Source organism: Erpetoichthys calabaricus, chromosome 5 (genome assembly GCF_900747795.2).
Source record: "Erpetoichthys calabaricus chromosome 5, fErpCal1.3, whole genome shotgun sequence".
NCBI lineage: Eukaryota > Metazoa > Chordata > Cladistia > Polypteriformes > Polypteridae > Erpetoichthys > Erpetoichthys calabaricus.
The window spans coordinates 223,796,798-223,868,886 of record NC_041398.2 but is presented as its reverse complement, the minus strand read 5'-3'; the positions used below and the strand labels follow the sequence as shown (position 1 = coordinate 223,868,886).

General features: G+C 36.4%; 2 protein-coding genes and 1 long non-coding RNA gene across 3 annotated transcripts in view; 1 reads left to right on the top strand and 2 right to left on the bottom strand.

Annotated features, from left to right (window-relative positions):
- Nucleotides 1–1,823, bottom strand: part of rbp4l (retinol binding protein 4, like) — a 7,490-nt gene extending 5,667 nt beyond the window's left edge. Inside the window, exon 1 of the mRNA XM_028802592.2 lies at nucleotides 1,691–1,823. The gene's annotated coding sequence lies outside the window, so the exon portion shown is untranslated. The remainder of the gene's footprint in view (nucleotides 1–1,690) is intronic.
- Nucleotides 1,824–18,484: 16,661 nt separating this feature from the next.
- Nucleotides 18,485–65,321, top strand: pde6b (phosphodiesterase 6B, cGMP-specific, rod, beta). The gene is made up of 22 exons (XM_051928657.1): nucleotides 18,485–19,405; nucleotides 26,011–26,163; nucleotides 27,276–27,365; nucleotides 28,104–28,244; nucleotides 31,458–31,532; nucleotides 32,825–32,889; nucleotides 33,646–33,712; nucleotides 35,057–35,104; nucleotides 35,802–35,951; nucleotides 38,147–38,290; nucleotides 39,406–39,471; nucleotides 40,421–40,567; nucleotides 42,463–42,570; nucleotides 42,678–42,787; nucleotides 44,856–44,943; nucleotides 46,166–46,266; nucleotides 48,181–48,288; nucleotides 50,254–50,317; nucleotides 56,985–57,059; nucleotides 62,864–62,947; nucleotides 64,541–64,703; nucleotides 64,982–65,321. The coding sequence occupies exons 1-22, from the start codon at nucleotides 18,935–18,937 to the stop codon at nucleotides 65,032–65,034; spliced, it is 2,571 nt and encodes an 856-aa protein (XP_051784617.1). The 5' UTR covers nucleotides 18,485–18,934; the 3' UTR covers nucleotides 65,035–65,321.
- A 5,139-nt stretch (nucleotides 65,322–70,460) lies between these two features.
- Nucleotides 70,461–72,089, bottom strand: part of LOC114652276 (uncharacterized) — a 10,009-nt gene continuing 8,380 nt past the window's right edge. Inside the window, exons 3-4 of the long non-coding RNA XR_003716327.2 lie at nucleotides 71,614–71,712; nucleotides 70,461–70,680 (exon numbers count right to left, since the gene is read on the bottom strand). This is a non-coding gene — a long non-coding RNA (uncharacterized LOC114652276). The remainder of the gene's footprint in view (nucleotides 70,681–71,613; nucleotides 71,713–72,089) is intronic.

Below are 72,089 nucleotides of genomic sequence, written 5' to 3'. Positions count from 1 at the left end.
ATAAGTTGACATTTGTATGTGTTAATTCATAGATATTTCAGACCAGCTTATTGAAATAGAAGGCTATAACGCAGTAAATATAGGTGCAAGTTTATTATATGATAATGAGAGGATGGAGTTTATCCCATGTATCATCGAATGCATGACAAGAACACACATCTGGATGATGCTTCAGTTCATTACAAGACACAGTCCCTTGCTTGTACAAGGACAGGTTAGAGTTGCCAATCGGTCTTACAAGCCTGTCTTTAGGATGTGTGAAATAAAAAAAACAGAAACACAAGGAGAACATGCAAACTCCACATAAATGGCACCAGAACTTTGCATTAACAGGGCCAACCATTACAAATGGTTTACACATATACAAGGATGCAGAAAAGCTGAATTATCCTGTTAAATCTCTGAAAATAATTCAAAATGTAGCAGCATGTCAGCTATTCCAGCAACTGAGGCGAATACTTGTCCCTCATCTTTCCAGGATCACTACATTGGCTCCCTGTAGTGGCACCTATCAAGTTCAAATCCTTAATGCTTGTTTACAGAGTAGTTGGTGGGTCAGCATGTTTAAAGACTCTTTTATTTGGTGAATTTCTGTCTGTTAAGATTCTGTAACTTAGGAATTATAACTCACTTGTATTTTGTTCTGAGCTCTTCACTTGTGGTAATTGATTTTGTAACCTTTGTCTTATAACACTTGCTCCAAAACAGTTCCCTAGTCTGATGTTTTTTTCATTTATATTGACCTCATTTGTAAGATAGATAGATAGATACTTTATTAATCCCAAGGGGAAATTCACAAGTGGCATCGAATAAAAGTGTCTGCTAAGCAAACAACTGTAAATGTAAATCGAATGACAAAACATTCACAGACTGAGACTATGGCAGGTAATATTAAAAATAGCATACTTAATAAAGTGTTTTTCAGAATTCAAGAGACCAGTTTATTGACTGCTAATCTTGTTGCTATTGGTACCCTCATTCTGTTGTCACATCTCCCACTTTCCAGGGTAAACCAGCTCAGTGCTAACAGGATAGGCTCAGGCTTCCAGGACTCTGAACAGGATTAAATAAGTTCATTAGTAAATGGCTGGAAGGACTAACCCTGATCACTGTTAGTGTTCCTCATCTGTTTTTCTCACAGTCATAATATATATATATATACCGTAGTATACAGAAACTGGTAAAAACACATTTTTTAATTGACGATATATGTAATATTTTTATGCAAAGTTTTAAAACAGCCTTTCACCAGTCACTGTCTGTGTGTAGTTACCATGTTGTATACGTATCTGGGTGATCCAGGTTTCCTTCCACATGATAAAGCCATGATATTTGTATTAATTGGTGGATGATGGTGAATGTGCTCAATGATGAGCTGACACCCCATCCAGGGTTGATTCCTGCTTTGCAGCATTTGCTGTTCAGATACATCCTGGCTCCTCTTATCAACAATATACTGGATTTAAAAAAGCAAGTTCAAATAATGGTTGGACTTCAAACAACACTACTTATTCCAATTTAACAATGAGAGATTGAAGCACTTATTTCATTAAAAGTGTTTTTCCTCACAGCCAGCAATATATTCCAATCCATTTTTTAAATATATTAATACATCACATTAGTTACTGACAGTACATTTTGCCATAAATATTATATACAGTTAATTTTTCCAGTATAGTGTAGATCTTACCTTGTCAGATGTGCGTAGTACAATGCCAGAAGATGCAGCTAACCCAGGACAAACTCTTTCTTTGTCTCTCCTCCTAAACTCTGATGCCACAGTCCTGATCAGTTGCCTTTAAATACTAAAACGCAGACAGGCTAGTTAATTATTTTCACTTTTTCAAACTATATAAAGTGCATAATCCTATTGCTAATCCAGTTTAAAAAAATCCCACAGTAATCCTGGCTGCAAAAGAGTCTGCTTACCATGAAAAAAAGAGATTTGTGCAACCTCAAAGAAGCCCATATGACTGATCTGTTTGTGCATGAGGTGTGGAGCTTGGCAAAATGCAAAGGGCAGAAAAATGTGTGAGGAGACAGGATTAAGCATATAGAGAATTTAAGAAAATACATTTTATTGAGCATTAAGTACCTGATGGGAAGTAGATATTTATTTATGTATGTATTTATTTCAATATATCCTATTACTCCCACAACATTAGTCTGAGGTCACAATGAGTACGTTGTCCTTAAGTAAAAGCCATGATATCTTAAAATCATTTTATGTAAGTGAGCTTAGATGAACCTTTGGAGCATTTAGAGAACTCCACTTCATTACATAAACCCAGCATGATGTAAAGTACTTACTGTACATAGGTACATACAGTATAAGTACATTATAAAAATACATGATAGGCACAAATAAATAATCAGTAGCAAGATTGTGTAAGACCAGCACACAGCAGGACATAGGTTAAGGTGGGCAAACCAAGACTGAATGAGAAGAAAAGAGAAGATTAACTTGTATGTGGCCAATGAAAACAAGCCCTCTATTAAAAAAATTCTCAAGCTTTCTTAAATAGGTTTTCAATGTACACAAGTTGGTTTTACTTGTTGTATCTTGACAGTTTTTTGTTGATCTAGTATATTAGATTGAATTTAGGACTCATATGTCCATTCACCTTTCCATTTATTTAACTTTAGTCCATGTCAGGATCACAGAAGGCTGGAGCCTGATGCAGACAACATTGGTTGCAAGACAAGGACCCATCCTAGATGGAATAACCAGCTCATCATAAGTACTGTCATTCTGGGCCAATTTAGGACTCCTAATGAACCAAAACTCAAGTCTTTTGGAATGTGGGAGTAAAGCTCAACATGAGTGTGTAAATTCCTCACAAATAAACACCAGCCTGGGATTCAAACCCCAAATTTTGGAGCTGTAAGTCAATTACTGAAATGGTACTCTTTGATTTATACCTGTGCACTTTTTATTTTATGAACTTTTTAAGTTTCATCTTCTTGTATCCTGCGGTGGGCTGGCGCCCTGCCTGGGGTTTGTTTCCTGTATTGCACCCTGTGTTGGCTGGGATTGGCTCCAGCTGACCCCCGTGACCCTGTAGCTAGGATATAGTGGGTTGGATAATGGATGGATGGATCTTCTTGTATCATATGAAGCCAGTTCCAGGCAGCATCAAGTTCAGGGCAGGAATGAGTCCATTTGAGAGTAATGCGTCAGTGAGAAACTTCTGGCTATAAAACAAAAACATGTACTTGAAATTAAAATAGTTTATGAAGGACTGTACTTCTTTAACGGACAAAAAAAATCCAAAAAACTGGTTTGATAAATCCATCCATCTTCAAATGTCCTTATCCTGTTTAGGATTGCAGAGTGTTGTTACCTATCTCATCAGCATTGGAAATGAGTCCATCACACGCACTCGGCTACATCTCTCCATTATAATTAATCTGGCAGGTTGAATTTCGGCTTCATCCAGATTATGAGTACAAATTTATATTGTTTCTGACATCACAAGCCTTTTTCTAGATGTCTTGGTTTCAGCTTGATCATTTATTAGCTGAAACATGGATGAAATGGGGGCGGCACGGTGGTGCAGTGGGTAGCACTGCTGCCTCGCAGTTGGGAGACCTGGGGACCTGGGTTCGCTTCCTGGGTCCTCCCTGCGTGGAGTTTGCATGTTCTCCCCATGTCTGCGTGGGTTTACTTCGGGCGCTCCGGTTTCCTCCCACAGTCCAAAGACATGCAGGTTAGGTGGATTGGAGATTCTAAATTGGCCCTAGTGTGTGCTTGGTGTGTGGATGTGTTTGTGTGTGTGTACTGCGGTGGGTTGGCACCCTGCCCGGGATTGGTTCCTGCCTTGTGCCCTGTGTTGGCTGGGATTGGCTCCAGCAGACCCCCGTGACCCTGTGTTCGGATTCAGTGGGTTGGAAAATGGATGGATGAAATGTAATAAGTAGGCACTAGTGTGAATGTTATATACTAATTACTGTAATACTTTTATCTCTCACAGCAAATGTTATAGCTTACAAAACACTTTTGGAAAGAAGTAATTTTACTCCAGATGAAGGGACTAAAACAAAACAAGGAGTTAATTTACTATAATTTTCATTTTAATAATAAATTCTGCAACTAAAGCTCTGATTTTGGCCATTCCTGTATGAATTATATGCAATACAGAGAAAGCTGATTAATACTTTTTTTATTTAACTCCTTTGCAACCCTTTTACCACTCCTTAATATAACAGAAACAAATATATGAACTGACTTTGTCTTTTCTAAAATTAATTCATTATTTGCTTTCAACTAACAGGTGTAAATTGCTTTATTCAGATCACCCCATCCATTCACTTAAAGCTTAATGCAATTTTAAGGTTGCAGGGAGGTCAGAGCTTCTTTCTAGTATCATCAGGAGCAATAGTGTTGGTGGAATAACTGGAAGAAGATATCAGGAGTATTGTGTGAGACCAGCAATGATGTATGGAGCTGAGACATGAGCAGTAAAGAATGTTGAGGTGGATGTGTGGAGTTACAAAAAAGGACAAATAAGAAATGAGACAATCAGAGCTACAATAAAAGTGGGAGAGACATCTGAGAAAGTACAGGAATGTAGGTTGAAGTGGTATAGGCATGTGATGAGGAGAGATGTGGGCAAAAGTGTGATGGAAATGGAAGTACAGGGAAAGAGAAAGTGAGGAAGGCCAAAGCAGAGGTGGATGGATAAAGTAAAAATAAAATCTGAAGGAGAAGGGTCTGACTGGGGAGGAGGTGCAAGACTGAGCTGTATGGAGAAGGTTGATCAAGCACATTGACCTCTAATAGAAGTAGAAAAGATGAAGAGAAAAGAAGAATGAGGAGCAATTCAGTGACCAACATTTGGTGTCAGTCCATCACAAATCACATTCATACTAACATTTACAAGGACAATTTAGCGTTGCCATTTACTCTAATGTATGTTTTTGGGATATTGGAGGAAAACCTACAGAGACGGGCCAGACCAGAATTCAGACCAAGGTTTTCAGGAGTTTTAAAGCAGTAGTGCTAACCACTGTGTCACTGTGGTGCATAAGTGCCAGTTTATTTATTGTCTTGTGTTATTTCAATAAACTTAGAAGTATTTGTTAAATTAATGTTGCATATCCTGGTAGTTTATGCCTCCCAGCAGCAGACTCCACCTGGCCACTGTCTTTGTAGGATTGGTATGTCTGTGCGAGTTTTGCTGGATTCTCTTGTTATCATTGCACATTCTAAAAATTTGACTGGTACAGTAAACCTAAATTGGTTTGTCATGAGTGAGAGACGGTGTGTGTGTGAGTGTGCTTTGCCTGTGAATTGGGTTCCTACTTTACACCCGATAATGACATTGAAAGTGTAATCGAATAAGTGGGTTCAGAAGGTGTGTGGATTGATGGATGTTTTTTAGTTTAACAAGAAAGGAATAAAGTCTTATGCAGGTCTGTAGGTTGTTTACATTTAATGATAGTTTTACAGCATTTTAAAGATAAGTACAACATGAACATACTATGGTGTTATGTTGAATCAGAGGAATGGCTGCTTGATTTGATGACTGAAGATGAAAAAGCTGATGGACAATGTACTGTGTGCCATAATGATGTCATACAGTACTGTATATTCATGTTCTCATAGCACCTGTGAGCTTCAGTTAAAATATTTTTGTTTGTTCCTAATTCCTTCCTCCTGTTGCAACTATGCTTCTACTTATTCTTGCCTTACTGCAGAGTACTACCAAACCCAAGAGCATTATGTTATACAATACAGCACACAAACTGCAGCTAAGTGAGAAATTCCTACTTGCTGATTTGATGCCTGCTTTCATTACTGTAGAGTTTGGATATTGTTTTCAAATAACCACTTCTGCCTCAGTTCTTATACAAGAACTTTTCTTTCTGTTCCATTTTTTATAAATAACAGTAAAGAAAATGAACATGGTAAGCAATATATGAAACAAATCCAAATGTCACCCCTTCCAACCCTCCACCACTTCATGTCCAGTGCCAAAACACCAGGAACCACAGCAGTGCCACTTGACTTCACCAGTAAACTCAACCAAGGGAGTGACTGCATTTCAAGTTGGTGTTCATAAAAGATTTAAGTTTGGAATCAGAAGACTTCCAGTCTTGAAGTAGGTTTCTGGATACTCCATTGATATGTGGTGCAGATAGATCCAGGAGAATCAAGTTATAAAAGACAAATTGCCAGTTCTTTAGTATAACTATACAAATTAAGTTTAAAAAGCTTTCATTAACCGACATTACGCAATCTGATATTGCATCAGATTAAAATAATTATATACTCATTGTTATCTATCTGTATCATTCAGCCTGACAGTAGTCTCCATCTAATCCATCCACAAATTTCTCAACCTGTTTATGGGGGCCACCAGCAGCATTGAGTACAAGTCAGAATAGATAAATTAGACAATACTTTATTTGTTCCCAAGGGAAAATTAAAACAACAGAAGCTCAAGGAAAATTTAAAAATTCTAGAAAACAACAACCCCCCGATTAACACACATAGAAACTTCCAGCTTGGAAGATAAGAAAAGTGCTGCTGTTGATAACAGACTGTAGGTGAGAGTAAGATGTAGTCAAACCTGCCCAGCTGTATCACAGGTTATCACATTTAAAGGCATTTATGTTTGGATGCAGTACGTCTAGCTTGTGTCCACAAATGGAACACACTAATAGAGATTTGTTGCTTCCAAAGTCCCCCTGGTTGAACTCACCAGCATTCTAGAATCAGAATGATTCATCATTAGAGTGTTGATAACAAAGTGAATCATTTCTGTTGCTTAGTTAATAAACAGTAATGGCGATGTAACGTATCCCTGTAGTCAGTAACGTGGATGAATGCAATGAGTTTTTAAGTGTCAGGATTTCACATTTTAGTTTTAGGCCTAGATATAGTCCCTCCCCACTGCAGGGAGCACTCACACGTACTCATACCAGGTCCTTATAAAATCACTAATGTACCTAAGTGGTAGAATAACTGAAGTGTCCGGAGGAACACCTACATAGACACCAAGAACATGAGCAAGTGATGTGACCAAAATTGAAACCCAGTCCTTTTAAGCTGCGAGGCAAAACCACTGACTAGTGCATATTGATTCCTAGTGCAATGGAAGACAATTTGGAAATAATAAAACAGTCCAGTCTGACCTACATATTTTTCTAAATAAAATACTCTCTCTTCATCTAAAACAATTATATTTTAAATTGTGTCTACTTCAAATATAAAAACACACCCTCTAAAAGCTTGTAAATCTACCAAATCATTAATATGAATTGTGGCTTTTTACACAAATATGACATGTGAATCTGGTCAAATAATTAAGGGATTCTGCTTTGAATTTTGTGTCCCGGCAAATGGGAAAGTAGAAATGTTGGATGGATACTTGTTTGAGAATCGTCACTTTTATTTCCAGATTTCACATTGGGTTTTATTTGTTTACATCTATTTAGTTAAATTGGATAACAGGATGTTAACTAATCAGCAACACACGCAGTTTGTAAATCATCCTTGTAACACTATTAGTTAAGGCTGGGGGGTATTTTTAGCAAAGAATATTACACTAACTCCAGGTCCACATGGAGATTATCTTTAACAGAAACCATAGGGGATCCAAAAGGAGTGTAGTGAATTCTGTGTGAAAAAAGAAATTAATACATGTTTATTTTAGAGCTGTTGCTACCCTAAAAAATGCAAGTATCTTCCTTTCAGCTGTATCCTAAATGCAGTTTTATTTAACTCTAGAACATAAGAAATTTAACAAACAAGAGGATACCATTCAATCCATCTGGCTTGTTTGTTCAGCTCATAGCAAAGCTCTCCCAACATCTCATCCAACTTTGTTTCCCTATTACAATTATTTGTCTAAAATATGATTGTAGTGAAGGGTGGCACGGTGGCGCAGTGGTAGCGCTGCTGCCTCACAGTTAGGAGACCCGGGTTCGCTTCCCGAGCCCTCCCTGTGTGGAATTTGCATGTTCTCCCCGTGTCTGCGTGGGTTTCCTCCGGGCGCTCCGGTTTCCTCCCATAGTCCAAACACATGCAGGTTAGGTGGATTGGTGATTCTAAATTGGCCCTAGTGTGTGCTTGGTGTGTTTGTGTGTGTCCTGCGGTGGGTTGGCACCCTGCCCGGGATTGTTTCCTGCCTTGTGCCCTGTGTTGGCTGGGATTGGCTCCAGCAGACTCCCGTGACCCTGTGTTCGGATTCAGCGGGTTGGAAAATGGATGATTGTAGTGAATGGCTGCATGTGTTTCAAATTCAGTTTATTTTTGTATAGATTCTTTACTGAGTTATTACTAGATAGATACTACTAGATACATACTAGACATTGCTGCACTTTTCTGAACGCAGAATAAAATAAGAAAAATGATAAGCTAACTAAAGAATATCAGTGAGACATAAAACAACTCACTGTGAAACTGGGATGCATTTTCCAAAAGTATCATAACACTATGAACATCAACAACTCTATCTTAAGATTGATCATTAACTTATAAATGTTTCCCAAAATACAATGGAAACTAAAGTAGCATTTAATCTGTGTGTTCCTCGACTTCATCATAATTACTAAGTTTGTTTTAAATTGGCCAGTTCTTGTGCTAACCATATCAACACACTGGTCAATACAATTCAGATAACATAATCTTCATGCAGGAATGGATTTCTAGGATCATATTAGATAAATTTAACTTGATACATTCATTTAAATGATTTCCACTGTTAATAATTGCACATATTAAGGTTGGCAATATTTCAAAGTTCTCTAAAAGGTTTCAAGACTATGATTTGCACCTTGCTTTACTTAATGAAGACATTTTCTTTATTGCAATTTGTTATAGGGAGAAGCGGGAACAAATAAAAGGGAAAGTCAGGAAATAGTGATTGAAATGGTTGGGGAGAAAAATGATGGTTGCAATAAAGAAAATACCATACTGTATATACCCAGAAGAATATCATTTGAATTCAGTGGCTTTATCTCCAACCACCTAACACATGCATATTTTTGAAGTTAAATTCTTGGGTTGGAGCCTAAACACCTGCCATAAAACATTTTTGGCATTGAATGTACAGGTCATTTGCGATACCTATGGAATATACAGATATTGTGGAGAACTGTCCTGGGGTACCCACAATGCCTTTATTTAGGCCAACTCCTCAGTGTTTTAAAAGGCAAGAAACTGTGAGTTTGATGGTGGATGGCTGCTGTGCTATTGGTAGTATCCCTTCATGCATACCTGTAACTAACTCACAGATGACAGCCAAAGAATGGCCACAGCACATTAGCAAACCCCCAGCCTGGTGGGATACAAAATAAGTGTAGTATGTGAAAAATGTGCTTACACTGTCTTCACATGCATTGGATGTTTACAACAGTGCTGTACTGTAATGGCTGTGTGTGCTGTTAGAGCAAGCATTCCTCTGCCCACTGAAGAAGAGATAGGAGTTGAGGTTGGAAATGTCAAAATTCTTGGTATTAGAACAGAGGATGTATACTCCCTGGAGGGGTTGCAAACCGCTATCCCGAGTTGTTTCGTCGTGTAGTGGGTGCGGCAACACACTGTACCAGTGCATGCTCCCCAATTTGACTTGACTTGACTTGGTCACTACTTTCTAATTAAACAACTTTGGTTGAATTTCTTTTCTGCTCAAATTATTCCCCATATATCTTTTAACAATAAATCTACCATGCTCATTTTGAAACTTTCTAGAATTGTTACTACATAATGAAATTTATTCACTCTTCTTTGTTTCAGAATTCTTTACAGTAATCCCTCCTCTATCGCGGGGGTTGCATTCCAGACCCAAACCCCGTGAAAGGTGAAAATCCGCGAAGTAGAAACCATATGTTTATATAGTTATTTTTATATTGTCATGCTTGGGTCACAGATTTGCGCAGAAACACAGGAGGTTGTAGAGAGACAGGAACTTTATTCAAACACTGCAAACAAACATTTGTCTCTTTTTCAAAAGTTTAAACTGTGCTCCATGACAAGACAGAGATGACAGTTCTGTCTCACAATTAAAAGAATGCAAACATATCTTCCTCTTCAAAGGAGTGCGCGTCAGGAGGAGATAATGTCAGAGTGACAGAGAGAAAAAAGCAAACAATCAGAAATCAATAGGGCTGTTTGGCTTTTAAGTACGCGAAGCACCGCTAGGCAAAGCAGCTGCTAGGAAGGGAGCAATGTAAAGGTAGCTTTTCAGCATTTTTTTTGAGGAGCGTCCGTATTGTCTAGTGGTGCGAACAGCCCCCCCTGCTCACACCCCCTCCGTCAGGAGCACATAATGTCAGAGAGAGTGAGAGAGAGAGACAGAGAAAAACAAAAAATTAAAAATCAATACGTGCCGTTCGAGCTTTTAAGTATGCGAAGCACCATGCAGGAAGCATATCGCTTGACAAAACAGCCACATTTAAGCCCAGCAAGGAAGAGAGCAATGTGAAGGTAATCTTTCAGTGTTTTTTGAGGAGTGACCGTATCTTCTAGGTGTGCGAACAGCCCCTGTGCTCACAATATATTTGAGGAGTTTTATTTAATACGTAATACATGCTCTGATTGGGTAGCTTCTCAGCCATCTGCCAATAGCGTCCCTTGTATGAAATCAACTGGGCAAACCAACTGAGGAAGCATGTACCTGAAATTAAAAGACCCATTGTCCGCAGAAATCCGCGAACCAGCAAAAAATCCGCGATATATATTTAAATATGCTTGCATATAAAATCCGCGATAGAGTGAAGCTGCGAAAGTCGAAGTGCGATATAGCGAGGGATCACTGTATTTCTAAAAAAACAAATGCAGTGTGAACTCACATGCAGAGTGTAAACTTGAATATAATTGCCATTCATTATAAATAGTATATACAGTATATGCAGTGTATTCTGTATTTTAGTAAGCCATCTCCTTTTTCACTCTGTATTACTTAGGAATACATCCACACTGTATTAATTATCATTTGTAGAATAATAAAGGTTATATGAATATGAATAATAAAGAATATGTGATGGATGTAGAACTGTAAACAATACATTAGATACCGCAGATTTAAAAAAGTCTACCATGGATGGTTTCTTTGATTGGTGCGCTTGCTGTTTCCACACACTTAATGGTCAGTCAGAGCATCATAGGTGCAGACCATATAGTTAACAGAAGGTGCCGACAAATGTGTGCATGTGTATGCAATTCACAGTTAAAATGGGCTAAACTAAAAACTGTCTGAAAGTGGCACATTAGTGGGCACCAGGGGAACTTGCATCACTGCAGGAGTTTCCACATGCAACACCATCATATGTATCAAATGATGGCCATCACCAAAAAAACTCAGCTGTGCTAGACTTTTTATTAGAAAAAAAAACTATTCAACTGTGGAGATCAGACAGATAGGCTCATCTTATGCAGGGAAGAGACAAGCAACTGCCAGTCATCTAAAATATGAATACAACAGTGGTTCTGAAAGAGTTCTATTGAAATTAACAACTTAATCACCTTCTCATAGACGCTGTGTGACAGAAGGTGATACAATCAAATTCAGTTCCCATTGGTGTAAAATACAGAGATATAAATGTAGTGGGTTAAGTGACACAAATACTGGACAGTGGAAGGCAGAAAAAATATCTGGTCTAATGACTCCAGGTTCTCGTTGATTGGAAGAGCAATACATGTCAAATGACGGCTGGTGGAGCCACTGGAATGAAGTTGCTGCACCTTCACGACACTGATTGAATTCTTTGATAGTGAACAGTTTTTATACCACAGGAAACCTGATTAATTCCAGTCAGGGGCCTCCATCCATGCCTTTAGTGTAGGTCCATTCAACGAAGGTGTTTTCTTACTGCCCATTCTCATTTTTATAATTGACTAATGTTCTTAAGCAACAAAACGATAAATAAATACGCCGGTAGTATTGAATGTTTGTAAGTGCATCGTTATATACGTTGCACGCTCCCACTTTTTCCCATGGTTCTCTGTGTGCATCCACAAGTCACTGCGTTAAGATCCCTCAGATCCCGCTCTTTTTACACTGACGTCAGATTGCGGCCATGATGTCGGCGAGGCTCAAGGTTTAAGCTTCACTTGTTAACTTTTAAAGATTTACATCAACTATTAACCACCTCCTCTGCGTTTGGAATGAAAGGTACGCCTCAGTATAAAAGACCTGTTTGCTTAGCTTTTTGTGGTGGTAGTTATTTGTAAGTTTTAGCAATATACTGTGCTGTCCGCCCTATTATATTTCAAACCAACTTTAACACACTTATGTGTTTTCGAGTTATTAAAGCGGTAGATTTTGCAGTTTAATCAAATTGATGCATTTAAAGTCACCACTCGTTGGCAGCTTTTACAATTGGATTACTTTTGTTTTTGTTATATATACAGTATAACAATATATATAGTACATACAGAGTATATGTATGTATGTGTATGTGTGTGTGCGTGTATGTGTTTAAATGCTTACAATTAACAACGTTAAATGTGAGTATAAATAATTGCGTCAAGGGATATGTTTTGCGGATTATTTCTTTATGGATTTATTCATTTCACAAAAACCGCACGCAAAACGAAATAAGTCCTGAAATGAAAGCTGTCACTTTCACTCGTCAAAGCTGAGAGTTGGTCTCCAGCAAATACCGCTTTTAGACTGGTGAGCTGTCAGCAAGACGGACGTTGGCTCTTTGCTGGACTTGGAAATCCTGTCGCTCTTGCACAGGCTCAAATTTGTAACCGTAGACGTCGCATACTTTAAAAAAATGATTTCATTATTTGGTGTCTGCATCTGAAATGTCTGCTGTAAATATGGCACTTGATTGCCAAAGGTTTACGTCCACCGCAGTGGGGTAGAGGTGGGGGCCAAGGGGGCGATGGCCCCGGGCATCAAATAAAGAGTGTTACTCTCTAGGAGAGACCTGTTTCGAAAATAATTTTAATTTAATAATCAACAATTTTAAATTATTATAGCTCATTCTCAGTGAAGCGCTATGACTTCTAAGTGCTGTAAGTGATCGCACCGGGCCTGACCAGGCCCTGTGCAGCGAAAAGAGGCTTTCCCTTGAAAACATTACGAAAACTATGTTTATTTCTCATGGGACAGGAAATTGAACCCACGAGTCATACGAACTTAAAAAGGGCTTCAGCACAGGAGAGATGCGCCGCTCCCTGTTCCTCCCACAGTCCCGTATGCGCAGTGAACGTTAAGGGCCATTTGACCAACCTTGGTCCTGTATAGTGTTATTCTGAGACTGGCTTTACCTCACTTATTTCATCTCTCTAGCTATTCCAGTAAGGTATGTCGAAGAAAAATATAGTCTGTGTAGCCAGAGTAAATCTGGGTTATGTTGTCATTCTTGCTTTTGCAGGAGTTCGGTCGGTGTTCTTGACGTTTCACATGCGAGCTTTAATAAAAACACTAAAGTCAGGCATTGTTATAAACGGTGACGACAATACATTAAGATATCTGACTATTTTTTATTTAAAAAAATCTACAAGAGTTCTAGCATAAATTCTTTAATAAGGGCGCCAAAACCTTTGCGCCCGACATGCATACGTTATTTTCTGTGTTGAATCAGCTACATTAGATTTTAAAGAGAAGGTACAGCTACATTAATCGTTTTTTTTGTTTTTGCCAGGGAAGACTACATTAATCAAACTCCTGTCAATCACAGACTGAAAGGGCTAGTTTAGTAATAATTTAACAGTAAATTTTGTATTTAATTCCAGACTATGACTTGTCTAAAGAGAGGGAAAGTTCTATTCAATAATATTCGACTGTACTGTCCTTCCTGGCATTAGTCATCAGAAGCAAATGTCAGTCATTTTTAGATCTTTGCATGTACGGTGGGGTCCCGCACAATTGTTTTCGGAGAGGAGATCAAATTTGGGTAAACGAACTTTATTATGAATATTTAATTTGAATAAAGTGTGTATTTCTTATTTAATATGCTGTTCTTTATCATATTTATATGCATTCTTTACTATTCACTTTGACAGCACCTCCCCTTACGGGTGCGTACAATCAAGGAGTTTGCCTCGGGCATCTTCTAGCCTCTGTACGGCACTGGTCCACCGTAGTGGCGATTCACCAATCAAAAAAAGGACTGTCTAGAACTCGCCCTCTTAACGTTGACGAGTGAATGTCAAAGGCATATTTACGTACATCATTTCTTATTTCTGGTTGTCAAGAAAATATTGTAATGATCTGGGATAGAAATTGCCACTGGGAAGAGTGTTAAGTTATAAATAGTTAAAAAGAAAGAAAAAAAAGGGGGGCGGGCAGAGACACAACTGCCACTCTTAATAAAACAACCGCTGGGGTGCTGGGAAGGTGGGGTGTTTTTATGTGGGTTGGGTTTTTCGTGTGGTGTGTTTTCTTGCTGTTTCTTTTGTCCTGACTTCGTTTTGTTTTTCGGCTTGTTGAAGTAAGAAGGAAAGTGAATAAAACCATTGATTAGTTTTCTTTTATTTGATAATTACCACCACTTGTCTGCGAGATTCATTTGCCCGTCTGGGAAGGGATATTATAATATTTTAAGATATGAATACAGTAATCAAATCACACACCTTTCATCGATCAGAGAGAAGATGAATTGATTTTTAAAACAAATTGGGTCTTTAAGCAGGATCAGGCATTTTAGAGTTGCTGAATGAACTGTACTTGCAGACAATGTGCCGTGCGCTTCAACGGGGCACGCATAAACGCAGCTGCGGCACGGTACCTCAGTGTTTAGCGAATCTCGATCGCTGGTTGGGGACACGTTCTGCTGTGTCAGCTTGGGCTTCCCTCCGTGTACTGCAATTTTCCATCAGCATCCTCAAAGAAGCACATATTAGGTTAATTGTTGACAATAAAAGGGTTAAGTGTGGGTGCGTGAGTGGGCCAGCGGTGAACTGGTTAGCAGAAGTGATTCCTGCCTTGCGTTCATTGCTGCAGGGATAGGCGGGAGCCTGCACTGGAATTAGTGTGTATGAAAATGTTTTGTTATGTCATATAAATAATACGATCTTCTTTAAGATAGCGCCATCTCCCATACCGAGGAACGTTGTTCTTCAGAGCATTAGCTACGCAAACGCGTCGATTTGAAATAACAGGGTATTGTGTAAAAGTTGCATCTGTCAGTCCTTTGTGGCATGTTGTGCTTTTCACACAAATTTAACAAAAGTAACAGGCTGTGGCTGGAAAACCACTAAGAACTTTCGTGAAATAATCTGGCATAGAGTTTTTGACTCTAAAATATTTTATTGTGTTTTTCCTGCTCCTTTCACTTTTAAACTTGCATGTACAGTACACTGTAAAATTCTGTAGATTTTACAGTAAATTAAAGGCAATAAATTTGCCAGTAAGCTACTGTAAAAATCACAAGATACACCTGTAAAACTGTGCTTACAGTAAAATACTGTAATATTACAAAACCTAGTCAAAAACTGTAAAAACAGTATTTTACAGTTAGTTTGCACTACTCAAAATATACTGTAATGATTGTCAATGTACCATATCTTACTGTGAAAATCTTTACAGTAATATCTTGTAAAATTATCTCATTTTACAGTATGTAAATTAATTACTGTAAATTACAAATTACTGTAAAAATATTACTGCTTTATAATGTAGGTAAAGAACGAAATCTTCTACATATTTTCCTGTTCCAAATTTTATTGAAACTTTTTACAAAAGTTACAGCAGTACATATATACAGTTTACATGTATTTTTAGTTCTCTATAGAAAAGAAAGCCAAATACATCTCAGTAAAACAAAAATAAAGGTAATAACAGGTAAAACAGTTAGTGTATTGCCAATATTTCTCTTGACATTTTAACCCCAAACCTGTAGTGATTGTCTTTTTGCAAGAAATGAATAAAAATATATCAACAAGTATTCCAAAAACAGTTCACATTTTCATTCAAAACCACATCACTAGAATGCTACATAAAGAGATTAATAGCATAAAAAAATAAACAAAAAATGTTTCACTTGTAATGGTGCACTCCAAATCAACATGAATCATTACATATGTGACTTTGCCACAAATGTGCCACAAACTGTCAAAATCCATTCATTTTCTCAAGAGTGTGCATACATGCTGATTAATGGAGCTCATTGCTGACAGTCGTCCCTGATTTTTTTCTCAATGCCTTTCTTGGTGCAGCCTTTGAGCTGCTGTCCAGATTGATGCTAATGAAACATCTGAAAAACATAAGCTTAATATTCATTGGACAAAGTTACACTTTGTATTTTTTGCATTTGGCATGTTGAATAATTTAAAGAAATTTTCACTACAATTGCTTGTCTGAGATCTGGGCAGAAGCTGTGTGGAAATCACACATTTCCCCCAAAACATACCATTTTGTATGTATTTAGTGAAACACATTTTTTCTTGAAATTTTAATTGTTATGCATAAACATTAATATAACAAGGATTGCGTTTGAATGAATTCCAGGGTGCGAGTACATTCGACTTGGTACTGCAGGTTGAAGTTGTAGATGCTTGCTAGCAAAGCAGCCATCCCTGCCACATAGTCTGACTGTGGTTAAACCACCACCTGTCCCTCATTGGACACCATCCAATGCACTGGAGTCATTCGTATTTCACCTACAGTACAGAGAAAAGCCAAGCAAAATGACACCTTTTATTGGCTAACTAGAAAGATTACAATATGCAAGCGTTCGAGGCAACTCAGGCCCCTTCTTCAGGCAAGATGTTTACATCTTGCCTGAAGAAGGGGCCTGAGTTGCCTCGAAAGCTTGCATATTGTAATCTTTCTAGTTAGCCAATAAAAGGTGTCATTTTGCTTGGCTTTTCTCTACATTCATAATGGCTAACACGGTACAACACCCTAGTACTACCTACAGTACAGCAAATTGACATTTATTAATGTCGATTCACCAATTCATTCAAATACGTTGCACACTTTATCCAAGGAACTATAGATGTTTATCCTTTTTGAGAACATGCAACATTTATTGAACAACATATGTCTCTTCATTTAGCTAAAACGAACCATACACCTTGAATGATAAGTCTTGGCAATTCTGGCAATGCTAAAACTTTCAGGATATCTGCTGCCACCATGGCTGATATGTGCAACAAAATACAGTACACAGTTCAACTAGTACAATATCCAAACACCATTCATTATTATTATAAATTACACATCAACTGTCTGTGATAATGACATCATCAAATCACAGTATAAAATTACTTTATTTCCAATGTCTAAACATATTATAGAAGAAATAAATATTGAATAAGAATTCTACATGAACTCACATCAGCATGAAAAAAGAGGGATTCCTCCTTTTGAAAGTGAGCAATCAGCAGTAGGATGATGTAGTACAGTATGTAATATTGTTTTCTTTACTTTTCCAATACTTGGAAAGGACACTTTGCACATGATCATTTGTTGGTTTCTCCTAAAAGAACTTAAGAATTAAATTAAGCAATTGCCTTCCCTCAATGATCTCCTACATTTTTAAAAGAATTAGAATATCTGTCAGTTTTTCACACAACATTTAAAGCTAGCATTTGGAGAATTTCGATGCAATTTAATATGCTGACTGATTGGCAAAAGTGAATTACCTACATGGTCATAGAATTCAGAAGTAAACATTCTACTGATTTTTTTTGAGAATAAAACATAACAGCAACGGCACCAGAATGTCCGGTTTGGCAGGCATCACCAAGCGACTTCACGACATGAAGCGAAAGGGGTGTGCAGGGGTCTCAAGCACACGTCAGCACTAGCTCAGAAAAGATATGACCTTGATGTGCCTTATGCAATACTGTATGCTACTGAATACTTTTACAGCAGGGTTTCATTATTAACCCTGCCTGTCAACGATTTTAGCCTTGGTGCTAGACCCTGACACTCTCTGCTTCCTCAGACTTTTTTAAGTTGATATTGTATTCCTTTTCTTCTTTGCTCTCTGAAGAAGGCACACACCCCAGCTCCTGCATGCTAAGTTATAATTCCAATGGTTTTGTTTCTGTATTGTATGTTTTTAAAGAAAATGTTGCAGTTATGCTTTGTAAGAAGTTCATTATAATTGTTGTCATTTATTTGTTTTTATATTCTTTTATTTAGTCAGTACTGAAATAAATACCAATATTTAATATCGTTGAACTCATTGTGTTTGATAATATTGTACTCTTCAGTTATTATTATTATTATTATTGTTGCTGTTGTTGTTTTGTTAACTTCTTCATGGTTTTTAGCTTACGGTCAAGCAAACAAGCGAAAACAACCAGCTAAATCATTATCTACAGTACAGTAATGATTAACCAATCATGTAATTTCAATTATGTCCTCCTTTTTTAATAATTTCTTTAGACTATTGAAAATAGTATAAGTTCTAATGCTTCAAAAATGCTAAGCAGCATGGTTGCATTTTTATTTACTCTAAAGTAATCAGACACCTGCTGCTTAAGAGGGATTAGAGGTGATGAGTATGTTTTTAAATAAGATCATAAAGAGCTTGAGGCCTGTGCCAAATGCATTAGTTGGAAGGGGACAGTGAGCGCTAGTATTACTAACAGATTAGTCCATTTTCATTAAACATATATTTATAGGCAGAAAAAACAAATGTAAAGGTACCAATAATTAAATAAATAATAATTTTCATTATTAGTATTTGTAATGTAGTCTACCAATCACTTCAGGAAAATGCCCACGTGGATAATATTAGAAATGGCTATCAGATTTGGGAGTGTCACCTGACTAGTTTTGCATGAGGAGATCTGCTCACGCCAAGGTTCACCTTCAACAATATTAAGGAAACACCTTGTTGGTAATAATGTGATTGGCGTCCCAACAGCTACACTGGTGGCAAGATTCAGAATCTGGGCAAGCTCATGGACGTTCTCTAGCAAATTTTGGAATATATATTCTTTTCAACTTCAGCTTCTTTTTATTTTATACTATATAGAATATTGGATTGTGCCACAAAATTTTGAAACAAGATGAGTGTCAGCGAGGAGGATGTGTCTAAATTTCTTGATGGAAATCCATCATTTGCTAGGCAATATTTTGATAAAAAACTTAGACCGGAAGCAATTACTAAGGTACTGGGTAGAGACAAAGCAAAAGTAGACTTCACCAGTTTTCGGGAACTTAGTCAAGTGGAAGAGAGTGAAATTCTATTTGAGCTCATTCGAGACATGCAGGAGAGTATTAACATGGAAAAAGTGGTCTTCAAGACTCTGAAAAGAATTAGCTTCCTTATTCATGCAGACCGCTGCAGCCTCTTCATGTACCGACAAAGGAATGGTATACCAGAGCTTGCTACTCGGCTGTTTAATGTCAGTAATGATTCTAATTTGGAGGAATGTCTCGTCCAGCCAGACTCAGAGATTGTCTTTCCACTGGATATGGGTGTGGTTGGACATGTTGCTTCAACTAAAAAAACTGCTAATGTGGAAAATGTACAAGAGGTAAGTTCTGTCTAACTACAATATATTTTCCAAATGTGGGGCCATCAGTGAGTTGGACTTTAAAAGCATTCTTTCTATCATAGGAGTTACAGAATCCATGATGCACAGAGTATTGTTTTCTTAACAAATAAGTAATATGTGGTATCATAATGGTATTCTCCTTAACCTTGAATTTTAAAATGATATTTTTTGTAATTGTAACTGTAATTCAATTTGTAGAATAGTTTTTGTTCCAACCGGATTCCTAATCAGTGACAACACCTGATAGCACTGATCTCATTTAATTAGCTGGGATTTTTTTTTTCTTTTATTCAACATTCTGAAAAGCATAGCAGCATGATTTTTACATTTATAAGACATTTAGAAATATTTCTTCTTTGCTATAGATTTAAATGCTTAACTCTCTTTTGTTGATTTCATTATACTTTGCCCTTTCTCTGTGCAGTTTTTCCCCCTTTGTTGTATCTTAATAATGACAATTTAAAATGAGCAGAGCAGACACGCAGGCAAACAACACTAAATAATCGAAGGCTGCAAGTACTTTAGCAACCGGCCCACTAATGAGTAAATAATGGTTTAATTAAACAATCAGAAGACCTAGAAAAGTAGAATGAAAATCAAGATGAAAATACTGTTAAAAAGAAAAAAAAAATATTATCCCTATATAACTGCTTGGTACATTTTAATTTTTTTTTTAGCAAACTTAGTTTTCTAATTTCTATATTGTTACCTAAACACAGAACTTGGGAAATATCAGTTCACTTAATTAGCCCAGGAGTTCAATTAAAAACAGAAGCTGGTTGGAACAAAAACCTGCAGCCACAGGAGTTCACCAGGACCGAGTTAGGGAAACACTGCCTTAGACCATACTGCTTGATTTTAGGAAGCATAACGTTTTTGTAACCTAATATTATAAGGATTAGCCAGTGTGAACCCCCACATTTGTATTCTATTAAAATCAGCTTTGAATCTAGTTGTCCTACATGACTTAAACTTGATTTTTCATGTACGTGATCAAAAAAAGAATGGAAAACTATTTTATAAAATGAGATGCATAATCTATATAGCATACATAATATCAATAAGATTTGTGGCCAGTTGTAATGCACTCTGTTTAACAGTGCCATTGTGCTTACTAAATGAAAACAAGGGTATTGTACCATGTTAGCCATTATGAATGTAGTGAAAAGTCAAGCAAAATGACACCTTTTATTGGCTAACTTAAAAAGATTACAATATGCAAGCTTTCGAGGTAACTCGGGTCCCCTACATCCTGCCTGAAGAACGGGCCTGAGTTGCCTCGAAAGCTTGCATATTGTAATCTTTTTAAGTTAGCCAATAAAAGGTGTCATTTTGCTTGACTTTTCACTAAATGAAAACAATAAAGATTATATTTACTATGCTGAAATGATTATGACAAAGTAAAGTTTATTTTTTCAGTCATGCATGCATTTTACTTTCTTAACATTTCACTCTGTGACAGACTATTTATAGGAAGAATAGACTGGAGCATTACACTTGAAAGTGTTATATTCCGTATTTATGACGGTAAACTTTGTACTTCAGAAATTCATAGTCTAGCTGAGTTGCTGCCATTGTTACAGCCACAAAGCAGTAGAGAACGAGTAAGATCCTTTACAATGCAAAAACGTCCATATTCCGCATTTGTGGAAGATGTCTTAGAGGGAGAGACACCTGCTGATGTTCTTTGGTGTTATCACTATCTGCTGTAGGGTTTTAGAGTTGTAAGTACTGCAATTTCCAAACCAGTTGTTGTAAGAAATGAAGATGCGGCTGTGTCTTTTTGGCTAACGAGGCAGTACTGAGGGTTAAGGAGAGGTTTGCCACAATATATACACCCAGAAAGTTGGCACTTTTGACCATCTCCAGTGGACCCATTGATGTCCAGTTTGACATGGTCAGGACATGTTTTAATTTAAGTCAGCAATCATTTATTTTGTTTTAGCTACTTTAAAAGATGATTGTTCTTCTTGCACCAAACTATAAGCTGTTCTGGCTCTTCTTTCTATGTCAACTCTTTGTTGTTGCTTAAGAAGCCCACCACAGCTGCGTCACCAGAAAATATGATGAGCTGAACTAGGTAATTCCAGTGATTTTAAGCATATGAAAGGAATTAGACCAGAAAAAATAATTTCCTTAACCTCTTCATATGTGTTGTTAATATTTGGGCTCTTTTAGGTCCCTCCATCTAAGCATCCCTCCATTTTTTTAACTTACTTCTTTCCACTAAAATTTTCTGTTAAGCTACAATGTGTTCTGAAGGATATCATGCTATCATGTACAATGCAGGAATGAATGGTGGCCTATAAATTATAAGGCACACTGTCTCATGAAGGGCCAGTGTATAGAAAAATAATAAACATAAGTTCCTTATGCGGGATATGTTAGAAAATTGGAGTTCCTAGACAAAAAAGCATATTAACACAGGTAGAACCACACTTCTTCTAAATAGTATTATGGTGTTCTTTGTCACATTATCAGCTTACACAGTCTGCTTCACATTCAGCAGATGTTGCTTGTATTTTTTTCCCGTAATGTCACATAAAGTGCCAATCACTTTGTCATAATAAACCCATGAGCAGAGGTCAATTTTTGAGGTTGTCACTACCTTAAATATTTCAGATTTCCTGTATGTATTAGTTCATAAGATTTAAATCAAGATTCTAGCTTCATTAGTTCCTGAGTCATCATTACAGATTAATAGACCTTAGCATTTTATATATACTGTATATATATATAGATTTTGATCACTTCAGAAAAAGTTAATTTACTTCTGACCACAGCTTGCTCTAGGTAAGAGAATTTTCCTTCACTGTTTCTCTCAGTAAGGGTTTCTTCAGAGACAAAGACAATGCATTTGGAAATTTTTGTTTTTCATTTTTCAGGTTTGTATATATTAAGTTTGATTCCTAACTCAGGAAATCTTTTAATGGCATTTGTATGGCTTCCTTGTGATCTTATGGGGCTTCTTCAGTTTCTGCTGTTTTCTTCTGCATTCCATATTATTTTGATTTATGGGCCTGTACTGGCCTGGAATGACTTGAGTGTTGGTGTTAAATGTGATGGATACCATTTAAGGTGTATTTCTACTTTATTCCTGATGCTGCTGGTTGTATTTGATTTACTGACAGATGAATTTGCAAGCTTGTGGTCTTGATAAATGCATTAAGCTGGTGTTGCCTAATGTTTATTCCACTCACTGGCAATTAATTTCGACTACTCAGGTGGCTCACTGACATGATGATAATGTTTCTCCAGTTTTCTTGATTTTAACTGGAAAAGGGCATCATCCTAGAAAAATGCTAACATATGTCAAATGATCAAAAATGAGGAATGCTAATATAACTAGTTTCTGTTTCTAATCTTTGTATGAGCTCAGCTGATAATTAATTTAACATGAATCTTCCCATATACTGTAATTATTGTGGAGAGATAATAAATAAAAGATAGATAGATAGATAGATAGATAGATAGATAGATAGATAGATAGATAGATAGATAGATAGATAGATAGATAGATAGATAGATAGATAGATAGATAGATAGATAGATAGATAGATACTAAAGTGCAACTGAAGAAAACAAGCTCCTTCTTAGTCACTCTTGATGGTGATCTCATCAGACCTTCTTCTAATGCAAGGAATCTTGGTGTCATTTTGGATTCCTCCATTTCCACCCACATAAGACACATTAAGAAACTTTCTTACTTTCACCTCCATAACATATCCCATGTTTGCTCATTCCTCTCCTTTTCTAATGCTGAGAAACTTGTCAATTTTTTTTATCATATCCCACATCGATTACTGTAATTCCCTACTGGCAGGTGCCCATTCTAATCTTATATCACAGCTCCAGTTGATTTAAAACTCTGCTGCAACAGTCCTAATAAGGACCAGCAACAGCAAGCACATTACACTCATCCTGCTTTGTCTTCACTGGCTCCGTGTGTTTTACAGAATTGAATATAACCTACAAAGCATTAAATGGCCTTGCACCGGACTACATCAGTGACCTTCTCCATCACTATGCTCCTGTTCTCCCACTACGGTCCTCTGATTCTGACAATCCTGTTGTGACCCTCACTAACCTGCACTCTGTGAGTGACAGGGCCTTCAGCTATACAGCGCCCAGACTTTGAAATGGCCTTCCTAAATTAATTAGATCAGCGGACTCCATTCATTCTTTTTAAAAAACAACTTAAAACTCATCTGTTCTGGAAGGCTTTTAACTTAACCTGTTATTCTTCTTCTCCCTCTCTGTCCAGATGCTCAGTTTAATTTGTGTGTATGTTGTATCACAAATGGTGTTATTTTCTAGGCTTTCTTTTAATATTGAATTGTTTTACTCTGGTTTATTGACTTTTATTCTACTTAATGCCTTTATATATCCTTTATCTGTCTGTTTTAATGTTCTGTTCAGGAAACATCTGTATCCAATGTTACATATACCTACTGTTTCTTTATGAGACTCTGTGAAGCACCTTGAGCATCGGAAAGGTGCTATATAAATAAAATGTATTATTATTATTGTTATTATTATTATAGATAAATATATTTACAATGAAGTTTTTTAAAAATGTTTATTAATTAAAGAACAAATTATTTCACTGAACTTGGTTTATGGTGTGTGACCAGAAGGGGGCACCCCAGAGTCCCAGACTTAAGATACAAGTGCACAATAACAGAAAAGGGTTCAAATAAAGTGCACTAAATTGTATTAGTTTTATTAGTTGAATATATTATATTGCTAATGAGAATGAATTGTTACTAGGAGGATGTGTGAAGCATCTTGTGGAGAAAGGAAGATGAATGCTGAGTTGAGAAAACTTGATGTGGAGGCTTTAGGTGTTGTGCTGAGGAGTAACTAACTGACTAAGGTTGTTTGGATATATGGAGGCAGAGGATGATTGAGTGGTGAGGTGCACTAGGGTGAAGGTAAAGGGGAAGAGGACTAATGAGAGGCTGATGAAGATGTTGGAGGTGGTGTCAGACGATATGAAAAGCATTAGTCTCAACACAAATGATGCCCAGGACAATGGAGAGTGATGTAAAGTTTTTTAGGGGATAATTGGCCAATCTGGATTAAACCAGTGATGATGATGATGATAATGATTTTGTTTTGCTAATAACGTGAAGTAACTTTCAGCAGTAACTGTGTGCTTGGATCATTACCCAGGAGGATGCTGAAACAGATCAGTTTTTGTTTTGTTGTACCCAAGACTGTAGTTCTCGCTGGTCTTGGAAGTTATTTTACAGTATAAAGATGATGATGGGCATCATGGTGGCGCGGTGGTAGCGCTGCTGCCTCACAATAAGGAGACCTGGGTTTGCTTCCCGGGTCCTCCCTGCGTGGAGTTTGCATGTACTCCTCGTGTCTGCGTGGGTTTCCTCCCACAGTCCAAAGACATGCAGGTTAGCTGCATTGGCGATTCTAAATTGTCCCTTGTGTGTGTGTGTCCTGTGGTGGGCTGGAGCCCTGCCCGGGGTTTGTTTCCTGCCTTGTACCCTGTGTTGGCTGGGATTGGCTCCAGCAGACCCCCATGACCCTGTGTTAGGATATAGCGGGTTGGATAATGGATTGATGGAAGATGATGGTATTCAGATGAGATAAACAGGATATTTTTATATTGGCGTGAAATATAGCCATAAGGAACATGACTGGAGCCTGTAGTTTCAGTTCTGTCTCTTTGTCGTGTTGCTCATTTAATGCATAGGAAACCATTCCAAGATTTAGCATGTACTGGCAGTTAGTGACTCATGAGTATGGCTGGAACACAATCAATGACGTTTCATTCCACTCTCTTAATATAAACAGAGTAAGTAACTTATCTGGGCCTTAGTTGCAGAAGTATGTAAAATAATAGAACTCTATATCTAAAGTGGTTTTTGTACTTTGCTAATTACAGCATACCTATATTACAATGTGCTATTTTATGTTTGTGAAATAAAAATTAAACAAAGGCACGTTTCAATTAAAAGGGTAACAAATGAATAAAGCTTAGATGCTAGTGTTAGATTAATCAGCACCTTAGAATTACTGTACATCACATGGAAAGATGTATCCATCTATCTACAGTATGAATACAGGAGTCATAGGGATCTTAGCAGCATCAATGCAAAGAAGGATATGGAGCACACTTGCAAAACAACAGATGTCAGTTATCCTAGCATGTCCATCTTTTAGTTATTTGGACACAAAGTGAATGTGCAAACTCCACATAGACAGTGAGTGACCAACTTGGGAGTTAAACCCAGTCTACTAAAGCAATTCGTCAGCAGTGCTAACTGCAATTAGTATTTTACATGGTAAAGGAAAACATTAGGTACAGTCAAGTGGGTAAATTCTGTGCAGCTGTTTTTCTTCAGGTTCAACATTCTAATGAAGAAGCTACCTCGACAGAATGATGAATTTCATCCTAAATTTCAATTTTGATTTAAAGAGGACAACATCATCTTCGAAAAAAGGTTTCTGATTTCAACTGGGGGCATTAATATTAGTATAAAGATTATGGCGCAAACTTTGCCATGCTTCATTTGTTGATTATTAAAATTATATGTTGTTCTTGTTTTCTAAAAAAAATCCAGTGTAGCCACTTCAGCCCATTTGTGGATGAGCTTACAGAATACAAAACAAGAAACATCCTTGCCACACCGATTATGAATGGCAAAGATGTTGTGGCTGTTATTATGGCAGTGAACAAAGTCGATGGTCCTCACTTCACACAAGGGGATGAAGACGTAAGTACTTCTTCAGATTAACGTCTGGGAGAAAACTTGTCCATAAAAACTTTATTTCATAATTTTTTGTATATTACTATTTAATTCATAATTTTTATCTTAACAAATTATTCTAAACTTGATCCAGTTTTAAAATTAAATATATACTAAACTTAATGTTACACATTTAATTCACTCATTTATTTTCACAACCTGTTTGTTCCATTTCAGTGTCACAAGAGCATTGCGTGAAAGGCACCAGCCATAGACGGAGCTCTAGTATATTTATTACAGGGCATACTGACAGCACATCTACCTAAAATGCATGTGTTTACATAGTAGGAGTGGATCAGAAAACTGTAATGAGATCTGAATCTTGAAGTGGCTGAAAATGCTTTCATGCTTCTTTTGTCACACATTTGAAACAGTAATTATACAAAAGTGGATAAAATGTGGAAATATAATATCCATCAAGCCATCTTTAAACCCACTTAGTCTAATTCTAGGCTTATGAATTGCTATAGCCTTTCTTAGGCGCATTGAACACAACAAATATTATAATTTAAAAATAATTCAAAACATGCAGTGTTTTTTGATACATACTGTTCAAATTCAGTTATACAGCATTTCCTTTTTATTTTCTTTTTGCAAAATAATCTATTCAGATAATTTAACCAGAATGACATGGTTAAACATAGTTTATTTCTGCTTAGTCATAGTTCATGGGATAGTATCAAGAAAAAATGTTGACATACAAAGGACATGCAAACTCAATATATACAGAAACTGGACTATAATTTGGACTTGGCACTGTGGAACTGTCAGACAGTAGTGCTAATCCCTGCACCACCATGCTGAATATAGGATAGTTACACTCTAGTAAACATTATGGTGATACTTTAACAGGACACTGCTCTTTAAGTTCTCCTTGCTTTGACAAAATTATGCAACAGTAACAAATATATGAAGAAACTAACATAAGCATTAAATTTTACTATCCCAACATATGGATCACATTTCCTAATTCCTTTGATCTTTGTTACTGTATGTATAGGTGATACAAAGGCTTTTTTCATTTGTTTTGTTTGATGTGTACTAACACCATGAAATAAATTTTCATCCTTCTTTTTCAGCTTTTTCTAAAATATCTAAATTTTGCCTCATTAAACCTAAAAATATACCACCTGAGCTACCTGCATAACTGTGAAACCAGGAGAGGACAGGTATGTTGACAGTAACTATGATTTGGTTTTTCAGTACTACAACAAAATGAAACAGGAATATCATTTTGTCTTGTATTGCTGCTAGTGGCTGTTAACTTCTCTTTAATGAAAAAGTAATTATGACAAGTAGCCAGGCTAAGCTCATTGACATCAAATTCATGAGGTCTACACTGTTAAACAGTATACACTTATTCAACATTTACTTTACATTGACATTTATTTAATGTATTCACTGTTAAACAGGTGAAGTTATTGTGATGATGGTGACAGACATTAGCACCTTAAGTCTTAAGAGGTATATAGTATGTAGATGCCTGTCATTAACAACAATACAAGAAAATTAATTTCTGAAAGTGGTGAGACTATACTTTTAGACAGCTTTCTGTTTTTTTTGCTAAATACCATTAATGCTAAGAGAGAGTAGAAGACGACATTGACTTTGGACAGTTGCAGTAATCATTTTTACCAGATAGTTCTGCAGAGAAGGGAAAAAGTAAACGAAAAAAGAGAAAGCAAAGTGTATATGCGCCACAGTTAAAGAGGCTGAAATGCAGTTCAAAGAACTGAAAGATGCAATCATTGACAGAAAAGTCTGGTGAGTTATTTTGCCTAAGCATTTTTTGTTTACAGAGTCACCAAATTTTGGAAACAGTAAAATGCACAGTACAATAAAACTAAAGAGAATTGCTTTGCTTTTTAAAACAGTTTTTATTGAGTCTGATAACAATGTCTTCATAGGTTCTGTTGTGGTCTGCCAACAAAGTGTTTGAAGAGTTGACGGACATTGAGAGACAGTTTCACAAAGCCTTATACACTGTGCGAGCATATTTAAACTGTGACAGGTACTCAGTTGGGCTTTTGGATATGACCAAAGAAAAGGTAAATTTCTTGTTATTGGCTAAGAAACATTTAGAATATTCATTAATCCATTTTTGAATACAATTTTTACAAACCAAAGCCATAAGAAGCAAGACCTTTTTTCAGAGGCACACTCACGTACATATCCACTAGGTCAGTATTAAATAACAAAATAACCTTACAATGCATCTCTTTTGCATTTAGAAAAAACTGGAGAAGCCAAAACCTATGCAGATATTTAGAGAATGTCCCAAACTCCACACAGACAGTACTTGGGCTGAGATTCAAATCTGGGCTCTGAAACTGTGAGGCAGCAGTGCTGACCCCTGCAATATCTATCTATCTATCTATCTAGTCTGCTGCAGATATCAGTACATTTCTTGGTGGCTTGTAACATTTTGCATTTTTTCATTAAAATTGTTTTCAAAAGTTGTAAATTATTACAGGATTGATATAGGGAATTTGTGATGCAAATTTTAAACCCCATTGATCAATTAATAACAATCATTAAAATCAAAAGCACTGCTTAATAATATGTTTCTATGTTTGTGATTTCAGGCTGACTCCTTCTAATTCCTACATTTACCAGGAATACAACAACAGCAACAATATCATTTCTATAGCACATTTTCATATATAGACTGTAGCCCAAAATGCTTCACAACATGTCAAAGTTCTACTACACCATAGTTAAAATGAATATAAAATCTGTAATTATTAACTGCAACTGGCAATGTGCAGATGAAATATGTTACTAAGGCCTGGTTCAAGGTGTGAATGAGTGAGTGGCGATAATATTGCGAGTGTTGAGTTTGCATGTTCTTCCTGTGTTTGTGTAGGTTTCATCTCACAGTCCAAACACATGCAGGTTAGGTAGATTGGTGATGTTAAATTGGCGATAGATAGATAGATAGATAGATAGATAGATAGATAGATAGATAGATAGATAGATAGATAGATAGATAGATAGATAGATAGATAGATAGATAGATAGATAGATAGATAGATACTTTATTAATCCTAAGAGGAAATTCACATACTCCAGGAGCAGCATACTGATAAAGAACAATATTAAATTAAACAGTGATAACAATGCAGGTATAACAGACAATAACTTTGTATAATGTTAACGTTTACCCCCATTAACCCCCCACCCCCGACAACCCCCCGGGTGGAATTGAAGAGTCGCATAATATGGGGGAGGAATGATCTCTTCAGTCTGTCAGTGGAGCAGGACATTGATAACAGTCTGACGCTGAAGCTGCTCCTCTGTCTGGAGATGACACTGTTTAGTGGATGCAGTGGATTCTCCATTATTGACAGGAGCCTGCTCAGTGCCCGTCGCTCTGCCACAGATGTCAAACTGTCCAGCTCCATGCCTACAATAGAGCCTGCCTTCCTCACCAGTTTGTCCAGGCGTGAGGCATCCTTCTTCTTTATGCTGCCTCCCCAGCACACCACTGCATAGAAGAGTAGTGCGTAGTGTGTATGTTCACCATGTGATGGGCATGGGCCTGCTCCTTGATGGTATAGGTGTTAGCTGGCCTGTAATAACCCTTTTATGTATGAGTGGGTTTAGCAGATAGATAGATGGATGGATGTATTATCATGAACATAAAACCATTTTTACTTGATTGTCCCTATGTCTGTACAGCAGAAGTTAGCATATTTGCAGAGATGTCAGATGTTTACCTAGCTGGAAAACTGTGGGGCAGTAGTATGACTAATTTCTCCTGCCAGTCTACATCTGGTATCTTATAGTGATAGAACTCTTAGTTGTTAGCACAGTCCCAAAAATAGCTGTGTGGTTAGCTGGGTTTTATGCTCTTATGTCATATCAGTAAGATGGGCTTCTCTATAGTTGGTGACAACGCCTCTAAATTGAATGTGGAGCACTTGCTCAAGGTAATTGCTGTCACCCCATGCAGAGTGATAATGTGTCTTGTTCTAATAATTTACATACCCTCTCTTTAATTTCTTCTGACTGCCACTGATACAGTTGATGTTTGCTAGCATTGTCGGTATGTTAGACTTCTTCAGTCCAGGCTCACAAGCAACATGCTCTTTTTGTATGTGGTAATGCATGTTAATTGTGCTGCTTCTGAATTGTAGTACAGTATTAAACAGTTTACAACAAATGTTGTCAGCTTTAACTGTGAAATGAGCTACGTTTACTACTTTTAATTTTCACTGAAGGCATCTATTCTGCTTCTGAATATATCGCTATCTAACTAAAGTGTAACTAAAAAGTGTCCTATTTTAAATATTTAAGTTCTGCAATGCAATTCAGTTTCCCAAAGCAAAGTTAAATTATCTGTATGTCTGATAGCATTGTTTGGTCTAAACTCTTAACATTAGTTATTTGAAAAATGATTAATCATTACCACCCTAGATGGGAATTAATTTAGTTCTACTGTTTAAACTCATTAGTTGCTCCTCCGCAATGTGTCTGAATCTGGATAGTTTTTTAAAATTATGTGATCATTTAGAGCATTATCCTTAAATAGTTCTAAGAGCCCAGAAACAGCATGAAAGTGTTTCAGCATAATTTACTTTTGCAGAGTTCCTGAGAAAAAAGCAAAACGAACACCAGCAAGATTTGAAATTAAATGAAGGAAGCAAAGTTTCTAAACAAGAGTCAGATAAACAAAACAAAGAAAAAAATCATAAGCCATGACACTTTAGTCGCTACACCCTACAAGGAAAGAACTGCATATCTGATACATTTTTGAGGTTGTGAGTACCATCGAAAGATTAATAGGATTCCAATGTGTATGCCCCAAAAGTCTTCACTTTACTCATTGGGCAAATGTAATTAAGATTGTCCACAACCAAATACTGTATAGGGATCTTGTCTTTTGACACAGATTTAGGAACTGGCAGATCCCTTTAAGCACAGATCTGCTAAAGTACATTATTTTATTTTCATGATTGCGTAAGCTCACTTCCAGAACCTCTATATCAGACACATGTAGTTCTAGCTTATAACTGTAAACAATGTAGTTGCTGCCCTTTGATATAACAATTATATTAACTATAATTGAAATGTTCCCAAGAGTTTGGAATTTTATTTCCTTTCTTGGGCTTATTCCTATCAGTAGTTTCTTTTTTACTGTTATAGGCTGCATTAATAACAATAAATAATATCAGTGCAGATTACAATCTGTTTATCTTACTGTGTTTTAAAGAACTACCATTAAGTAGGATGATGCTAATGTGGTTTTGTTGTTCTAGGAATTTTTTGACCTTTGGCCTGAGCTAATGGGAGAAGTTCCCCCATATAGTGGACCACGGACACCTGATGGCAGAGTAAGTTTAGAGTGTCTTTACATTCCAGGAATTTTTTTTGTGGAAATTAATATCTATTCATGTTACACTTACTTTCGAATTTTCTTGTGTGTAATTACTGTTCTTGTTAAAACAGATTAAGAGAAAAATATTACGTAAAATTTTCATTCTTGAAAGTTTTTTTGATCTTGAACATATAGTGGTATTTTATTACGTTCATTCTTTATTTTAAGGTCAAATTATTTTTCCTTTAAAACCAAGATAACATTTATATGTAAAAACCCTTTAGTTACTGCAAATTGACCTTTTATCTTGACAAAAACAAAGTTTCTATCTGCAAAAAATACACACACATCTATATAAACAATAAACATAACAATTTGAGGAAACAATTGACATAAACAAATGCGTAAACATAGTTTGTTAGTTTTTATTTATTCTCAATATTGCCTCTACTCTATTTTTCAGATTTAATTATTACTTTTTGGCTAAGTGCTATGATTTACAGAATGAGTGTGTCATTTTTTTTTAATTTAAAAACCTTTGAACTCAAAGGTCTCTTGGGATAGTTGTACACATCTTTTTTAATTTAATGAATCAGTCCTTTATTTTTACTTATGACATAAACTAATACATAAAAACATGTAAACTGGACATGTCTAACTGTTTGCCTCATTTATGTAATTATGTGGCTTCCCCACTTTCTAACCTCACAGCACCAACAAAGTTTAAACCCTGGGAACCCTGACACCACATAAACTTTTTAGCTTCCTCAGATCATAGCTGGACTTTACCTATCCTCTGTGCCCTCTTTGTCTCCTCTTAGTTAATCTACAAAGAAGCAATCACCCTTTATTTCATATAGACCATTTTATAGATAAGTAAAGAGCTATAGTACAGTATTTACAATTCGGGACCAAGCAGGTTAAGCAACTTATTCATGGTCTCATAATGAGTTGGAAGAACAACTAAACTGACAATATTTTGGTTTAAAATACAGTACCTAAGCCACTAAGACTCACTGTAGGCCCCTCTCATTCATTCTTGTCTGCCCGTCTTGAATGTTGCTTACCTTGGTAGGGCTTGCTGACTGGTCCACACTGGCAAGCACAGATTGTTTCTAATTCCCAATGTGAACCAAACGTACCATCAAGGAGCTGCTTGTAAACCTTTGTACAGATCTGTTTTAGTACCCATTCTGATCCCAGTGCCACCAAAGCAGCTTTTCACAATATGTGCACTTGTGTGGCTTTTAACTGTTTTTATTGATATATTATAGGTGAGACACTTTCCTGGATTCTTTTATTTTTTAGGAAATCATCTTTTACAAAGTTATTGATTATCTACTTCATGGAAAGGAAGAAATCAAAGTTATCCCGTAAGTGAAATTTTTTTTTTTTTTTACCCAAGTACAGGTTTACTGTCACTTGTAAATGATACATTGAGATAGTTACTCGCATTTCCATCACATGACTGCTTGGATAAGCCCCAGCTACCCCGTGACCCTGCCCTGGATAAGCAGGTTGGTAAAATGGATGGATATCCATCACAGGCTAGTGACAGTAATGTTTATGTAACAACAAACATTAAAAACAACATAGACAAGAGATACAAAATCACACATTGAATCCAAAATCAGATAATATATATGAAAAATATATGTAGCCTTATGACCCGAGTGTTAAAATGTTTCCAAATCTGGTTTTGTGAGTACTAATTGTTCTATGCCATTTGCCAAAACAGTAACTGTGCATGATTTCTGAGGTCTTTAATAGTAATCTTAAATTAATTGCGCACAGACAGACAGACAGACAGACAGACAGACAGACAGACAGACAGACAGACAGACAGACAGACAGACAGACAGACAGACAGACAGACAGATAGATAGATAGATAGATAGATAGATAGATAGATAGATAGATAGATAGATAGATAGATAGATACTTTATTAATCCCAAGGGGAAATTCACACATTAAAACCTACAGATAATATTAGATAGATTTTAGGGGGCCCTTGTAAGTACAACTGATCTTGAACCTTTAGCATACATCTTTTTAATCCAATAACATTTAAAGATATAATTTCAAATGTTTCACTAATTAGCAATTTGATTTCTTTTTTTGTTTGTAGGAACCCCCCTTCAGACCACTGGGCACTGAGTAGTGGCTTACCAACATATGTGGCAGAGAGTGGCTTTGTAAGTTACTTTTTCCAAGATATTTTACTCACTCATAGAGATCATCGCATAGCCTTTTGTACAATATGTCTTGAAAATGTAACCAAAGCTCCTTTAACACTTGACTGTGTTATGTCATAATGCTGTAATTCCACATATTGGTAATTTGCTTTCCTGAATTATAAGACAATAAATGTGGGTATCGTTCAACTCACAGTGTGCGCTTTGTAGGCAGCATGAAAACCAATATGAGAAATGAAAAAGGGAGAGAATGGGACACAATGATCTGCCTGACCTGATATTTGTGCACAACTGAGCACTTATTATTGAAATGTGCTTGGTTTGTAGAAAGTAGGATACAACTTTGTTGTCAGTGTTATTGTGAAATGAGTTTTAATTTGTGACTTAATTTGTGTTTTGAAATGTTTTAATGACATCCTTCAAAAAGTAAGTAAAGTGTTTTCTTGTATTTTTTGAAATTTCTCAATATTGGTACAAAGGCCAAATCAGCAAGCTGAATCAGTTCTGGGTGTGGTGGTAATTAAATATCTACATCGATACTTCATAGCACTTGGGAGATGTTTTAATTCTGCACAAAGGGATTTTTATTCTCTTTGTTTGGCCACATGATTTTTTTTTAACTCATGTTGCCCCTTGCATATACAATATATCATGCCTAATTTCTGTACTGACATTTATAAGTGAACATTTTTTAGTGTTTAGCAATTGGAACAGAATTAGATTAAGTGATTTGCTGTTTGCCACATAATGACTAAGGATGGGTTTTGAACCTGTGAGTCGGTCATAAAATTATACTGCCAGTTTTAAAATGTGTGCATATGTCATTTAGAGGATGGACATGTTGGCCACAAGTGGAATGGATGAGTTTTAGGTCTAATTATGTAGAAATGTGATGACAAGGACTAAGCTTGAATTGATTTTCAAAAAAATAAGATTTAGGGGAAAAAGTTTTACTGTTACATGCACCAGTCAAAAGAAAAACCAGGGACTGTTAAGGTGCTCAGTAGAAACTGCAAGTGGTGCACAGTGTAGATTAATAAACATATGGTAAAATAAAGAAAATATGAAATCATACAAGACTGGTAGCATACTGGGGGCAATATTCAATTTACTTTTATTTTTAAAATTCTTTTATTAAAGAGGCATTGATGTGTGCACTAGAATCTTATGAGGTTAGGGTTCTAGTATTTCTTGTTTATGTCTGGATAACTTAAAAATAAACAAAATATTAAAATAAATTAAGTGGAGGAAATATGATTATATACAAATGATAAATGTTTAAAATCTTTTTAGTTGATTTATGTCTTTGAGGAAACTCCAAAGTAACCTTTTTTTGTTTTTTAGATTTGCAATATCATGAATGCTCCTGCAGATGAGACATTTAAGTTTCAGGTATAGTATCATTGGCATTGTGTCTTGCATTAAAATATTGAACATATCCTTAAACTTTACACATTGTAATGAAGCATAATGTTAAACAAATGACTATTTAACTTTATCTAAGTGCTATTTAAAGTTAAACAGCTATTTAACTTTATCATTTAATAAGGTACTGTTTTAAATATATACATTATACATAATATACATGCAACAATAAAGTAATCTGGCTGTGAGACAAAATGGTCAACGACTTTACTTTAATCATATCAATAAAACACAGTATCATTGATAACCTCTAAATGCACAATTTATTTTTAACTTGTAAATTTCACCAGCAAATATAAGATAGATTTTTTAGGATATAGTCATTTTGTTAGTTCTTTGTGCATTTGTAAAAGAATGGTCACTTCCACCAGCACATTTTACCCACAATTTAAATTTTCCTAGAGTGTAATTTCCTAACTCCAGAATAGGAGCCCTAACAAATTGGTCACACGTTATGTAAAATGTGAGAAACATGCAATTCATTGAATGAACTTTTTTCATCCTTTACAGTAAATGACATTTTTGGAAACTTTTGTCTGTTGCAGGCTAGTTTGGTTTGGTTTTAAATAAATAGCAAGGGGAAAACATATCAATAGAATAGTGCTCTGAATGTTAGCTATTTCATATTAAATAGTTTATTGCTTCAGGTATTTCTTTTTAACAGAGTGGCCCCTTAGATGAGAGTGGATGGACAATCAAGAATGTCCTGTCAATGCCAATTGTAAATAAAAAGGAGGAAATTGTTGGTGTTGCCACATTTTATAACAGAAAAGATGGAAAGCCTTTTGATGAACAGGATGAAACCATCACAGAGGTATTTCGGTCAACATCTGTTTTTATTTTTTTTATTTTTAAAAACTAATGAGATAGTGCCAAAGATTGTAAACACAAGCTTATTCATTTCATATACAGTATATCTATTGTATTTTAAATGCCAGTTTCAAGTTTGGATATGAAGGAGCCAGATTTGAGATCAATAAGCTACAATAAATCTATGTAAAATATTCCCAGCATAATAAATGACAATTATTTAAACCTAAGAAAACTAGGTTTTTGATGAAAATAGGCTATTTGGCCTAACATTGCTTGCCATCTCCTGTTCAACACAGTTTAGCAGAATGTGGAGTTAAGATATGATGGAACACATAATAGCAATACTCAGTTCATTACACATTATCTAGTAGTGTTAATTAAAACATACTTGATAGAATTTGTCTAAAGCTTATCCTTAAGAAACATTTACCTGTGCTTCTGTGTTTTGTTTATAGTTCATCCTGCTTACTCCCTTCATAATTTTAAACAATTCTATTATGTCACATCATAGCTCATACCCTGGAGTCCTAAAATAAACCTAGTAATTCATTTTTGGAATTTTAAAGTGTTGTTATGTCATTATTTTATAGGAAGATCAAAATAGCACATACCATAGTATTGCAGAAGCTTCTTTGAAATGGCTTTCTCATGAGGAGTGCTTTATAGTGCCAGAAGCACAATGTATAATTATATTTTTGGTTACCTGTGACCGTGAAATTAAAAGTAGTGTAGAAAACTAATATATGGATTTTTACTTTCTATATATAAAATTTTGTATGCATTTACTATACATTAACTGTTTTGAGATTTTTATGGCTGTATGTTGATGTTCGCAGAAACACTTATTTTTATGAAAAACATCAAAATTTCTTTTTATTACTCAAACTGTGGGAAACATAAATTGATAAATGTATGAGCTCTCTTGTACATCATGTTTTTTGAGTGCCCTTCATAGTACATTCCTTGTCACTTTCTTGTGACAGATCAAAATCCTTATCTAACAGTGCAGAATATGTGTCCTCAACAATACACTCTTCTGCAGTGTATTTTTTGTCAAGCATGATGCCATGTTGTAAGTGTGCCATCTAGTGGATAAAACTAAATAATGTATTCTACACAGTTTTTCTTGATGTTTACCCTTTGATGTTTTAGTACTAGGGTGTTGTACCGTGTTAGCCATTATGAATGTAGAGAAAGGCCAAGCAAAATGACACCTTTTATTGGCTAACTAAAAAGATTATAATATGCAAGCTTTCGAGGCAACTCAGGCACCTTCTTCAGGCAAGATGTAATCGAATTTTGTTGACACCTGCCTTGAAACATTCAAACTGTGTTTGCTAAATATCATATTTTTTCTTTACTTCCTTCTATAGAGATTCTGCTAACACTAATGTGCCTGATAATCCACCCAGTTTTGTGCCATCTTCTACTTTAACTAAGTCGATCTTTAATGCAAATTCTTATTGTTTTCTCAGCTAACTCAAATACAGCTCCTTCTACCACAGATCAGTATGAGCCTGTTCCCATTTTTACATTATTGCCTGTTAACCTAATACTGTATGTGTGCCTTTGGGATCTGTAAATATTTAATACTGAAGAAAGTTTTTCTCTTCTAAGATGACAATTATGGCTGCTGAAAAATTATATTTTAAATTTCTTAATACATTTTCTGCATTACATTGTTTTAGAGAGTCAGAACTTCGCCCACTAACAGTGGTCAAGTCTGGCACCAATCCTAGATGGGGCATGCTTACAAAAGAACAGTTACACTAATGCATTAGTCTTTGGTATGTTGAGGGAAAACACAGTACTCAGAGAAACCTCATATGGATGGGAGGAGGACATGTAAAGCTGTACCTAGAAGATGCTTTAGCTTCCAAAATCCCCAAAGTTGTGGACTAGCAACACTAATCACAGAGCAGCCATTGCAATTAAAAGTAATTATACAAAACAATTAATTGATGAAGAATTGCAAATACCCCGTGACCCTATGTTCGGATTCAGCGGGTTGGAAAATGGATGGATGGAATTGCAAATACATTTATAAATACATATGCTTACTTTGGATGACACTTGTTCTGATTTACAGACTACTGAGCTAGAAATATTTAATGGTGAAATATTTGTAGATTGAACAAAAGTTATGTATGTATGTATGTATGTATTTATTTATTTTATTTATTTATTTTTCTTAAGTCTCTCACTCAGTTCCTTGGCTGGTCAGTGCTTAATACAGATACTCATGACAAGATGAACAAGTTGGAAAATCGTAAGGAAATCGCTCAGGATATGGTTCTCTATCATGTAAAATGCCGTGCTGATGAGATCCAACATATACTGGTTAGTTTATTAAATATGATTTAGTTATTGTATTATACTGTGAAATTGTTTTACAGTAATATAACACTTCTAAAACAGAGAGATAAAGTAGTTCTGTGTTAAATTGTACTGAGAAGGCTAGGGGAAGAATAGAGGCATCCTAAATCCATAAAAATATATTTAACTACAGTGATAATTTAATTTGATTTTGCAGTCTCTGAGGTTTGTTTGATCTGAACATATCATACATGTTCACATATTCAAATGCTATGCTAGCTTTTTAACAGAATAGAAGTCACTGCTCTTGTCGCTCCCTTGAACTACAAAGTGTGTGCCTTGGTTATGGATTGCTTTAGGATGATATTTACCACAATAGTTGATATATAACATAAAAGTTGATTAGATGGTATGTAAGGAACTGACTTCTCATCACTGGAGAGATCCTATTGCTTTCTCTTGGTACAGTATAGGCTCCAGTAAAGGTGTCTTACCTTTCAAAGGCCTGAAGTTTTGGCAATTACAGAATTAGAATTCTAACCACAGTATACTGTACATAACAGCTGACATGAAAAAAAATTCTGTGGTCTTCTCACCATTATTCCTTCATTAGAGAAAGTCACATGAAAAGAGAAATCGAGAAATAATTGCCCAGACATCCTAATGGCACTTTGCTGCATACTTTTTGGTCCCAGAAAATGCTGAATTTCAAGAGGCAGCATGTTGGTACAGTGGATAGTACTGATAGTACATAGGAGTTGTGATCTAGGGTTAACATTTTTATGAAGAATTTGTGTGTTTTCAGCCTTTTTCCCTCTGGTACTTGACTTGAGTGAGTTGAGTGAATTGTTCGAACGTGACTGTGTGCATTATTGTGCCCTGTGAGTGATTAGCTTTACCTCAATGGTGCTGGGTTAAGCCTCAATTCGTATTTAACAAACTACTGTATTTGTTAATTAACTATTTACGTAGTTATTTTCCATTTCCCTGTGGTGATTAAAAAAACAAAGCAAAAGCATTCTAAGACTAAAATCCGATTTAAAGAAGGTGAAGTAAATTTTATAGTGATTTGTTAAAATGTTAAGCCACAATCATGTTAACATTCTTTCATACAGTATATTTTTGATATGTCCAACCAGAAAACAAGAGAGCACTATGGAAAGGAACCTGCAGACTGTGATGAGGATGAACTTGGCCAAATACTGGTAGGGAATTACTTAACACAGCATTTTGTTTCCAAGACTTAGTTTAGCAACATGTGTAACTTACGTGGACAATGAAGTTTTTTCTTTGTTCAAAAAAAAAGTTAAAAAATACATTGGCAAAATCTATTTCAGCATTCCACAAGTATATCAAAGTTAACCATGTATCACTAAGATAGATAAATGACTTTAGTAGCAGGCATACACTTTGTAATTATACATTCTTACTTTACTTTAAAAGGTCTTGACTTACAGGATCTATTTGAATTTTTGTAGGTTTCCATGGCTGATATTGCTAATTGTCCACTTACTGTGTCATCAAAATATTTTTGCTACTTTGCTTATATAGAAAAATTATTATATATAGAAAATTACCTTGAAATAAAAACAGCTGTGCTATTAGGTAGATTAAAAAATTATGAATACCACCCACTGTTAAACATAGCCTTGGGATATTTTATAGCCCTTTTAACACCCATTCCCAGGACCTTTCTTTTGGAATAGAATGAGTTTTCAGCCAGGATGGTTTTCACTCTTTATACTTTGACCACACCGTATTCTACACTTTATATTTACTGTATGTTCATGAGTTCATATATAAAAGAGCATATTCATTGTTTATAATAAAAAAAATATTTAAAATTGATAAAGGAAAAACAATATGTGCAGGTAGCGTATCCTACACATATTAGCTAAGAGGTGAATTTTTAACAACATCGGCAAAGGTTTAAATCACTCCCCTCGTTCATTGTGCGTTAATCAGATAATTACTTAAACATGAGCATACAGCACGTCTGAGTCAATAATTTGATGCTAGTATACTGTATGTGTGTTTGCTCTGTAAAACATCTTATAGATTCCCTTAATGGTATTATTTCAAATACTCACTGACTGTGCACATATCTAATTCAATAAATCACTTATCTATAGCAAATACTGTGTTTGCTTTCAGAAAAAGGAGCTTCCTGGACCTACCAAATTTGAGATTTATGAGTTTCACTTCTCTGATTTTGACTGTACAGAACTTGAGTTGGTTAAGTGTGGTATCCAGATGTACTATGAAGTTGGAGTTGTAAAGAAATTCCAGATTCCACAAGAGGTATATAACGATCTTATTACATGTTTGTATTGTCACTTGTTATACTGAATTTTCATAGAATACCTTCCCTTTTTTGTGTAACTATATGCTCAGAAAACTGTAACCAGGGTTAGAAATATAGATCAATAATAGAAAAATACAAAAATCTTGCTTTAATAAGATAATTAACATAAAGACCTAATTACTGTTTTATTAAATGTTATCAAATGTAGAAAATAGAAGATACAGTATTTAGGATTACAAACTGGCTGATACAAGAAATTGTAGATAATCTAATGGAAAGCATGGTTAATTGTTAACAGAGGGGTAGATAACAACAGGACCTGACAAACTTCCTGGAAAAACAGTTAACCTTGGTGGAGAGTCTATAGTTATTTGCAAAAAATAAAGTCAGAATATGTTAGATTCAAGCCACCTACTCATACCCTATAGGTGTCTTACAACGTGATGCAGTAGAACTAGTGCAAAATTACAAGCACTTTTCTTTTTTTTTCTTTTTCTTTACTTTTATATGACTTTTAATACCAAACTAAATAGTTTCCTTGTCAAAAATTCCAAAAACATAAGTTGTTTCATTTGGATCACAAAATATTTCATTAAATGCTGTTAACAACTGGCAAATACAGTCTGTGTGTTTTTTATGTGTTCACTCCTGCTAGTCAATTCAGTAACCTTCACTGATATAAGCCAAAACCACTTTCATTTATTTATTCTTTTGTTTTGTAAGCAGTTAAGAATTCATATGCTCACTTACAAAGAGATAATAAAAGCGAGACTTTAGAAAGACAGATGGAGGAATACCTTGCAGTTATGAGAAGAAGGAAGTTGTTTTTAACTACCAGCTGGGTTTGCTTCTTTGTTAGCTAACGCACACTATTACTCCATCCATCCATCCATTTTCCAACCCGCTGAATCCGAACACAGGGTCACGGGGGTCTGCTGGAGCCAATCCCAGCCAACACAGGGCACAAGGCAGGAACCAATCCTGGGCAGGGTGCCAACCCACTGCAGCACTATTACTCCCTCGCCCCTTAAATCTCTGATTGCTGTTCTGCACTGCCATTGGACATTTGTGCTAGTCATATTGACTTGGAGTTCAATGAATAGTTGACAGGGACAATCTTTATTCTTTTATCCATGATAGGGAAGTCAAGGGTCACTTCCAAATTGCTGAAAACACTGTATTCTTCTGACCTCTTGTGATATAAATGATCTGCATAGACTAACAGCTAAAACATTTGTGTCAATGAGGGCTTTTAGCCTTGAGCTTCCTCTAACTAAAAGCTCCTTTGCAGGCATGGGATCATAGTCTATTGAGCCACACTTTACCAAAATGCTGCAGCCATCTTTTATTTCTATAGTATTGCCTAATTACTGAAATAAGCCAAATTATCCCTTAGCTCTCTGTCTTAATCCCTTTTTAAACAGGATTCTAGGATCTTTTGCCTGTTAGAGCAGCTGCTCAGTAAGTGACAGGTAATCTGATGGTGGTGTGATGTGAAATGCAATAGCCTTTACATCATTAATACTATCTCTTGGTTCATCTCTATAAGTGTAACATTACAGGAGAGTTTTTTTGAAGGTTCACTATCACTGTAATAGTATTGGTTAAGAATAATCTTTCTTATGGATTCCCATTTTATAAAATCAAGCTTCAGTTACCAAGAGGTTCCCTGCATTACAATTAAAATTTCAGGGAACTACTATTACAAAAGCACTTGGTTGCATAAAAAACAAAGGTGCACCTTCCTTTCTTCTAGACCTGCTTGCTTTGATCTAGAGTAAACAATGTACAGTATATGCTCCATCTTGGACGTATCTGGCTTGTTTGTTACACTCTGAAGTTTCTGACAAAGTTTATGGCTTGCAATATTTTTATCAATCTCTACTCTCAGGTCCTGGTTCGCTTCATGTATTCTGTGAGTAAAGGCTACCGAAAGATTACTTATCACAACTGGAGGCATGGATTCAACGTTGGACAGACTATGTTCACATTACTTATGGTAATGACATTATATTTACAGAACAATTACTCCCCAAAATTAAAGTTTTTTCAAATTGTGAAAACCTACCACCTAGTTTCGTAATACCAATTTTCTTTGTCTGCTAGACAGGACATCTAAAACAGTATTATACAGACTTAGAAGTGATGGCCATGATCACTGCGGCATTTTTGCATGATATTGATCATAGGGGAACCAACAACTTGTACCAGATGAAGTGAGTACACTTAAAGAATCTTTACAATCAACACTTTTCACAGAAAAATACCAAATTCTGATTGACATCAAGAAATAATTATTCTTGCAGTGAACTCTGCTTTATGTAGCCTGGAACAGAACAGTGTGAACATAAATACAGTACTTTCAGTGAAAAATGGAAATTGAAGAGTAACCATGGCTTTTGCTTGGGCTAGTATGTCAGTTATTGATTGAATGTAATAAACATAAGAGCATTCTAAGATCAAATGTACCTTTTGGCGCAGAGGTCAGTACTGTGTCCTCTTAAGTTTAGAGGTCTGTTTTCAATACTGGCCAGGTGACTGTTTGGAGTTAGCTAATTCTGCTGCTTCAGTGTGGATTCTCTTCACAGTACTCCACTTCTCGTCACATTGCAAAGTTTAAATATTAGACTGATTGTGCATTTTAAATTAATCATATGAGTAGTATCCCATCCAGAATTAATTCCTGCCATACACTGGATGCTACATGAATTAAGATATAGCTTCCCACAACCATAAAATGGAATAAGCAGGTTCTGAAAATCCATACATGAATAAATATTCATTTGAATTTGGTTTCCCCTAACAGAAAAATAGAAAGACATTTTCTTGTAAGCTAACATAAACCAGTTGTTTTGCCATCAGCTATTGTACAGAATTTTACTAAACATCTCTAGCAAAAATTGTATTGGTACATCATATGATAATTATGTATTCTCAGCATTGTCACAGACTGGACATGTTACAGCCTAAGTGGCTGAGCCAAAGAAAAGCATCAGTAGCTTGGAAGCAGTGGCGTAGCTAGGGGCGGGTGGAGGGTTGCGGTCCGCCCCGGGTGGCACATTTTTGGGGGCGGTATTATTGGCCAAAAGGCTCAGAACACTTCACGTGTAAGCAGCAGGGTTTGGAAAAATATCACTAATGAATGAAAAATTTTGAAGCATCCACAAATGCTTCAAAAATCATTTTCAGACGGTCCTTCTGTGACGGCATCAGACATGGCAGTTGATATTCATGAGGCAATAACAAAAATAAACAGAAACATTACACCGATAATAATTTCAAGGAAGATAAACAACTAATTCACAATGTATAATTTCGTTTCGTTAACAATCCGAATGTGTTCTTGCTCATCCCCACCTATCGCTTGTACACTACACCGGTTCTGGTTTTCACAGCGTAATTACGTATATTAAACTAATAATCAGAACACGGCTTATCAGTGCATCTATACTATATTATTGTCTAGTTGATGCTTATAAATAATTATATGTGAAAAAAATATTGTTGTTTCTCTGTATATAAATAAATATATGCAAAATGTATCTTAATTTTTCTCCATACGTCATTTTAATTTTCTATTTAAATAGGTTAACATATTCAGATACGTTGGAGGGCAGCAAATTGAAGCCCCGCCCCGCCCCGGGTGGCGCGAACCCGAGCTACGCCACTGCTTGGAAGTTCTATTTATTTATTATTTTGTAGGACATTTGGCCTAACTGCACTGTAGTAGGTGTGTACGTCATTTTCAAGGGCATGAAGAGTCAACACCTATCTAAGTCGTTCTATACTCAAGACAAGAGCAATTTGTCACAGATAATAACACAGAAAATAACAATATATTTAAGTAAAACTGCATAATTGTAAGATCTCCGTTTAAATATGAGAACTGTGTTAAATATCTTGTAATTAAAGGTATTCTTTTTGTTTATCTATAAATTTTATTGGCGACTCCAAAAGCTTAATGTTCATAAATTAGCAATTATTCATTTAGTACAGGCCTTGGAATCAAGGCAGGAACCAACCATGGGCAAGTTAAAGACAGTATGTTGCAGAGTAACAATAACAACTTTTCATGCTAAATATCTTGAAATGGCATTCAATAAATAATTTAAAAACATGTTCATAGTAGTAGTAGTATGTACATTGAGTAATATATTACATTTTCATTCATTCACTTTTTAAGTTAAAAAATACTACTGACTAGAATCAATATGCATGTTGAACAGTATCCATAATTGTTCATTGCATATTTAGAGTCACTATGTGTTTTTTTTATAATAACAGATCACAAAATCCACTTGCCAAACTTCATGGCTCATCCATCTTGGAGAGACACCATCTGGAATTTGGAAAATTTTTGCTTTCAGATGAGGTATTTTTATGAAAAATCAAGTGTAAATAATTTGATAATTAGTTAAATGAATTTAAAAAAAGCTTTACATAAAAGTGAATAAACTTGTAATTTTAAAAAAGCTTTATAAAAAAGTGAATACGCTTGGATGTTTCAGCATGAATGGTTATAAGGTCATATGGTGCAATTGTGTTTTTCTGTAATTATCTTATCTCTATTTGAACTCTCCAGTGTGAAAAAATGATTTCAGTCTACTGTAGATAAACAGTTTTATTACAGCTGAATAAGTTGGATAGTATATTAAGATAACTATAAAGAATCTTAACAAAATGTATACCATAGGACCTGCCATGGTAACTGGGCTGCTTATAAATACAAATATAATAACCAAAATAAAAAACAGCAGTTTTAATAAATCCTTATAAAGGCTAAATAAAACATGTCAGAGGTATTCTTACTTTGGGTAATTTTTGAGATATTTTGTGTCAATATTTGGAATCGATTGTTAGTTTGGGGCCATTTTGACTGTTATTTAGGGTCCTGGACATTTGCCTTCATTCTGAAGTCATTGTTAGGGCACTCGTAGTTGTCTTGTGTATGTCTTTTAATGGCATGACCCTGATTCCGCCATTGCTTTATTTCTGAGTGGTCTGTTTTGTTATGAATGAAAAGCATCTAGTATTTGAAAGTGACCAGAAAAAGAAAGAACAAAAACAGACAAAGGGTCAAAACCAGAAAGATCAAAAAAGCCAAAATCAAAGACAAAGTCAGACTCAAGAAACCAATAGCAAAGGTTGATACATAAGAGATTTAACATACATTAAGAATTTTCTGTATAACAATTCGGAAAGTGTTTTTCCTAACCATGGACTACATTTCTTTTTACAATCTGACCACAACAAGATAAAATAGCATACACATGATCATACAGTGTCAGTAGTAGGACTGAATCCACAACCTTAGGATTTGAAGTCTAAACTCCAAAGCCTATAGAATATTTGTGAATATTTGTTAGCACAAATTGTTGAGTTTTTTGCTTTAACCTGTTTTTCTGTAATTTCTTTCTTTTTTCTCCCAGTAGAAAGAACTTTCTTATAAATTTCTTTCTTTTGGTAGCGTATTAAAAAGGCCTCATTCTTTACACATCAAATATATATTTTTTTTTTTGCTTTCAAAAATCTGCTTCTGTCAGGGCTTCTTTGAGAAAAGGATGCATTTTAACTGTTTTTAATTTTCTTCACAGTCATTGAACATTTATCAAAACCTAAACAGAAGACAAATAGAACATGTCATTCATCTTATGGACATTGCCATTATTGCTACGGACCTGGCACTATACTTCAAGTGAGTAAAATTAAAATGTGCTCTATGTACATCATTTTAAAAATAAAAAATACTTTCTTGCAGGGGTTACAGATTTCAGGTAAATTTACAGACAACCTATTAGGACCTATTTAAAAGTTGAATAATGGATACTAATATATCCATTAAACAATTAAATAAGAACAAATTCTAAGTAAATGTAATTATTAATTTGAATTTCTATTGTTGAGAGATATATAGAAATTCATGAAACTGGTGTGGAAAGCAAGGATCGATCATTCTAGTTTTTATAAAGGAAAACATTGGACACTGCATATTGTAAGTCATATAAAATGGAAATGACCAAAATCAGTCATTCTGAAAAAAATGTGGAAGTAGAATGTATGTTTTTTGGCAGATTTTCTATGAAGTGTTCAGTTGTTCTCATATAAATGTTTTTCTTCCTTGGCTCTTTATATTGCCAGATGTTGCAACGATGACACAGTCACTGAGGAGCAACAACCTTGTTTTATTTATTTATTTTTAACCTCTATGATCAGCAAAGCATCTCCTCTAAGATAATGTTCAACATTCAGTCTTAGTTGGAATCCCTTCTATAGATTTTATGCTGTATAATATCGTCTTTATAAGAACTTGTTAATGCTATATGCTGTCTTTATGGCTTAGATGGCTGGGATTCTACAGGATATAACATCATTTACATAGAAATATTATAAGACTATTGAGTTGAACTACAGTCTAATGTTGGAAGACTGATGGAGTTAAATTATGGGATTAAGTGGTGTCACGACCGAAGTATTTACACATTTTAAGAGTTTAAGTAGGGCATATGCTAGGAGTTATTTTAAAATCAGTTCTAAATAAATAAGATTACATGGGGATGCAGAGAAGATGGTAAAGGACAAACTCTGTGCAAATGTTGGGAATCACTTATTCAAAAATGTATCTGCAGGTTTCAACTTGTAGTTGAAAATAGGACTTTGGGGACTTTCATATATTGGCCATATTTTAGAAGTAAACAGGAATTCACATGCTATGTGAAGCTGATTTAATGATTTGTATATATTTATGTTGTGGTGCCCGGATGGGGGTGGTACCCACCCAGGATGCCCAAGAAGACCGGAGGAGGGTTTGTGCCTCCTCCAGACCTCGAGGGGGCAACCGCCCTGGGGGCCACGGGTACAGAGCTGGGAGGCTTGACCCTGTAGGGGCCCGTGGTCACCGCCAGGGGGCACCCCAATCAATGGAGGACCCTGGACCTCAGCACTTCCGCCACACCAGGAAGTGCTGGGGAGAAGAGGAACAGGGACACCCAGAGTGCCTCCGGGGATACAGCCGGCACTTCCGCCACACAGGGGCATGTCGGTGGGAGATTGCCAGGGACGCACCTGGAGCACATCCGGGTGCTTATTTAAAGGGGCCGCCTACCTTAAGAGGAGGACATGAGTCGGGTGGAAGAAGGACAAGGTCTCTGGAGGAGAGAAGGAGGCGGTCTGAAGAAAAGAGAGAGAAGGCATTGTGTTGGCCTGGACTGAGGGGTATTGGGGTTGTGAGTAGTGAATTTGTGTAATGGAGACCCTAAATAAACGTGTGTGGGGTAAATCTAACGTGTCTGCCTGTCTGTGTCCGGGTCATATTCCACAATGTGTATACATTTGTTTATGTCTTTAAGTTTATATTTATGCCAGTAAGTGTTTTTATATTTATGCCACTTGTGTTTTTCACAGTTCTTGTATTTCAGTCATTTGGTTCAACATTTTAACAACATTTGAGGATGTTCCTATTTCTGCTGTTAGCTTATATTCTAACCATGTATTAATATCTTTCTGCAAAACTGGGATTTGCATTAGTTATTATCACTAACAGCTCACATTGTATAGTGCTGTAAAAAGCCTGTGTGCTTATTTATGCCAATATGTATCATTTATGTTACAGGAAACGAACAATGTTCCAGAAAATCGTTGACTTGTCTGAAACGTATGAAAATAGAAATGAGTGGGTCAGGTTTTTATCTGTGGAGACCACAAGGAAGGAAATTGTCATGTAAGTTAATTCATCTAGGAGGAAATGGCCTCTTCTGTAAAATGAACTTAGATGGTGCATCATATATCAGCAGTATTCAGCATAATTTTGTTACTGAGGAAAAAGAGTATTAAACTTTGGAGTGTGACCATGGGAAAAAAATGACCTAACAACAAATGCATCCTATTAGTAATCACCTTTGCCTTGGTAAATATTTAGTAAAGAATGACAATTGGTTAATCTTCTTTGCTTTTAAGAAGTTTAATTTGAAGGCGACTCACTGAAAAATTTAATAAAGAAATCACCGACCTTTTAGCAATAATGTCAATTCAGTGCCTTGGATGGTTTTAGCTCCGAAGATGCCTTATTCTCTCTAATTTTAAGTGCATGCTTAATTAAACTGAAAAGTAATCGTTGGCCTCTAATTTCAGCACAGGATGCTATGCTCAGCCACTGTGGTGTTTCCACTGTAATGCTACTTCTTGAAGTACTATGGCAGATTGTAACATTTTCTTGCTCTAAAGATGTATGTTCTTCATTAAAAAAAGATATTTCAGTAACACAAAAAAAACTTAACAAAATACTAGAAAGAGAGAGAAAAATCCTTGAAAACCACATTATGTTTTTAATATTATTTCTTACCATAGGTTTAGGTGGGGTGGGACCTGGGATTGAGAATTCAGAACATTTAACACCTTACACCTCCAACTAATTTTCTCAACAAAATGGACATCACTGATCAAACTATTGTCCCCTGCCCATTTCTTTTTTTTTTTTTTTTTGAGAAACAAAACATTATAACAGAACAGAATTCAGTAAAACAAATTAGAGTAACATACAAAAAGAGCTCAGCATTCTACACCCAACTGACAAAAAGCAATACAAAAGAGCCTAGTCTAAAATAGATATTAGTAGAATAAAAAAAAATAAGCACGGCCACAGTATACTATTAGTGAGTGCTTTCCAATTTCTGATTCTCATAAAAAAATTTGATTTCTTTGAGTTTGAGGCAGTATAGAAAATTTGCTTTCCCGTTGATTTATAGAAGGTGGATTTAGATTGTTCCAGTTCATCAAGACGGGTCTTTGTTCAAGCAGTTTGGTAATAGGATATTACAACTGATTTTGTGTAGCACACATTTATCCTATTTATTTTTCCTCTAAAATACTGTAGTTAAGGCATTATGAGTGATTTTAAATCTAAGGCCATGTAAGAGATAATATAATTGTTTTTTACCCAAAATGGTTTAAGTATAGGGCATTCCCATGACATGTGACCTAGTGAGGCAGGCATTTTATGACATTGCTTATAAGTCAGGTCTTCAACTGAGTAAAATTATTAGATAGTTTGAAACAAGACACAAAGGACTGATGAAAACAGTTTTGTTGAGTTAAAGTGTGCTTGACACATATTGAACTAGAATGTATTTTATAAGTGGTTGCATTACATTCCTCTTCTGTGATTTTATATGAAGTTCAATATCCCTTACTCTCTAATATCAGTGAAAGGTACAATAAATTCTTCAACATTTTTTGTACATTTAGGGAATTCTCTCTGAGTAACCCTAATCTTCCTGAACAGAAATTGACAATTTAAGCAATTTAAATAGTAGAAAAACTTGATAGTCTCTAGTAAGTTTCCATCTATCTGTCCAATATGTGAAACTGCTTGTGCAATACAGAATCACTGGAAATATTAAAGAAAACAACAGAGTTATAGAACATATAAAGGATGTCACTACCCTCATTAAAGGAGTGCAATCCACTAAGAAAAAAGACTCTGCTCTGCCCTTTCTTATATAGTTCCCCTGGTTTATTAGACCAGTGTAGCCTGTCATTGTTGCAGCGTACAACCTCCACATTCACTCCCTGATTAGTGATCAGATGAAGAGGTCACTTAGTGCAGCAAAAGTCAATAACAAACTCCTTGATTTTGCTGCTGAATTTATATTACAGTACAATATTGTATGTTATATCATTTCTTTAGGGCTATGATGATGACAGCTTGTGACTTATCTGCAATTACAAAGCCTTGGGAGGTCCAGAGTAAAGTAAGTAAATTGATATATTTAAAACCCATGAACTGTTTATTCTATGGATATACATTGTTGTGATAATCATATCAAAATAAATTAAAATTTTCAATGAAAATATTCATCTGTTTCAAAAGATTAAATAACTTTAAAGCTTTTGTTTAGTAATCATGCTTCAATATTGACTGCAGTAAATAAAATCTCTGAACAATAAATTATAAAAAAAACTCCACAAAAGTGTTTCCATATTTTATTCACCTTTACATTAAAATTAATAAATACAATGAACTTAAAGTGATTACATTAAGTGGTAATATGGCTTTAGAAGTTAGTGATGCGTGATCTGCAGTTCTGTAGTCAAAAGACTACAATAGGATGACAGCAGACCTTTCTGAAAACATGTTTCCACAATGTCATTATGGGTTATCGAGTGTAAATTGATAGACAGAAATGACATGTTTATCCTTTTTAAAATACAACACAATAAAGAGTTCAGAAGGTGAAGGGTTATAAATACTTTCTGAATCCACTGTATAACTTAGAGAAGCAAGGACATTGGGAGCCACTAGAAGGTGCTGTAGCCCTATAGCCAAAATGAGTAAGACTTTTTAGTACACTTATATATATATATATATATATATATATATATATATATATATATATATATATATATATATATATATATATATATATATATATATATACATATATACAGTCATGGTCGAAATTATCGGCACCCCTGGAATTTTCCCAGAAAATGCACCATTTCTCCCAGAAAATTAATGCAATTACAAGTGTTTTTGTATATACATGTTTATTTCCTTTATGTGCATTGGAACAACACAAAAAACAGAGAAAAAAACCAAATCTGACATCATGTCACACAGAACTCCAAAAATGGGCCGGACAAAATTATTGGCACCCTTTCAAAATTGTGGGTAAATTGTTTTATTTCAAGCATATGATGCTCGTTTGAACTCACCTGTGGCAAGAAACAGGTGCTGGCAATATAGCAATTACACCTGAAGCCAGTTAAAGTGGAGAAAAGTTGACTCAACCTTTCTGTTGTGTGTCTGAGTGTGCCACACTAAGCATGGAGAACAGAAAGAAGAGCAGAGAATTGTCTGAGGACTTGAGAACAAAAATTGTGGAAAAATATCAACAATCTCAAGACTACAAGTCCATCTCCAGAGATCTTCATGTTCCTTTGTCCACTGTGTGCAACATAATCAAGAAGTTCACAACACATGGCACTGTAGCTAATCTCCCTGGACGTGGACGGAAGAGAAAAATTGATAAAAGACTGCAACGAAGGATAGTCCAAATGGTGGATAAACAGCCCCAATCAACTTCAAAACATATTCAAGCTGTTCTGCAGACTCAGGGTGCAACAGTGTCAGCTCGAACTATCCGTCGACATCTGAACGAAATGAAACGCTATGGCAGGAGAGCCAGGAGGACTTCTCTGCTGACACAGAAACATAAAAAAGCCAGACTGGAGTTTGCCAAAATGTACTTGAGGAAGCCAAAATCCTTCTGGGCGAACATCTTGTGGACAGATGAGACCAAGGTAGAGCTTTTTTTGGTAAAGCTCATCATTCTACTGTTTACAGAAAATGGAATGAGGCCAACGAAGAAAAGAACACAGTACTTACAGTCAAACATGGTGGAGGTTCTAAGATGTTTTTGGGATGTTTTGCTGCTTCTGGCACTGGATGCCTTGACTGTGTGCAAGGCATCATGAAATCTGAAGACTACCAAAAGATGCTGGGGCGCAATGTAGGGCCCAGTGTCAGAAAGCTGGGTCTGCGTCAGAGGTCATGGGTGTTCTAGCAGGACAATGACCCCAAACATACCTCTAAAAGCACTCAGAAATGGTTGAAGACAAAGCGCTGGAGAGTTCTGAAGTGGCCAGCAATGAGTCCAGATCTAAATCCGATTGAACACTTATGGAGAGATCTCAAAATTGCTGTTGGGAGAAGGCACCCTTCAAATCTGAGAAACCTTGAGCAGTTTGCAAAAGAAGAGTGGTCGGAAATTCCAGTTGAGAGGTGTAACAAGCTTGTTGATGGTTATAGGAAGCGTTTGATTTCAGTTAATTTTTCCAAAGGGCGTGCAACCAAATATTAAGTAGAGGGTGCCAATAATTTTGTCCAGCCCGGTTTTTGAGTTTTGTGTGAAATGATGTCAGATTTGGCTTTTTTTTTCTGTTTTTTTGTGTTGTTCCAATGCACATAAAGGAAATAAACATGTGAATACCAAAACATTTTTCAAGGAAAATTCCAGGGGTGCCGATAATTTCGGTGATGGCTGTATATGTGTATATGTATATGTGTATATATATATGTGTGTGTGTGTGTGTGTGTGTGTGTGTGAGTTATTTAAAGAGAGGCTGCTTAATAATAACTTAGGATGTGATGGGGCTTGAAACCCATAAAAGTAAGCCCGGAGTGGCAGCAGACTATATTACACTTCCTTAGCATTTTCAGTGCTCTGTTGTGTCCTTTTTATGCAGGCTGTTTTCTTTAACTTTTGATACACCTAAGTTGACACTGTATAATACCCTAACCTTTGTTTTGCTAAGAGTGACTCTTTTCCCACCTCTTCTGTACACAATTGGAAAGCTCATACTGGGTCTAACTATTTATTTGACAGAGTGCTACTAGTTAACAATAAAGACCTATAAAAGCAATTTTTGTTTTTCAAATTTTTAGGCTGTCTGACTATAGATCTCGTAGCAGGTACACGCTAGTGTATTTACTTAGAGAAGTTGCACCTTACTATATCGAAAAACTGTTTCTATTGCTTACCACAGGTATTATCAGGGTTTAAATATGTCAGTTTCTTAATAGTTTCTACTTTCTTCTATGCAAGATTTCAGTTTATAATTGTATAAGTGGTTTAATTAGTATTTTTTGTATAAGGACAGCACAAGCAAGTGACAAAGAACTAAAAATTATGAAATAGGAATTATAATATAATATATATTATTATTATATCAGCAAAAAACAGACGATGAGCTATAGGTAATTTTTAGAAGCATTTATAGGTTTTCTTATGCATTCTTCATTCTGTAGCTCACACTATATTTATTATTTTTTGCTTATCTTTCAATAGATTTAAATATAACCAGTAATGTAGGCGATTGTAATAAAACAATGCACATTTAGAATATAATAAGAAATGTAGTGGTTAAGATGCATATAGCATCTTACCAATGATTTAATTCTGATTTGAAATATGCAGGCCATTAAATGTTTATTAGTGTACAGACCAAATTAATTTTAAGTAATTATTTTTAATTGATGAATCTGTCCTGGGTATGACGTTAAACTGCATCCAGCCCTGCAAGCAGTCCTCCAACTTGCAGGGAAAACTTGGGGGTTGGTGGTAGGATTGGCACTTCAGCCACCATAAAAACTTCACGCAGCTCCGCAACAGCAGACCTGACTCCTTTCTGCTCTCCATGGGAGTAACTCTGCTGCAGCCACCCTTAGGAGGACTGCTTGAATTATGAAGAAGAAAGGGGAAAGCCCTTGGGAGCCTCATCCCCAGAAGAGTCAAAGCTGTTGGAGAGCCAATGGGGTTAGGCCTGTTGAGGATCGGAACTGGTGTGGTGCTGAGGCATTGCCCACCATTTTCGTTGACTTTGCAAAATGTCAGGGGCTGCAGATTGCTGGATCCTGGTTCCAGTGCCCTGAACTGCTAATTGGACTTGGTACTCCAATACTGGTGGTTCAGTGAAGAAGATTGATCACATCCTTGTGAGCAGATGTTAGAGGCTCCTACAGAACTGCAGTTTCTACGGAAGTGCCCAGTTTGTGAATTCTGACCACAGACTTGTTGTTGCTACTCTGAAGATCCAGCTTAGGTCCAGTAGGCTACCATCTACTAGGAGAATGAGGGAGGACCTGGCCAGACTTCAAGATCAGGCTGTTTCTAATTAGTTTGCACACAGTTTGTGTGAGGAACTTGTGGACTTGGGTGCAACTTCTGAATCTAATGTGATGTGGGAGACCTTCCGTGACAAGATCCTGAATGTAGTTCAGGGTTGTGTTGGTGTTACCAGTGAAGGAGGTTTTTCATCTTGCAGGGCACCCTGGTTATCATCAAGAGGAGTCATAGCACATGGCTTGTTGGCAACTCTGGTCTGTACCGGGAACTGAGAAGGATGGCTGTGAGGGCTCTAGGAGCAGATAAGGAGGCATTTGTTACAGGAATCTGTGAACAAGTGACACACCGTCTATAATCTGGTGACCCAAGTCCTGCTTACAGAGGAATTGGAAGCATTATGCAGATCCAAATCTTTTCCTCAAAGAGCTGCAGTCAGGACGGGTGATGAAACGGTCCTTGAGGATGACACTGCAATTGTGACCTGCTGGTCAAGCTACTTTGAGCAACTGTTTAAAGCTGATCCTACAGCTTGGATGTAGGACATCTCTGGGTCCACGTTTCTTGAGGCTGATCCTCCAATTAGCTGTGAACCACCGAGACACACTGAGATTGCACAGTTGGTGAACCAGCTGAAGGTAGGAAAGACTACAGGGATTTGTGGTTTTTGGGGTGAACTTCTCCGGGCTGGTGGTAAGCCTGTCCTCCTGGCATTGCAAGCAATCTTTGCCTCCTTTTGGGAGACGGGCATCATCCCAACTGACTGGAACATGGGACTTGTCCCTATCTGGAAAAGGAAAGGCGATTGCCTGGATTGTGGCAACTACAGGGGGCTCTCAATGACAATGCTCTCAGTGCTGGGTAAAGTCCTTGCTAGGGTCATCCTTAATGGGATCCGCGATCACTTGCTCACCTACCAGTGGCTGGAACAGTTTAGTTTTATGCCTAAGAAGTCTACCATTGACCGCATCATGGCATTGAGGGTTCTCATGGAGAGTAAACACGAATATTGGCAAAGTTTCTTTGCAGCCTTTGTTGACTTTCGTACAGCGTTTGACTCAGTTGATCAAGCTGCCCTGTGGAACATCCTGAGATTTTGTGGGGTCCCCCCAAAGTTGCTGGATATCAAGGCTGGCCTGTACACTGGTACTGTGAGTGCTGTGCAGAGTGGAGGCAGATCCTCTGCGTTTTTTCCCAGTTGATTCTGGGGTTTGTCAGTGGTGTGTTCTTGGTCCTACTCTGTTCTATGCTTGCATGGACTGGGTGTTAGGCAGGGTCATGGGTTATCTGTTGATGAAGAAAGATCACTGATCTTGACTTTGCCAACAATGCTGTGATCTTCTTGGAGTCAATAGAGGCTCTGATCAGGGCTCTTGACAGACTGAGCGAGGAGTCTGAGTTTCTGGGCATGCAAATGTCCTGGATAAAAACCAAGATCCAAGCACAGCCATTAGCAGTGTGTCTGTCTGCGGAGAGGATGTCAACCTCATCGAGAGGTTTTCTTATGTTGGCAGGGACATTCCTGTTTTGCTATATGGTTGTGAGACATGGACGCTATCCAGTGACCTGAAATGAAGACTGGACTCCTTCGGTACTGTGTCTCTGCAGAGAATCCTTGGGCACTGCTGATTTGACTTTGTGTTAAATGAGTGGTTGCTCATGGAGTCCCGAATGAGGCACATTACCTGCATTGTGAGGAAGCATCAGTTATGGCACTACAGCCATGTGGTGCAATTCCCCGAGGGTGATATGGCTCACAAGATACCCATTGTTGACGACCCGAGTGCCTGGACCAGGCCAGTGGGACATCCATGTAACACCTGGCTGTACTTCAATATCTGGCTAGTATAAATGGTAGCTATCAGAAGTAAGTAACTGGAAATCCTCAAAAAGTAATCATTTTTGAGTATGAGTATGAAAAAGAACTTGGATAAAACAGATGTGAACTAGCATGTTTGGTTCTAGAGTTTATTGAGGATACTGGCACCCAAATAGGCAGACAAGACACTTTTTTTCCAGAATCATGACCAGGAAGTTTCAAAACATCAAGAAAAGTGAAAAAACTATAGGTAAAATTTTCGGCCTCCTTTCATGATTTCAAGACTTTGGCCTATGCCAATGGCTTTGGCTAAAGCCAAACAATGACAGAATGCCACATGATGGTGTCATCAAATACAGTAACTTAATTTCAGTAGTAAACCACAATATGCTATAAAATATCCAATTCTTTTACTGTAGCAATGTGAGAACAGTAGACATAGTGTCACTACCATACTGCACACCGATCAGGATCAAGTATGGCTAATTTTAACTGGGTGTGCCAGCACAGACTGACTCTGTACATCCATTTTTCACTCCAGGATATCTGTTTAGAACTATGTGTAGGATTCAGGAGAAATATACATTCATAAGTTAACCTAACATGCATGTCTTTGAAATGTGACAGGAAATCAGAACAGATAAAACTGCACGGGAGATGTGAAAACTGCACACAAATTGCCTGGTTGGTTGGGAATCAAGCCCAGGTCCCAGGAACCATAAGTTAGCAGTCATAATAATTTTGCCAACATGCTGCTGCTGCTGATTTAATTGTTCCACTGTGAAAATAAATGTCTTTTGTTATTATTCATTCTTTCTTGATTTCTCAGTAGTCAACAGAGGATCGCTGCACAGAGCAGAGCTACAGTATGTTAGCTAAGGTTCAACCTAATTGGCCAAGTGGGGCCAGCTGTTTTTTTATGTTTATGTTTGTGATCCATGATAATCAAATATAAACAATAACTTTACTTTGCAGGTGGCTCTTTCTGTAGCAGCAGAATTCTGGGAGCAGGGTGACCTGGAGAGAACTGTTTTGCAGCAGAATCCTATTGTGAGTAATCTGCTTTACTATTGTGAGTAATGTGCTTTACTGTATTGTGTAAGGTCTGTTTTACCACTGTGGTAAACTCCATTTATTTTTATATAGCAGTTCAACTTAGCAGATAGGCTTAGAGTGCTTGATATAAATAGACTAGCAAAATACCCGTGCTTCGCAGCGGAGAAGTAGTGTGTTAAAGAGGTTATGAAAAAGTAAAGGAAACATTTTAAAAATAACGTAACATGATTGTCAATGTAATTGTGTTGTCATTGTTATGAGTGTTGCTGTCATATATATATACATATACACATATACACACACATATACACACATATACAGATATATTATATATACATATACACATATATTTTTTATATATATATTTTTTATATATATATATATATATATATATATATATATACATACACATACACACATACATACATACATACATATACACACATAGATGCACTTACAATAACATAGAAATCAATATAAACAACATTAACATCATTATCATATGAGAATATGAAGTAATATATAAGAAGCACATTTCATATAAATATAAATTATTAAACAGTAAAATCTTCTTCTATAATTTGCTACCGTGGCTTTTCGTTGGTCTGTCCAGGATTTTAAATCACCTGTAGCTTGCAAACCGTTTCACCTATTGACTTGAAATCTGGTACACATATAATACATCACGTCTGCTATCCGCTTTATGGGTGATGATTGTATTACTCTTTTTATGTTTATTTTATTTTAGAATCAACTCCTATCTGCGCACACCAGGGCGGCCGTGGGCAGATGCGTATGGTGTATTCACTCCATGTTATCGTGCATTGCGCTGTCACTGGTATTTTGATAAAAGAATTTGAACAATATATAAGAAGCGTATAAATTATTAAACAGTAAAACATTAACATTTAAGAAGTAAAGTTACATTGAGTACTACTGCAGTGCCTTCGGGTATACCTCATTTTTTGTTTGCCCATTACATGCTTAAATGTATACATTTTTTGGTGTACCTACCCGAGAACACGCGACATATAACCGAGCGTGGGAGAAGCATGGATTTTAAACACGCGTTGAGTTCATCTGCTGGTCTCCCTCGTGGAATAACTGGTAATGTTTGACTAAAATGTACAGCGAGTAAAACGACATTACCTCCTTTTTTTTTTTTTACGATCTCTGAGATCTTGCTTTTTTCGGTTCAAGGCTTCATAAGCTCTTTTATGTGCCATGGTGTACTTAATAAGTACTAATTATCCCAAACCATCATCTTTGAATGTTGCAAGACTTTCGCCTTGTATGTAGATCGGGGTAATTACATTCATTGCATTCCTAGTCTGAATCACAATCTGATTGTATGGGTGGTTACCTGGCACTGTAGGGTTGCCACCCGTCCTTTAAAATACGGAATCGTGCCGCGTTTGAGAATAAAATTGTGCGTCCCGTTTTGAATCAATACTGGACGGGATTTATCCCGTATTTTTTTTATCATTTTTTTTTTAAAGCAGTGTGTCATGCAAATCATCCCACACGCATTTTATGAAGATGCCTCCTTTCCTACTTTTGATTGGGTAATACTTGATGTCATCGTTAGTTTGATTGGTCTTTTTAACTGTCCAGTGAGGAGGGCGTGTCTTTTAAGTAGAGTCTGCAAAGTGTTGGCACTGAGATGTGGCGTCAGCGCCATAGTTGAAGCCCCTAACGTTGCGGTCAGCAAGTCGGCTAACATCCGCCATGTGCCGTCTTTCAGTTGCGAGAAGCAGATCATAGAATGGTTGAAACTGTTGCCCCAAACGTTGCGCCACGGCGTGTGGTTCGTTTATACCTCGTGTCTTCTCATTAAACTTTTATCTCGCGAATATGTTATTGCAATCCGCAGCGGGAGCATTTCTATAAACTTAATTTAAACTTACGTTTTACACCGTGCTTTGTTTCCCTTATGAACATGCTTGTATGCTACACTCGCTCCGTTCTCAATTGTTTAATTAATTTTTTGCTCTTCGCTGTTTGCGGCTGTTCCTCCATTTCCCCCTACTTCGTTCTTTTATCTCGCGAATATGTTATTGCAATCCTTAACGGGAGCGTTTCAATAAACTGATTGAAAATAGTTTTGCATTTACCTTTTTAGTAAAAGGCGAGCTTTTAAGCCTGAGAAATCACCCCGTAAATGCACACGTTTAATTGCACATGTGTTAATATGTATGGTTACACAGTATTAAAAGACAGTGAACAACGTCAGTTACCTTTGTTCCCGCGTTTGATAAAAGGTGAGCTTTTAAGCCTGAGAAATCACCCCGTAAATGCACACGTTTAATTGCACATGTGTTAATATGTATGCTTACACAGTATTAAAAGACAGTCAAAAATTAACGTCATTTACCTTCGTTCCCGCGTGTGACTCGTGCTGTAAATCTCTTCCTTGTTTTTAGTTCACGTGATTACGTAGGAGGCGTGATGACGCGATACGTGACTCCGCCTCCTCCATTACAGTGTATGGACAAAAAATATGTTCCAGTTATGACCATTACGCTTTGAATTTCGAAATGAAACCTGCCTAACTTTTGTAAGTAAGCTGTAAGGAATGAGCCTGCCAAATTTCAGCCTTCCACCTACACGGGAAGTTGGAGAATTAGTGATGAGTCAGTCAGTCAGTGAGTGAGTCAGTCAGTGAGGGCTTTGCCTTTTATTATTATAGATTAACACAATCACAAGGTTCATCCTTTCTAACAACATTTACATTTATTTACTAAGCAGACACTTTTATCAAAAGCAACGTACAAAAGAGGTCAGCATAATCAACTAGACATCAGTATGTGGAACTGCGTAGAAACAAGTGTTACCGTTCAAGGTTACAAAATTGATCATTAAAAGTGAACATCTCAAACAAAATACAAGCAATTCCTAGGTTACAAAACATAATAGTAAGGGCAGTTAGACAGAAATTCACCAAAGGGCTTCTTTCTCATCACCCTGCCATACAAATGTTCTTTGTGCAAATTGCGCTGAATAGTAGAATGATGTACAGATACACCATCTGCAGCAAGATGTTCTTGCAGGTCTTTGGAGGTGATCTGTGGGTTGTCTGTAGCCATTCTCACAATCCTGAGCATATGCCGCTCCTGTATTTTTCTTGGCCTGTCAGACCTGCTGGGTTTAACAGCAACTGTGCCTGTGGCCTTCCATTTCCTGATTCCATTCCTTACAGTTGAAACTGACACTTTAAACCTCTGAGATAATTTTTTGTAGCCTTCCCCTAAACCATGATACTGAACAATCTTTGTTTTCAGATCTTTGGAGAGTTGCTTTGAGGATCCCATGCTGTCACTCTTCAGAGGAGAATCAAAGGGAAGGAAACACAACTTGCAATTGACCACCTTAAATACAGTGCATCCAGAAAGTATTCACGGCGCATCACTTTTTCCACATTTTCTTATGTTACAGCCTTATTCCAAAATGGATTAAATTCATTTTTTTCCTCAGAATTCTACACACAACGCCCCATAATGACAACGTGAAAAAAATTTACTTGAGATTTTTGCAAATTTATTAAAAATAAAAAAATTGAGAAAGCACATGTACATAAGTATTCACAGCCTTTGCCATGAAGCTCAAAATTGAGCTCAGGTGCATCCTGTTTCCCCTGATCATCCTTGAGATGTTTCTGCAGATTAATTAGAGTCCACCTGTGGTAAATTCAGTTGATTGGACAAGATTTGGAAAGGCACACACCTGTCTATATAAGGTCCCACAGTTGACAGTTCATGTCAGAGCACAAACCAAACATGAAGTCAAACGAATTGTCTGTAGACCTCCGAGACAGGATTGTCTCGAGGCACAACTCTGGGGAAGGTTACAGAGAAATTTCTGCTGCTTTGAAGGTCCCAATGAGCACAGTGGCCTCCATCATCCGTAAGTGGAAGAAGTTCGAAACCACCAGGGCTCTTCCTAGAGCTGGCCGGCCATCTAAACTGAGCGATCGAGGCAGATGGGTCTTAGTCAAGGAGGTGACCAAGAACCCGATGGTCACTCTGTCAGAGCTCCAGAGGTCCTCTGTTGAGAGAGCAGAACCTTCCAGAAGGACAACCATCTCTGCAGCAATCCACCAATCAGGCCTGTATGGTAGAGTGGCCAGACGGAAGCCACTCCTTAGTAAAAGTCACATGGCAGACCGCCTGGAGTTTGCCAAAAGGCACCTGAAGGACTCTCAGACCATGAGAAAGAAAATTCTCTGGTCTGATGAGACAAAGATTGAACTCTTTGGTGTGAATGCCAGGCGTCACGTTTGGAGGAAACCAGGTACCATCCCTACAGTGAAGCATGGTGGTGGCAGCATCATGCTGTGGGGATGTTTTTCAGCAGCAGGGACTGGGAGACTAGTCAGGATAAAGGGAAAGATGACTGCAGCAATGTACAGAGACATCCTGAATGAAAACCTGCTCCAGAGCGCTCTTGACCTCAGATTGGGGCGACGGTTCATCTTTCAGCAGGACAATGACCCTAAGAACACAGCCAAGATATCAAAGGAGTGGCTTCAGGACAACTCTGTGAATGTCCTTGAGTGGCCCAGACTTGAATCTGATTGAACATCTCTGGAGAGATCTTAAAATGGCTGTGCACCGATGCTTCCCATCCAACCTGATGGAGCTTGAGAGGTGCTGCAAAGAGGAATGGGCGAAACTGGCCAAGGATAGGTGAACCAAGCTTGTGGCATCATATTAAACAAGACTTGAGGCTGTAATTGCTGCCAAAGGTGCATCGACAAAGTATTGAGCAAAGGCTGTGAATACTTATGTACATGTGATTTCTAAGTTTTTTTATTTTTAATAAATTTGCAAAAACCTCAAGTAAACTTTTTTCATGTTGTCATTATGGGGTATTGTGTGTAGAATTCTGAGGAAAAAAATTAATTGAATCCATTTTGGAATAAGACTGTAACATAACAAAATGTACAAAAAGTGATGCGCTGTGAATACTTTCCGGATACACTGTACCTTTTCTCATAATTGGACACACCTGTCTATGAAGTTCAAGGCTTAACGAGTGAATCCAACCAATTTGGTATTACAAGTAATCAGTATTGAGCAGTGACATGCATTCAAATCAGTAAAATTACAAGGGGACACACATTTTTGCACAGCCAGTTTTTCACATTTGATTTAATTTCATACAACTAAATACTGCTTCACTAAAAATCTTTGTTAGGAAAACACCGCAGTACTCAGATGTTCCTAAGAAATGAAAGACATACCACTGTTATCTTTTTTGTTGAAAGTAGAATAAATTATTATGCAGGCAGAGAGGGGTTCCCAAACATTTTCATATGACTGTATACAAAGCTTCAGGGATTTCTATCTTTTTTAAGTACATATATTTTAAGTGAAAAGCACTAACCTGTATCACACCATACTCTGTGGTTATTTAATTATCTTTTAAACTGAGCTCCACAACCCCTACCCCTTTGCAATGGTACCAAAATAATAACAGTGTCAGACTTGTGACAATAATTTTTATCTAGAGAAGGTATTTTTTAATGAACACTAGACAATTTCTATACATTAAAGTGAACCAGACTTTGCACGAATGATCAGTCTGTTATGGTGGTGAAAGTTCCATTTTCACCAGTATATTTTATACATAAAGCAATTTTGCTTCTAAAATGTAGCTTTTTTCTACTTAATATATATCTATGATCTTTATGTATAAGGATTTTCACATTACTTTTTTCTAATAAAGAATAATTGTTGATGTCTGTGCTATCCTTGTATGCCATAAGTTGGTATATGTATTCTTTTTTTTTTTTCTAGCCCATGATGGACAGAAACAAAGCAGCAGAACTTCCAAAGCTCCAGTGTGGCTTCATTGATTTTGTCTGCTCATTTGTGTACAAGGTAGCAGAATATGAGTGCTACAGTAGAATGCATTATAATTTACATTCTGTTTTATATTTTAGAGCATTAGGTTAACATGCAGGTAGGTCTGCTTGTAGCAAGTTTACAGATTTAGCTACGGGATGTAATGGCTGTAGTCTGGCTATGGTTACTGTAATAAACAAATTAGCAAAAGTTAAGGAAATGGACGAATAGATTCAATAACTATTTTTACTGTCTCTTGAACTTTGTTCTATCCATCCATTATCCAACCCACTATATCCTAACTACAGGGTCACGGGGGTCTGCTGGAGCCAATCCCAGCCAACACAGGGTGCAACGCAGGAAACAAACCCCAGGCAGGACACCAGCCCACCGCAGGGCATACACACACACACCAAGCACACACTAGGATTGCCAATGCACCTAACCTGCATGCCTTTGGACTGTGGGAGGAAACCGGAGCACCTGGAAGAAACCCACGCAGACAAGGGGAGAACATGCAAACTCCACGCAGGGAGGACCCGAGAAGCGAACCCAGGTCTCCTTACTGCGAGGCAGCTGCGCTACCACTGCGCCACCTACTTTGTTCTAATAAACCCCAAACTTTTCAAATATTTTATATCAATTGAATGTTATGTTTTTTTATTTGTATTTTGCTCAAAAAGTGCACTTTACATTATAATATAGGTCTGTGCAGAAGAATTTAATTAAGTAACAACTGGCCCAGTCCACAGTAAATCATGAACTATTTACTGGACTAGCACTTAAATCTAAGTAAGTGACATCTGATTGACAGGATCCTGCAGTGTAACTTCAGTCCACAGTACCTACAAAGTCACTTGTGACATGTTCACTCAAGGGCTTCAATTCTCAACACACCCATTCCAAGGTGTTGGTTGCCAGTACTAATAAAATACATTGCATCAACAGATGGGGTATACAGCAGACACTATAACCTAGTAAAGGAAACTTTAAATAAAACTGATAGGATATAAAAAGGCTGAAAAGAAGTGCTAACTAATCCTACTGGAACCCAGTGACGGTCAAACAGATGGAAATGGCTGATGATCTGACCAGAGAGGTCTCAAACTTGGACCCTCTTTATACCTGTTAATTAAATTTGTTATGTATTTATATGATTTATTCCCGCTCTCATTTTGCAACACTGTTGATCTGCAGAATGTTTAATGGGCTTGAATGAAAAGAGTACTCCACCTATAATCCATATATTTTCTATATTTTTTTCTTTTTTCGTTTATTAAGATAAAGTATCAGTTTATCTCATACCTCAATTACATGGCTTGTGGTGTGGGATTCACAACAGCAGTGCTTACATTTGCAATGTACCCTCGGTTGGAATGAAAAATGGAATGCATTACAAAATACTGTACATTCCAATAGATGGTGCATTGCAAATGTTAAAGCTGAACACATCTAACCAAGTGTAACTGCCAGATGGACAGAAATCAACTTATATAGGAAGCAAAAACTGTGTTGTCCAGTGTTTCTAGTTTTACTTCTATGTTTATGTTAGTAATATATACTAGAAAAAAGCAAATATTTTATTTACTTTTTGCATGTGACTTTATAATTATTTTTCACCATCCACAGGAATTTTCTCGCTTCCATGAGCAGATCCAGCCAATGTATGATGGCCTGCAGAATAACAGAAAAGAGTGGAAGGCACTGGCTGATGAATATGATGCAAAAATGAAGGCAATTGAAGAAGAAAAACAAAAAAGGGAGATGGAACTAGCTGCTGCAAAGGCAAAAGGTCAGGGTGGCTTGTTCACTAATGTTTTATTTTTGCAAACTCACTTTACTCACTATATACTTAGGACAGGTAAGTTCTTGTCTCTTGACTTTTAAAAGGACACTGGCTATTGTGTGTCAATCAGTTTAATAATCTGCACAGTATAAAATAGAGCTGTGTGTGATGGCTGCAGCCAGCACAGTACTACTTACCATAAGCAAGAATACCAACAATAAATTTAACTGAATTCACCTGCACTTTTTACTAATCAGTTTTTGTGATTTTATTTATTTCCACAGCCAAGGGACAAGAAGGTGGAGGCTCAACATCTAAAACGTGCTCAATTTGCTAACCATAAATCCCCATAACCTACCTGTCTTTATTAGAATTTGATTTTTGTTCTCTTCGCTATTTACACCAAATCATGAAAGAATTAATATTTCTAAAACCAGAAAAATGATAGACATCTACTCATGATCAAGAGAAAATAATCCCGATTACCACTACATGTCAGATTTAAGAATATATGATTCAGAACAACCTATGTAAGTATTTTCTCCTTTTGAGTTGTCCATATCCATCGCAGTAAGAGGGCTCACCTCCATCCTCACTAGGATACTTTTAGATCAAACATAGGCTTAGCAAGTGTGTGGACTTGACAGCTGCTGGAAACAACCAAAAAGAAAACAGACTTTTATCTACTGTATACCAAGTTTCCTTCTTCAGACAGGTGGCTAAGTGGGAACGTGTTTATTGAATGAAATACCCAACGTCTATTAAAAAAGACAAACATAGGGCCTTGACCAAATAAGACAATGTCTTCATAATTCTCACTGCCTGAAGCTCCTTTTCATTGAATTGATCTCAATTACAGTTGTAGAAATCAATGTTTGAGTAGTGGCGTTATTTATTGTAATGTATGATACAAAAAACTTAAAGGTTTATAGTCGCAGTCTGTCATCTTTAATTTGTATTTATTTCAGAACTGAACTAAACTCTTCAGGACAACTTAATTACTACAATTGTCTCTCCCTCTCTCGGACTTTGTTGGTTGATGAGAATTTGTTGTATCTTATATGACGATTTCTTTCTTGATAATTGAGTGCATGAGGCCAGTATGCTTGCATGTTTGTATAATGCCATGTTAGAAACCCTTTTTGCTGGGTTGGTGTTATTGTTATGTCACATAATATACTGTCCATGTTTACATTCATATTAAAACTATGTAAATTCAGAAAAATAGAGTTGTACATAAGTGCATTAAGTCATGTTAAATGATTTATTAAAATGCTCAAGCCACACAATTATTTAAAAGAAAACTTATCAGCTTGGTATTACCAACTAAGAACTGTCAAAAATAATTGAAATATACTTTTCATTGTTCATACTGTATGTAAAGAAAAACACTCAGAAAATGTAATCCAATGGGAAATGTTTAATGGACATTGAAATAAACTGATGCCCTGTACACAGCTCTTTTCGTCCTTGTCACCAGTGCTGACGTGATAGACTCTGGTTTGGCTTAAAAGGATTTGACAATATACTGTGTTATGCAAAAGTTTGGACAGCCTTGAGAAAAGTACACGTTTTCTTGATTTTTGAAGTGAAAAGTATTACATACAATTCTGCAACAAACAGACATTTAAACACAAGTCTTTCATCAACTGTTAAGGCATGGTTACATTTTATTCCATGAGTGGAAGGGTGCCCACACTTTTGCTCAAGTCATAATTACTGTGTTATTCTTTTTTTTTTTTTCTATGTTTAATGAAATTCACCACCTACTGAAGTGTAAAATACAATGCATTTTACTATTGTATGCATTACAAAATGGCATGTCACAAATCTTAACCCTGAAAAAGGCTTATGTTTAGGTTTCTATTTTGTTATTTATATGTAAATATGACTAAATAATAATTTAACAAATTACACATACTGGATGTGAAAAACTAATTACTGGAACAACTGTATGACCAATTTTAGGAAATACACAAGTTTTAACGGGACACTACAGAGTATTGTAGTGTTTAGTGCCTAAGTTCAAATCCCAGCCTGTTGAATGTGTGGAGTCTGCATGTTTTCTCTATGGGGTTTTTAATCAAGGAGTTGAGTTTGTATTATGTGTGTATCTGATTATCTGACCACTTGGATAAGCTGAAGATGGAATGTGAGTGAATCTGCCTGCTGATGAACTGACATCCCATTCAGGCTTCATCCTTATTTTGTGTCCAGTGCTGGTGTGACAGATTCCTGCAATCATGTACAGAAGGAGTGGCATCAAATAAACTGGTGGATGGGATTTAAATGGAGGATGGTCTGCACTTTAAAGCAGCTCACTGTATGCCCTTCTAAACATGCAAACATCTCCAGTTGGCTTAGCACATGTTAATAATGTAGATACATTCCATTATAAATTAATTTTTTTCATATGAATAGTATATTTTAAAATACTAACATTTTCCTAATATAGTGAAGTATCTTCTGCTTCAGTACTACGGTAGTTCTTACACTAGAGCCACAAAAAATAACTGACACTACTAATACCAGAGCTACTGAGTTTTTGTTAAAATTTCAGACAGTGTGGCAGAGTGAATGACAATGACAAAAAATGATTCTGCTCAAGGGTAATAAGACGAGTAAACTTCTTTGTGCACACTTCTAAAGAGAAGCAATATCTTCCCTGTTTATAAGGACTAAAATGAAAAATACAGTAAAACTTCTCAAAAGTCTTTCACAATTGTTTTCACTTAATAGTAAGAAGCCATAAGACCCAGTGATATGCGGGTTAAGCCCATGTCTCATTAGACAACTTTTGCAGTGATTTTCAGATGTAGCCTTCATTTAGATAAGCTTAACCAGTTGGAGGCAGTGAAGATGAATGTGACATACGTAATGACTGAGATCAACTGGTCTGCGACTGACTACGATAAAACCAAACCTGTGTGATTTTCTTGTCAGTCGGAGGGGCAGACTGTATGCAGTAGAGCTGACACCCAGAAGATCAATTCACAGAATGCAGAAATGAGGAATAAGGAACACAAGTGTTGTAAAACTCACAAATATAAGAGAAGTTTGTCTGTCTATTGGCACGTGTTTTATATACTAAAGCAGAATGGAAAAAAGGGCAGAGGCTGCGACTGAATGCACCACAGCTATTAACACTCTGCAAAGTGGTGGCTGTGTTAGGCAACATGCTATTGGTTGTCAGAAAAGAGAGTGAGCACGACTGTGCTGGAATATTGGCGTAAAGTCAGTAAATGTGACTGACACCTGCTGCAATTTTGAGTCTTATAAACTGACATGGTGCAGTGACAAGATCAGCAACTGTGATCATAAAATCTGACATCATACCCCACAAAAATAAGTTGTATTAACTTCAAAATATATCACTGCCTGAAGCAGAAGTGCATATTAATAATGCTTATTGAACTAAAACTGTAAATATCTGAAGTTAAACAATTTTTCCCCAGTGATATTTTACATTTTTTCTTGCAGTTGCAGGCATGACTCAGAACTCTTAAGTAGTAAATCATCTGATAACCACTAATCTTTTAATGTACTACAGCCTGCTTGGTCAGCATTTCCTCTCACAGCCATCTGCTAATAAATGTTTCCATTTAAATGTTCAAGGTCAGTGCGAAACAATGTTGTTGCCAACTGTAGAGAATTACACTATATTTAACTAGTTTTTACAGAGTTTACTAATTGTAGAAGGAAAATACATCAAGTATGTACTGAAGTGCCTGCAGCTTAAAAGTCAAAAACAAGATCCTATGGTTTTAATAAGTAATAAACACATACATATACATACAAGGATTAGCAGAATGATAAATAAGCTGTGAACTCCACACCCAGCAGAAAATAGCTTGGATGTTAGGTACAAAATGAATTATAAAAATTAAACATTTGCTTGGCAAATGTAACACCACAACTTAAGCTTCCAGTACTCAGGATGATCGTCATGCCTGCAGTTTATTATTCGTGTAAACAAAATGTTAAGCTTTTAATTTAAAAGAAACAGTGTTGTAACTCGACTTATGGTAGTTACTATAGTATGAAAGTGACATCCTTCACATCTTCTAGAACTCTGTAATGGCCAGTGATATGTACTGGGCTGATCACTTCTAGAGAAGCACAATGAATTAACAAGCTAATTAAAGGGGCATCCACTCAGTTATGTACGCACTCTCAACCCCCTGAAGGAAAGAAAGAATGAAGAAAAAACTGAGTGACATTATAAACATTGGGGCACATCCTCTTTCTGACACAGCGAGTACTTTCAGCTAACAAATGATTCAGCAGAAGAAGTGCGTTAAGAAACACTACCAGGGCTCCTTCATACCAACAGTAATACAGCTGTGACTGTAACTGACAAGTCAGAAGTTTTTCTTTTTTTTTTTTTTTTTTTCAAGTCATTCCAGTGTGTGTTCAGACCTACATGTACATATATTCATCTGACTATTTACTTAATGAACTTCTGTAAAAAGCCAAATTTTTCCCTGGGGACAAATAAAGTTCTTTCCATCAGTCTTACCGAATAAATACTATTCATTTTCTTCTGTTTTTGTCATTCTGGTGTGTTTTTAGACCATAGTACATGGGTTCCCTGGACACTTTTTACTATTTGGACATGGATTTTTACATTGTTTTTTATCAGTATGCTGCTGCTGGAGTACTGTATGTGAATTTCCCCTTGGGATTAATAAAGTATCTATCTATTTAATGAATTTCAGTAAAAAGCCAAATTCCCCCAAGGACAGATCAAGTTCTTTCTATTTATTTATCTATCTAATACACTGTGGTAAACTGCTCCCTCCACTGTCTTGCTGCATACTGACTCAGTAGTTTGTGTGGATGTGATCTGTTACATATCATCACACAAGTTGCATAATTAACACACACATTCATGAAACAACAGACAATCACTGTGGTACATCAGGCAAGTAACCTTGATTTAAAAGAGTCATGGATGGTAAGGTGTGCAATAGCATTGTCTTCACTAGCTTCAAATGTGTAATAGCTCTTAAAAAAAATTAAAAAACAGGCCATTTAACATGATCCAGATAACTGCTATTTGAGAACTTGATAGCCATACTTCAAATATTATCATTAACTCAAAAGGACTTTTTTGTATATTTTTCCAGTAACTTATTTTATTATTCTACCACAAAGTGACAATTTAATGTTAACATCAATAATAAATCTTCTTTCAATTGAATTATTTTTTGTACGGTACTCTTGCCAGCTGTTCTGAGCAGGCATGCAAGTGTGAACTTCACTGTACTATGTACGTGAGACAATAAACTTGACCTGGAATGAGATGCTAAAGGACAACACTGATGCTTCTGCAGAAGACATGAATGAACCACAAGAGTAAGAGTAGTATTTTTTTTCTTTTTATAATCATGTTCACTATAAGTTTACAAATAACAGTAACTGATGGTTTTCCTCTTTTAATATGCTTTAAAGTGAACTCATTTATGCTGTACAAGTTAGTCAGGACATGCAAGTCAATTTTACCAACGACTCCAACTTCTCTGCATCAAGAATAGTGACCAATATTATTAACCAAAGAGCAGTAGCAAAATTCAGTCAGTAGATTCAGGGAGCAAAATGTCCAAAGTTAAGAGTGATTAACTCATTAAACTTTTAAGTTAAGTATAATCATTTGTGTAAAAACAAACAAAGTCTTTGTTAGCATCCTTAAAAACATTATATTGCAAAAGCCTTCAGGTATTACTTTAAAGCCCCACTTTACATATGGAAGATGACACAGACTAGTAGGACAAATTCAGTTTATTTAGAAATGTTACCTCTTTACATGTTAAAGTGTGGAAGTAGCAGACACATTACACAGTCCAGAACACCAGATTCCAGGCTTAGAGTCGGTACACTGACCAAACTGCTACATTAAACATTTCAGATAAAGTAATAATTCAAAAGTTCACATAAATATTTTCACCCACAAGTCTTTATTTTAGGATTGTGTCCTCATTAGCTGAAAATAAAAAACAAAAACAGTCAGAATAAAACTGAAATGGTTTACACTCTATTGTTATTTACTTCTTGTTTTAAGTGGTAGTTATAGCTTTAGGTCAGTGTTATTTGTAATATCCAGCAGATACATACTGCATAAGTGTTTTTTTCATTTTATCACAGTTATAACTATGCAAGAAAATAAACTTGCATCCTAAAAACACCACCATATGCTGAGAACTGTTTGACTGAACTATGCAAGTGAAGTAGACATACACTTCTACTCTCCCTCTTTTGCCATCAGAGAAGTCCACGGCCACAAGATCACTCCAACTCACCACGGTGTGCCCCCAGACTATTACTCTGTCTAACTCATTATGGTCTACAGTGCTGCAAGTACAAAGACATGTCCCACCACACTCTTACTCCACCTCTCCTAGCACGCCACAGAAAAGAGAAAGGTGCCCATGTTTGATACAACTGCTTTGTTTCACTCGCCACAATGGGCAGTGATGGGGAAAGAAGGGAGACGTGCATCCCACACTCTCACAGTCACCGTGGTAAACAGTGGAGCAAGAAAGAGAAAAATGCAAACACTCTAGCCCCCTTTCATTTACCGTAGGTGCATTCCCATGTGTACTTGTCATCTGGCTCTAATTTTTGGGAACTGACCCCTTATTTCAACTCTGGGTGCTATATTTGCCTCTTTGATAGCTGTGTAAAGGCACAGTATATTTACTGTAAAACTGTAGATTACAATTGTATTTGAAACTACTAATATGCAGTAAATATACAGTATACTACAAACTAATGGGAACAGGGAAAACCAAGTGTGCTGTACTTTGGAGCAATACAAGGAGATGTCATCACTTTAAGTGACTTTCCACTCTATGTTCTGCCTTGAAATGCATCCTAACAAATTTAAAAATCTAATGCCTTCTCATTTTAAAATTACCTTCTGCAATTTGTTTAGCTATACGCTCAGCTTCCTCATGTCGCTTCTTTTCTTCTTCCTCTATCCTCCGCTCTTCTTCTGCAATTGGCTTTAAGTAATCTAGGAAATATTAAAAAAAATCAGAACAAACATCATAACTTTTAAATTGGTGCAACAAAGGCTTTTCCCCTCATATTACTAGGAAACTGTTACATTCCTGCTCATTCACATGCAGATGAAACTTAGCTATGCCTTTCCTTTACTTCAAATAACTTTTCTCCAACAGTAATTTATTGTGTCAATGAATTTAAAGAATGGATGAATTACACTTAGTTGTCTCTGAACTAAGAGCACAACCTAATCTGAGCACATTCTTCTATAATCAGGAGATTCAGGGACAAGAACAGGCAATTGTTTGGTGTGGTAATTGAAAGTTCACAGTGTACAAATGTTTCAGTACATGACTGTGACAACAGAAGGGGGACTGGTGGAAAAAT

Excerpts from the sequence above, each read along its gene's own strand:
- pde6b (XM_051928657.1), top strand. The coding sequence starts at position 18,935 with ATGAGTGTCAGCGAGGAGGATGTGTCTAAATTTCTTGATGGAAATCCA. Across the intron at positions 40,568-42,462 it reads AATTCCAGATTCCACAAGAG|GTCCTGGTTCGCTTCATGTA; the intron begins GTATATAACGAT and ends CTCTACTCTCAG. Across the intron at positions 57,060-62,863 it reads TTTTGCAGCAGAATCCTATT|CCCATGATGGACAGAAACAA; the intron begins GTGAGTAATCTG and ends TTTTTTTTCTAG.